The following is a 72,089-nucleotide window of genomic DNA, read 5'->3' on the forward strand; positions in this document are numbered from 1 at the left end:
GGCATATATCCTTTTGTTACAAAAGAGTCAGCTAAAAGGAGCAGTGTCAATCGAGTGGCAGGAACTCTTGAAACAAAAGTAATAACTTCAATCAGAAGGGACGTAATAAGATCATACTTGATCGAGAAAGTTTTACCGGATATTCGAGCAAAATGGCTAGATGGAAATAATATCACTGTGTACTTTCAACAAGATAATGCAAGAACACTCTTGATCCTACTGATAGAGAATTTTGTGAAGTTGTCTCAAGATTTGGATTTGATATTCGTTTAATGTGCCAGCCATCAAACTCTCCTGATCTAAATATATTAGACCTTGGCTTTTTCAATGCCATTCAATCACTACGCTATAAGGAGTGTCCAAAAACCATTGATGAGCTTATCACGGCTGTTGAAAGATCATTTCAGGCTTACCCTCCTAGAACATTAAACAAAATTTTTTGTACCCTGCAAAGGTGTATGATGGAAATTCTAAGAGTACAAGGCTCCAACAAGTATAAGATACCCCGTATGAAAAAGAGTATTTTGGAGAGACAAGGCAGACTCTCTTGCCAGATGAAGTGTGATGTCCAACTTGTGAAAAATGCAATTAGCTGGTTGAATTTAGGTAGTTAGATGTGGTTATGAGAAGCTTATTTATGTAACTTTCAAATTTTAAATTTTAAGTTTTCATTTGTTTCTACTTTACATTTGTTAAAACTGTTCATATAAATTATTATTTTTTTGTCAATTAGGCATGTTTTAGGATGATTTTTTCATTCTCATGTACAAAACAACAAAGATAACAATATGAAAGACATAATGATTCAAAAGAATATTTATCATAAATTTTGAAATAATTTGATATGTTTTTTATAATTAAGGTGGGTAAAATTATATTTATGTTTTTATGAGAAACTAATTGTAATTGAATTTGTTACCCATTTCTTAAAAATTGTAAAGTTTATGAATTTTTATTTCTAAGGTGTAGTTTATAAATGTGAAGGTTATTTTTTTTTGTCCTAGGCATGTTTTTATGAATGAGTTTTTCATTGTCATGTAAAAATAATAAAGATAACAATATGTAAGACATAATGATTCAAAAAATAGTTTGTATGTTTATAACAAAAATCACCTAAATTAGTGTGTATGTTTATATAACAATAATCTAACAAAAAAAGCAGTGAACAAAAAATTTCATAAATTGAAACTCCATCATTCATGCTAGTTGAAGAATCGAAGCTCCATTACATGATGTACTTGAACATTTTGATTAGAAATAGAAGTACATTACATGTAAATTGCAAATATAGTAAAATTACTTCTCAAATAATTTTAAAACACTTGGAAAGTAGATACTCCACATCATATACACAACTTGAAAGATTGATTCATCTGGTAAAGGTCTTCCTTGATCTTCGGGGAATTCATTCAAATTGAAATGAGCCTCCTCTCGTTGATTATGGTTAACCTCATTTTGATTCATCTCATTTTTCACATCTTCTTTGTTGTCTTTCTCACCCTCCATATTATCACCTACCTAGTTTTGTTTATAAATTGTGTTTGAGTTGTTTATAAGTTGTGTTTGAGATTTAGAATTATATAGTGGTAAAAGAGAAGATGAAAAGGAGTAGTAAACGAGGTAAGACGGAGTAATTAATACAAAACTTGGAAATATAAATAACGTTACCCTAGTAGCTGAGATAAATAAATGTCTTGAAAGTAGAAAATGACACTTAAAATGGGACTTCAAAATATTTCAAAAGCGACTATTAAACTGGGACGGAGGGAGTAGGATACATGAAAAAGGGTGAATATCGCAATGGTGGGGAAATTGTTAGATAGATTTGATTGATGAGGTGGATATTACATGTACTTAATGCAGTCCTTCATTTATGTGGTCCCTACTCGGGCACTATAATCTCCTCATGAGGGCAGATGAAAAGGCTGGAACAACAAAATCCCTACCAAACACAACAACCGTGTGATGGCGGGACCAAATATTTTCTTTCCTTCTTCTCTTCCTCGTCTTCCATTGACGCTTGTCTTCTGCCTGACCACTCATACTAATTGCTACACACTTTGATAATATTCCTTCTTAAGATTAATTTTGAATTTATAATATTGTGAAATAAACAGAAGTTGTTCGACTCATTTGTCTAGGTCGACAAGTGCATTTAAATTACATTAATCCCGAAATTATTGAGATATAAAATAAATTGTATGGGGTAAACTTGCTCATTTTGCATAAGTGCATGTGCATCTGTGGAGATTGCACTGTGTATTTTATGTAATGGGGTATGGTCCCTGGCAATAGTTGGCTGGCAGGTGTTATACAACAAATGAACAAATGACTTATAAGTTCGTTGGATAAAAGATTAAACGGTTTTAATTTAAAATTTTTCTTATTCCTTAAAACCTTGAGCTTGCGATATGAGCGTTTGTTAGGGTTAATGTAAGTGGGATCACGTAACCCACATTTTTTAGTAGATAACCCGTAGCCGCTACCCTTCAGATGCACATTCCAAGGTAAATCTGTATTTAAGCGACAGGCTCTGACCCAGGAAACATAATCATAAATTCTCATCCCGTGGGATTCGAACCTGTAATCAAGACAATAGTTATTTCCTCTTTAACCAACTGAGCCAACCCTTGCAGGTCGTAACCCACATTCTTGCATTCTTTTATAAATATTTTTTTTATTTCTTATACTAAAATATTATTTTATGCTATTTATTTATTTATTTCTGAAAAATAAAGCTAATTTTTCAAAACTATCAAAATAAATTTTTTGTGTATAAATTTTCAAATTATACCAAGAAATTTAAAATTTAATCATTTTTATTTATTGTACCTTCAAATTTTATTTTATTTTACCTAATTGTATATAAAATTGAAAGTAAATCAATCAATTTTAAAACTTTGATCATATTTCTTGATTTTGAGTTTATTTGATTCAGGAAAGGATAGCTTAATATAATTTTAAGCAACCCATTTCTATTTAAATTTCATTAATTATAAAAAAATTAATATATAAAAATATTAATATACACCATTGTTACAAATGATAATACAAATTAATTTGTAAGATTTTATTTGTAATTGATATGGATAGAAAATACACCCTAAAGACACATTAAATGTCACATTAATTACACTTGGGCTTCTTGTCTAAAAGTCCAGTACAGGCATGTCTAGTCCAGACTCATAGTAGACTCAAGACGACCCATGCAGACAAGGCCCACTAGCTGAGGTCGTCAAGGTCCACGAACACTAGCTGTTCACGGACTAGGCCCAATACGGCTGGAAGAACAGAGACATGTGTTCTACTCAAAGTCCTACACAGAAGTTTCTGGAACTTCTTCCTCAATAGGACTCCTAATCACCATCTAAATTGGATACTTGTCCATCAAGTCTCCCAATAGAAGTCTAACCCTAAACTCACCTCTATATAAAGGGTGCTCTACCCCTCAACCTAGAACTACATTTTTGGCTTGATTCTCTACAACACAGAGATACGTAGGCATCTTGCAAGGAGCGATAGTCCCGAACGCAAGAGCAGGCATTAAAGCTTGAAACTCACCAACCCTAGCATTAAATACTAAAGCACTCAGGTTTTTATTTCACAACATTTGGCGCCGTCTATGGGAAACTTACAACAACCATGGTGAACACACGGAGCAGGAACACTAGTGGGACATACACTCATGTCCCATCGCAAACAATCACATCAGTGGTGAACATACCACTGCACTTAACTTATACCTCCACCCAAGGAGGAACCCTTGTAGGGGCAACTGAGGCTCAGCCACAAGGGGCGAATCCCCCGGCTCCTCAAGAGATAAATCCCCAATTTCAGCAGTTGCATGCACCTGTGAACTCTCAACCCCTTGGGTATGAGTACTCGACAATTGTGACTACTAACCCCCCTACGGAATGCCTCTATACCCCGATGTTGGAGGGAGTGGACACTCTGGTAGGAGTGAAGCACAAGGGAGGACGCCCCAATACATACGTGGCTTGACTCCTATTCCAGAGGATCAAGAATTCTCTGGACCTTATATTGAAAGAGACTCCGAGTCATCGGATGATGATGTTGCTCCAAGAAGGAGGTGTGCTGGCAAAGAGCCGATGGATGACACTGAACAACACCCCAGGAGCACTCAAGGGATGAATCCCCAAGATGTTCAAGAAAGGATCAGGGCTCATGAAGCAGAGATTCAAAGGCTGAAGCGAGACCTGGAGACACATCTGGCCCCAAGACCCCCACTCGCTCCAAGGCGGAGAAATCCTCCTCCAATCATAGATCTGGATGGTCCAATACCAAGAAGGGCAGTTTCCCCAAGGGCTGATCCAAGTGATCTTATGTCCCTAGGAGATCCTGATGATCCAAACCCACCATTCACTGATGAGATAATGAATGCTCACATCTCAAGGAAGTTCAAGATGCCCACCATCAAAGCATACGATGGTACTGGCGACCCTGCTAATCATGTTAGGACATTCTCCAACGCCTCGTTGTTACAGCCCGTGAACAACGCTATTAAGTTGAACATCAACGATCACACCTAATTAATAACAAAATATTATCCAACTAACAAAACCCATACATATATTTTATTTATTTAATTATTTAATAATTACACATTTAAATAATAAAAATATACGAGTCGTTATACATGCCCTCAGTAGTGCAGGATGAAGTTAAGGCAGATCTTACAAAGAACTTTCATGGTGAGCCAATAGTTCCAAAGGATGAGCCTATAGACTGGGATAACTTGTCTCATCCTGAACTTAACTTACCATTTCTCAACAAGTCAAAAAACATAAAGACAAGATCAATCAAGAAGGTCAAGCCTGTAAAACTCAGAACCAAAACCCTAACTAAAGCTCAACCAATTGTCAACAAGGGAGATCTTCTATACATCTGTGACATCAAAGAATTTTCAGATATAAATCTCTACTTGGATGAACTAGAAGAAGTAAGAGGAATTGATGCTCACAGACATCTCTCTGAAAGACTGGTATTCAAATACAAGGGTGGTAAAGAAATCATATGGCCCCTTCACAGAATTCTCCAAGAAAGATATTTTGTTTTGATAAAGATCTTTTCATCCTTCAAAAAGAATTTTGGATTCAATGTGACAGCCAAAAAATTGGTTCTAAATAAGATAGAAGAACCACTACGCCATAGATTGCTTTAAGCAACACCCTAACTGTGTTGCTATAGACCCGAAAAAATGTTGCTAAAGGCCAAAAAAGGGCTAAGACAACATCAAAGTAATGTCGACCCGTTGCTAGTTAATATAGGTATCTATAGCAACATAGAAGCTACTTTATTGCAACACAACAAATCCTGTTACAATAGATATCTATAGCAACATACTTTGGTCTCTATAGTAACATACGTAATGTGTTGCAATAGATCTTAGAATTTTTTTCAAAAATATGGGCCCCACATGTGGGGCCCACATGAATAATTCTTAGAAATTTATATTCAATTATTTGTTTTGTTCCATTTTCCTTTTATTTTCATAAATATAATCATAAATAGTCAAATGTTTAAATACAAAATATAATTATAAATATAAACTCATGAAATCAATACAAATAGATCAATTTTCAACCGGCATATCTTGGTGCCTTACAAATTAGATGAACCTCCATAACATGATGGTTAACCTAAAAATAACATATTTGAGTACATAGCTCAAACAAACTCCTAAATAAATATTCTAAAGGAAAACTATATTGTTCATACAGAGTACATGTCTGGCATTCATCGCAAGCTCGTGAACTCTTAAAAGAGCTTCATTTGATTTGTTTGTGACATTTCTAGGATTCATTATATTACTTCAACTTAGCTCCAATAGAAATTGTCAAAAAATAAGAAAGATAAACTGAGTTATTTGTAAAAGGCAAGCAAAAATCATAGAAGAACTTAAAAATCAAAAACAAAAAAAGCTCAATTGTTAGCATATTAAAAAAACTTATATAACTAATATACAAATCAAAGTCGACTATTGTAGATATTAATATATATTCCATAATTCTTGTGCAGTATTTCATTTTACCGGTCTTGAATTTGAAGGAGACCACTCTTAATAGTCCATAAATAGTAGATCAGACCAAAGGAATGTGACCAGAACAAGGGTACCCACCTTTTTCCAAGATTGCTATGACCTAACTAAAAGTGATGATTCAAAATGGCTACACTTCTGGAAATCCAAACTTAAAAACTCGAGCTCACTAAATCTCACTACATTACAAGTGGATAAAAGCTAACAACAAGAATATTTAGAATGAAAGAATATTCTAAAAACTCGAGCTCACTAAACTCGCATAGAAACTAATAAAAAAACAGCCGATATGTACCATAGTAACTATTCATGTCTTTCCCCTTCCTGTAGAGCCTTCACACTGATTACGGAAGTGACTTAGAAGCTGTTGAGCCTGCATGAATATTGATAATTATAAACTCCTATCATCTTCTCGTTTGTTAAAAATGAGAGGTAAATATGGAAATAGTAAATAACAATGATCTTCCAGCTTTTGTTGATTGTGGTACTTTTTTGCATCTGAGTTTTGTAAACAAGTAAAGAGTACCCCAGAGCAGTAACTTAAGCTTATTATTCTTCATTTAAGATAACTACATAGACGAGAGTACAGGCTAGAGATTGTGGTATTGTATAGTTCCTTGTATATGTACATAGTACACCTAGGTTTCTGTGCTACGTGGACGCTAAGATATATTGAACCTACTTGCATGGACCGATAAGTAAAAAACATAATAAAACATGAAGCTGAGTAAAGCTGCTACCTTCTCCTTGGCACTCGTCGTGTTAGACTGGGATAGCAAAACCATAGGCGGCACTGATCCTTGTAGAACCAGACGACAATATTTGGTACTACTAATGCACAACTGCAACAGTATGGTAGCAGCATTTTCTTTACCCCTCTGGGATCCTGAGTGAAGAATCTCAACTAATGTTGGTATGCCAAACCCCCTTCTGTAACTATTGATAAATTAGCAAGTACTGCAACAGCTTTGTCAACCATTTCTAATTCCGGGTCAATCAACGAAACAAGATACTTTACAGCCCCGGCCTGAACTATACGAGCCTTGTTTTCATGAAATATTGATAAATTAAACAATACCGTTGTAGCATCCTTCCTGTTATGCCCACTTTATTCTTTTCCAGCCCAGATAAGCTCATCACCTTGATGAGAGGGGCTCAATAACACACCTTTTTTTGACATTCTAAGTGATAAAAAGATAACCAGAGAGAAAAAGTTTTTTATTTAATTTATATACTTCTGCATAATTTTCAGAGATCACAAACCTTTTCTTTATAGGCTATACCCAGAATTATGAAAAGGAAAGACAACTATTCTAATAGCTGGACTTGAAAGATTATATGCTAAAAGTGAGGCTGTCCCTTGATAAATAAGGAGATGACGCTAATTGAACCACAATTAGCTCTAAAATATTTGTTTCCTTTTCTAACACTCCCCCTCAAGTTGGATGGTGGGATCACCAATATTCAACTTGTTCAAACTGTTTGCAAAGATTCTTCCGCTTGTGGCTTTTGTTAAAATATCAGCTAACTGATCTTCAGATTGGACAAAAGGCAGTTCTATGATCTTTGCCTCCAGCTTTTCCTTAATGAAATGTCTGTCAACTTCCACATGTTTAGTCCTGTCATGTTGCACTGGGTTTTCAGAGATTTGTATAGCCGCTTTATTGTCACACATAATTTTAGTGGCTTTATTTTGTGAAAAACCAATCTCAGTTAAGAGCTTTCGTATCCAAAGTACCTCAGCTAGACCTCGTGCGACCCCTCTGAACTCCGCCTCAGCACTGGATAGAGCAACAACCTTTTGTTTTTTACTCCTCCATGTGACAAGATTCCCTCCAACCAGTGTAAAGTAACCAGAGGTTGACCTTCGATCTCCTTTGTCTCCTGCCCAATCTGCATCCGTGTATGCCTGAACCTTCAGATGCCCATGTGATTTAAACAAAACACCATGACCAACTGTTCCCTTAAGATATTTAATAATCCTCCAGACTGCCTCCATGTGGGAAGCTTGTGGTTTATGCATGAATTTACTGACCACCCCTACAGCGTATGCAATGTCAGGCCGGGTGTGAGAAAGGTATATTAGCTTTCCCACTAACCGTTGGTATCTCTCTTTATCTGCTAGCACTGCTCCTTCTTCCATATAAAGTTTTAGATTTGCTGCCATCGGGGTATCCACAGGTTTACAGTCGATCATTCCTATTTATGCCAGCAAGTCAAGAATGTACCTTTTTTGGCAAATGAAAATTCCTTGTTTCGACCTAAGAACTTCGATACCTAAGAAGTACTTAAGTCTGCCCAAGTCTTTCATCTCAAATTCGGCGAATAAATTTTCTTTTAATTTCTTCATCTCCTCTTCGTCATTTCCCGTAATAATCATGTCATCAACATAAATACTAAGACATGTTACTAGCTTACCTCGTCGTTTAAGGAACAAGGTATGATCAGAATTACTTGGTTTGAAGCCATATTTCTTCATTGCCATAGTAAACCTCCCAAACCACGCTCTAGGGGATTGTTTCAACCCATAGATAGACTTCTTAAGACGACAAACTTCACCATCTTTAAAGTCATCTTCAAATCCAGGAGGAGCTTCCATATACACCTCTTCTAGAAGCTCTCCATGCAAGAAGGCATTTTTTACGTCAAGTTGATGGAGAGGCCAACTTTCATTTGCTGCTATTGAGAAAAGAACTCTAATTGTGTCTATTTTGGCAACAGGAGAGAAGGTTTCGGAATAATCAATCCCGTAAGTCTGAGTATACCCCTTAGCCACCAATCGGGCTTTATACCGTTCAATCGTTCCATCCGGCTTATACTTAGTATTGAACACCCAGCGACATCCCACAGTTTTTTTTCCTGGAGGTAGGACACATTTTTCCCATGTTTCATTTTTCTTTAGAGCATCCATCTCCGATTTCATTGCTTCTTTCCAAATCTTTGATTCCAATGCTTCCTTAATAGATGTTGGGGTTTCTTCAGAAAGAATAGCAGACCTAAAACTTTTTCCTTCTTCCGACAAGTTTCCACTTGCAATGTTTGCCATGGGGTATCTGGAGTGGCGACTTTCTTTCTCAGGGGAATATCTCTTTGGTGGTACACCCCTGTTGATTCTTGGTGGTAGGACATACCTTCCTGTTGCTTCCTCAGTTTCCAATGGAATTTGTTCCTCTGGTAACCACATGGTTGGTTCAATTGTTTCTTCGTGGTTATCAAAAAACTCAGGATTACCAACATCATTAGTATTATCAGTATCATTGATAACAGAAACATCGGTATGAATATTTGTTTGCGAAGTACTACTTACCTCAGACATCTTAGACATCCGGTTGAGAAGATCATGTCCAGTGACACTGATTGTAGGTTCCGTAGATGGATGTGACTCAGCTTGTGTACTATGAGTGACTTCCTCTGATGATGGTATCCAACTCAGCCAACTCACTGTGTCACTACTTTCTTTCTCCCCCTGACCAGTGTGTTGGGTGAGGTAAAAGTATTCAGTTTCAAGAAAATTACAATCCATCGTAGTGTATATGTGACGTTTCTTTGGATTGTAACATCGATACCCCTTTTTGTCCACACCATATCCCACGAATACACATTTTTCAGCACAAGGATCGATTTTGGTTCGTTCAGTCTTAGGTATGAGAACAAAAACAGAGCATCCAAATACACGAGGTTCTAGAGTAAGGGTGGGAGGTATTTTGGTGTACTCAGATAGTGTTTGCAATGGTGTTTTGAATTTAAGGATCTTTGTAGGAAGTCGATTGATGAGATATATTGCTGTGGCGAGAGCTTCTGGCCAGAATGTATTTGGGACACGTGATTCGATTATGAGGGCTCGGGTTATTTCTAAAAGAATACGATTTTTCCGTTCGGCAACTCCATTTTGTTCTGGGGTATGTCGACACGAGGTTTGGTGAGTCATTCCTTTTTTTTGAAAAAATTGTTTCATGGAGGTGTTCACAAATTCTCCTCCATTATCTGACCGAAGAACTTTAATATCTCGTTGAAACTGGGTTTTGATCATAGCATGAAACATAACGAATTTATCGAATACTTCAGATTTATGTTTCAAGAAATAAATCCAAGACATACGAGTGCAATCATCAACAAACAAAAGAAAGTATCGAAAATTTTGTCCCCCATTAATTGGTGCAGGACCCCACACATCAGAATGAATTAAATCAAATGGATAATCGACTCTAGTATTGTTTGATTTAAACGTGTGCCTATGACTCTTGGCCAAAACACAAGTTTCACAGTCTAATGATTTATTTGAATGGAAGAGTTTAGGAAATAGATAATGTAAATAACCAGAAGATGGGTGTCCAAGTCTTCTATGCCATAGCCATGCCTCTCTATCTGTAGTTCCATGAGCCAACTTTACAGTACCTTGCTGAGTCACATCATCTACATAATACAGCCCCTGCCGTTCAGTGCCACGTCCAATAATCATTCCCGTCCTGATGTCCTGCAGTATACAAAAAGTAGGATGCATTAGAAGTGTGCAATTCAATTCTTTTGTCACATGACTTACAGATAAAAGCTTGTGAGAAAGAGATGGAATATAAAGACAATCCGGTAATCTCAATGTTGGTGATAGTTCTACTGTGCCTCCGCCTTTTACTGGCATAACTTCCCCGTTTGCGGTTTGTATGTGTGTTCTCCGGGGTTTTGAGTCAATACAAATATCGGAAGAGTCGTATGTCATGGTGTCTGTGGCACCACAGTCAAAAATCCAAGACCCATTGTTTATTGCCATATTGATCTTTCCAATATTACCTGTATCTTGTTCGATAAAATCAGCCGCCACTGTCATGACAGCACCTGTCCGGTTGTATGCGTCGCTGCTGGTGGCCTTCAGGTTGCCCACGGTGACAGAAGCCTCCCCTTCATCCTTCTTCCCTTTCTTATGACCATCACCCCACCACTCTGGATAACCCACCAACTTGAAACACTGTTCCTTTGTATGTTTGACCATACCACAATGAGTACATTTGAGCTTGGATTTGTCAACCCGTGTTGGGATTCCGGATGATTTCACGATCGGCCTGCGTTGTGTGGCATACCCGGCGCCTTCTGCCTCGGTGGTAATGAGACCGGAAGCAATGCCCTGTGATGGAGAGGAGCCGGTTCTAAGAATATTCTGATGAGCTGTTTCTTTTCTAACAGCGGCATAAGCCGCCTCCGCTGTTGGGAGAGGATCCCATCTCAGGATTTCCCTTTTATGGGATCAAACTTTTGGTCTAGGGCATTTAAAAACTGGAAGAGTTTTTGTTCTGCCCTAATGGTGTTATAGGCCGTGATGTCATCCGCGCACTTCATCGGGTTTGGATCTCGTCTTTCAATCTCACCCCAGATTCCTTGCAACACTATCCAGAAATCTTCAAGTGGTAGGCCATTCTGCTTAAATTCGTTGGCTTTGACATGTAAATCGAATGTCTGCAACTTGTCTTTTCCACTGCTATACGTGACCACAAGAGCATCCCACAGTGTTTTTGATGTAGGAAACTCGGTTAGGTTGCTAGCCAGCGATGGTTCGATATTTTGGATAAGCCACGAGAACACTACAAGGTCATCTTGTTCCCATTGTTCGTATTTCTCGTCTGTTTTGTTTGGTGGGTTTCCAGAAAGATGAGTCAGTAGTGCTTTTGATTTTCCGCCAATTGCTACACGAATCATTCTTGCCCAGAGGGCATAGTTCTGGCTGTTTAGTTTGATACTGATTTGTAGGCTATCGGATAGTTTGTGATTTGTGGTTTGGGTGTTAAGATTGTTTTTGAGAATATTGGCTATTTGGATTGAGAGGTCATCGTTTTTGACTATGCTACTGTCATCAGACATGGTAACCACGAAGGGTAGATGATGAGCACCGTTATGAGGATCTCTCACTGCTCTGATACCATGATAAAAAGATAACCAGAGAGAAAAAGTTTTTTATTTAATTTATATACTTCTGCATAATTTTCAGAGATCACAAACCTTTTCTTTATAGGCTATACCCAGAATTATGAAAAGGAAAGACAACTATTCTAATAGCTGGACTTGAGAGATTATATGCTAAAAGTGAGGCTGTCCCTTGATAAATAAGGAGATGACACTAATTGAACCACAATTAGCTCTAAAATATTTGTTTCCTTTTCTAACACTAAGAACCAAGAACTTGCTGGGATCTACAAACCAGTAGACTCTGCCCCCACGGAGTAAAATATTGAATTCGAAAACTCACTTTTGCTGAGTTCACAGATTTTTATCAGTCAACAACCCAAATCCACCATCTTTCTTATAAGTAATTAAACCCCGCAATAAAATTCCTATATTCCAACAACAACCAGTTCAATGTACAAGATTATGCAAAAAAAAAATTACTAGTAAATACATAAAGATTCTAACTTTAACCAGGGGAAAGTCAAGAATATTCAAATGAATCAGAATCACATAAAAATTTGAATTTAAATTATTGAAATGAAGTAAATTCAGTATGCCCAGATTGAGTCTGGTCTTCAAGAAACTTGACTCTCACTTGGGTCACCTGACCCCTGGATCCAGTGCGGCCCGTAACTTTGACAACAACATCATGCTTTAGTTGAGTATCCATTCTAACTCCAAAATAAATAAACACCCTAAGAATTAGTATATCATCGTAGATGTATGTCTAACACATCAACACTCTTTGTACTTCAATAGCTTACTCTGGTACCAATTGTTATTCCCAAACAATGCAACAAGAATTACAGAAGGGAGGTTGAATGTAATTCTGGCTCCTTTTTGAATTTTAAGACTATTCTTACTTAATATATAACAGTGTTTGATTTTGCAAGAAGTGCGGAATGAAACTTGAATTGAAATCAAAACAAAAAGTAATAAAACACAAAGTTTTAAAACTTTCTGGTGGATTTGAACTTATCCACCAGAGATATACATTAGTATGAGAACTCTGTGATGCTTGAATAACACACAGCTGCTTACAAGAGAACTTACTAACTTACAGAGAAATTCTTAACATATATAACTTTTTCTATCTCTCTGAAAATTATGCTTACTTAGTTATTAGTCCTACTTACTACAATTGGTTTATATATTACCAAGTTAAATGACAGTAAGACAAGATAATAAGAAAAACTATATCTAGTCTAACTCATGCTGTTTCACTACTCTATAATTTGAATATCTTAATAATTGCATGGAAATGATAATGCTTCTTTGTTCTCTAAAACCTATAATTAGGCTTCCACATTCCATTTGCAAACATCCAACGCATGTGACTGTGTTGTCACTGTCAACTGCTATTTTGAATATGATCATCCGTCGGGACTATGTTGGTCATCCGTCGGGAGCCTTGTTGATTATCCGTCGGTAGTCTTTGTAGATCATCCGTTGGTAGCCTTTCTGTCACTTGACTCCATTTCACTTATACAGAATTACAAGACATCTTATATTTACAATTAGCCAACCTATTTTGTATATTAATCTAGTAGTCAACATGACTTAAAGAATCCTTCAGCATCTACTCAACTAAGACATTGTTGTTTGCAAAAATTTGCTACACAACTTATTGTTACATAAGCTACACTCTCGATGAATGTTCAGTTGTCATCCGTCGGGACTATAAAGTTCATCCGTCGGGACTATATTAGAACATCCGTCAAGAGCTAAAAAACACTAAGTTAAATCTACTAAGGTGTTTTGTTCAACTTATCATCAAGTCCACAACATATTCCTACCAAAAACTAAACCCGCTACTATAACTTCGAAAGGAAGTATATTAGGCCCAAATATAATAACTCAACTAATATACAAACAAAAAACTTTACACAATAGAACTTACACTAGTCCGTAAACCCTGGACCAACCATCTTCCAAAAGCTTCTTCTTTTGCATTTCTCGAATTACGCAGTTAAACAGCGCAAGCTAATCTCACTGGAAGGTTAAATTAAAAAACAAGCAAGTATGAGCGAAAGAAATACTCATCAAGTTCAGTATAACATATATATGGTCTTTTTGATATAAAAACCAACATCTGCAATGAAGAAAAATAGTTAAAATCATAACCGTTGACACAAAAATTTAGTTATGGAATCCCAAAATTGATCCCTTAAATGTATTCAAAACTCTTTTGATGTTTTTGAGCGAAAATGTTTCAGCAATACTTTGAATCTCGACGAAAATAAAACTCATAAAATAGTGTTTACACGAATATCATAAACAACAATATGGAACAACGATTATGCTTATAAAGAAAGAACAACAGATAATCAATGATATCTGAATAATAACTGAAGCTAATGTTAGGACGAAAACACGCGCTAATATTCACGCAAGTATACGCGATCGCAAGTAATTTAGAATTATTTCTAGTTCATTTCCATAAAGACTGGTTTAGGTTAATTTTAATCGATGTACTCATGCAACAATGTTATGGTTATTATTCAATGCTAAGATGGTCACAAATTGAGATTGTTATAACTATGATTAACTAATAGATTAAACTAAAAACATTAACTAAGAGATTTAAAGAGGATTGTTTTACTATTTGACACCAACATGGGATTCTAACTTCATTACTACTTCGTTCAATAGTCTTTTTGTTCTTAACCTTAGAAAGTAATGGTGATGACACTAATCAGATAACACGAAACTAGTAAACGCCAACTTTCGTTGTATGAATACCATACTACCAGACATCCACAAAAGAGATAGAAGCTAAATAGACACCAATTATATTGAGACCCTATATGTCTATAGAATTTTAAAACATAACGGTTTAATGCACAAGTTATCTATCATGATTTCATAGGGCAAGTAAGGTGGTTAAAATTATCTACAAATCATGCATAACAAATACATGAACCTATGCTAGCATGGCAAGTTCTAAACCCCTAATTTCACTTTCGCTTCATTATAGATTAACACACTATCTTATAAGTTCGTGACATTCATAAGAAGAATAAACACAACCAATACTAGGTTATCATACAATCACCACAGACTAAGGTATCGAAACAAATTAACAAAAGAAATCCATAAGTAAATCCGTTAGAACCCCACGATAACGATTAGCCCATAATCGGACTCATCATCAACGTGGGTTCCGACGAAATCATGGTATAATAAACGTAGTCTTTATACTGAATAAATAATAAAACCAAGTATATTACACAAGAGTATAGGTTCACAAATAAGAAAACTAGCATCCAAGATTACAACTTAAAACAAATAATCTCAAGAATAAACTAGATCCTCTTCGCCTTGGTTGAATTGTGCTATACGGTCTTCTTACGCCTTCTCCTTAAGCTCTGATACGTCTTGTTCTGAAAACGATCATAAGTTATGTTTATATAGCAGCCCATGTAGATTAGAAGTCCGGTATATCAAAATTGGAGTAGAATCAGGATTCTTGAAACCCGACCTGGCGCGGGCACGCTGCAAATCTGCATCCCGGCGCGGTACGCGATCCACGAGATTTTATTCAAGACACCATTCTAATACCAAATTAGCATCAAAACAATGCCAAATCACCTGCATCCATGATATAGGCCTGAAATGCAAAAAACACTACAAAACACATCAAAAACAAAAATAACTTGAGTACAAAACATCAAATCAAGCCTTTATAGAGCATTCTAAGTGAACATAAATGCCACTTAACACACCCCCAAACTTCAACCAATGCTTGTCCTTAAGAATAAACAAACTCAAAGAACAAGAAATAAAAATGCATGAATGCAACTAATATGAATGCAACGATCCCCATATAATAACTTGACCAACCAACAAGCGACATCTTAACGAATGCAGTTATTTGCACAAAGATCAATCAAATCCCACAAATCAACTTACAAGCCAGAAACGTGCGTGTGTGCAATTACTTACATATATACTATCACAACTAGATCAATAATCATGACTCACTACTCATCAAGGCAATCACAAGGTTATAAATAGAATAAAAGCTAAACTTAAAATTACTGTCAACACTTCAATTCTTATGTCAGAGTTATTATATAGATTCATGCTTTTATTTACAACACATAAACAACACAAATATGCTTATTTGACCGTACAATGTGTGAGGTCCACAAAAGACTTATACAATAATACCCATATAACGAGCGTTAGGTTAGTGGATCCCAGACTATGAAAGCCTTAGGTCACTAGGCACAAAGTCCCCTAAAAACTAAATAACTCGAGTACTAAAGAGCCCACTCGTGATCAATTATGCATAAACACATTTTTTCTCTTTTTTCACATGATTTCTGAACAAGTTTGTTTCACTCCATCTTGTTCAACCCTAGACTACTCATATAAAATGAGCCGGCTACTAGCCATTTGACACCTAGCCATAACAACTAGCAATGAAATCCAACTTTTCTCCAATCTTTAAATATCCATGTTATTTTATCATTAAGAGAATATCCTAAATTATAAATATAAACATGTGATTAAACCTTGACAATCAAACAAACCATGACCATGATCTAGCACTCAAGCAACCTATAAGACTTAGTGAAATTTTATTGCTCCTAGCATGCAAATTAACTCGATAGGACTTAACATCACTCAATATGACATCACTACACTAGCATCAATATCACAAATCAATCGAAAAAATCATACTCCCTCAGTCCCTTCCAATTGTTTACATTTCTGGGGAAGTGTCCGACACGCATTTTAAGGTGCATAAAAAGTATAGTTATGTAACTTATTTTTACAATTTTCTTTTTCTGAATAAAAGTTGAATGTTTTAATTTTTATTCAAAAAAATAAATTTGTAAAAAAATATTACAAAAATATACTTTATATGCACCTTAAAATGCGTGTCGAACACTCTCTAAAAAATGTAAACAATTGAAAGGGACGGAGGGAGTATAAGGGATCATGTTATAAACTACATGCAACAAACTACGAAAATAAAATAAAAAACTACTGCATGGCAAATATGCAACTACATGAACTAAACTAGCATGACTATGCAAACTATATGCAACTCACACACAACATATATTCCTTAACTACTACCCCCAAACTTAAAATATTCACTTTCCTTAGTGAAAGTAATAGTAAGGAATCAGGCATACCTAATCAGAATCAGGGTCATCACCCTCAATGGGTGGTGTTTCAGGAGTGTCTGGAGGTGGATACACAGAGTCCTTACCGAATACTGGCTACTGGATATCAACTCCCGTAGCTCTGAATGCAGTCCTCAACGCCTGGGTAATGTCCTGTGCAAAGCGGCTGTGGATGTCATGCATCGCATCCATCCTCTTCATCAAGCACCTATACTGTGCTGAACTCATACCAGCACTATCCTGTGATTCTTCCTGCTGCTGCTGCGAACCTGAAGGACCGTCATTCTCACCTAACTGAGCTCTTCAAGCCACTCTACGGGCCTGCGAAGAACCACCAGCCTATGTCTGAACAGCTGGTCGGCTGCCCGGCAGATGGTCATAAGAATAACGAAGCCCTTTAGGATCAGGCTTCCCACCATACCACTCATGCATACTCAACAGTGTAGAACTGTCAATCAGAGCACTGGGAAGCTGCAGCTGCTCATGCGCGGAAAATGAACTCCAACCGTCGTGTACAACTTTGTCACAATGGATGCATAGGGTATAGAACCCGTAGTACTCCCTCGCAAGAACCTCAGAATACCCTGATGAATAACCATCCCGAGATCCACATAGTCTTTCTGAAGAATTCCCCACAACAAACGTGCACGCTCTGCCGTAACATCATGCACATGAGAAGATGGCATGATGTTGGCACAAATAAAGGAATTACATGCACATGCAAACCTGTTCATGCACGAGGCAGGGAAAGTGGCATACTCGTTCATGCCCTTCTTGAACTTTGAGTGAGTCTCAGGCACACACAGGGTAACAATGATCAAATCTAAGTCAAAATCATCACCCGTCTTCTCATTCCAATTCTCCTACTCTGGCCTCCTCTCAGGCTGCTCAATTACTCTCTGAATCGCCTCAGCACTATAGTCAACAGTCAACCCCCTCACCACAGTGAAACCGTTCTTCTCCGCCTTAGCATTCGCGTAGAACTCGCGAACCACACTCATAGGCACCACAGTTGGCACCTCACAAAAAGCTATCCCCCTATCTCCACAATCATCTTCAACAACTTAACATCCCTTCCTGATGGCAGAAAACCTCGCTCCTTGGCCATAGGCTTCGAAAGCAGCCTTGAATACTCCGCATCAGGCTCCAGAGTTGAAAACCTAGGCCTCACACCACCCACACTCAAAGAATCGGTAGTGCTGCTGCTAACTTGGGTTCGTTGTCTTTTGGGTGCCATTGAGATTGAATAAGAGAGAATAAGAGATGTGTGTATAAGAGAGATTTGAATTTGAGAATTTGAGAAGTGGTGGAAGAGTTTGTGTGTAAGTGTATTTATATATAGGAATTTGGAGAGAATTAGTTATGGAAAAATAGTTTGAATTGAATATGGGAATAATGGGGAAATGGAAATTGATTTGGAGAGGGAAATTTGGGATGTCGGAGAGTAAAATTCGGGGTTGAATTGATATTGTAATGAAGTCCCCGATTTTCTGTTTAATTTGCTGACTTTTTTTTCGACTTTAGGGACCAGCGCGGCCGCCCCGCCTGGCAGCGCGGGCGCGCCGTGCTACTGGAAAACCAGCGCAGCCGCCCCGCTCCACAGTGCGGGCGCGCGCAGTTACTGACTTTTCAGCGCGGCCGCCTTGCTCTTCAGCACGGCTGCGCCGTGCTTCTGTAGTTGAACTCCAATTTTTTTTTTCTGATTTTTTTTATGTTTTTTTCATTGTTTTCATCTTCCTTTATCTACTATTGTACAATAAACTTGGGTTGCCTCCCAAGAAGCTCTTGGTTTACGTCGTTAGCTTGACGTAGAATCTTGAGATCAAGTTGACAATAGAACGGTACTAACCACCTCGCCATTTGCCGTATCCTCATAGTAATGCTTCAACCTCTGTCCATTCACCTTGAACGATTGGCCTGGATCATTCTCAAAAATCTCCACCGCTCCATGTGGAAACATAGTTTTAATAACAAACGGCCCTGACCACCTCGACTTCAACTTTCCAGGAAAAAGACGGAGACGAAAGTTGGACGAGAGTTGAACAAGAGAACTTGCTGCCCCAGCACAAATGATTTGAGCACTAGACCACTATCGTGCCACATCTTGACTTTCTCCTTGTATATTTTGTTATTCTCATACGCTTGAAGTCAAAATTCGTCGAGTTCATTCAATTGAAGCATTCTTTTCTTTCTAGTTGCATCCAAATCAAGATTCAACTTTTTTAAAGCCCAATACGCTTTATGCTCTAGCTCCACAGGAAAATGACATCCCTTACCATAAACCAACTGAAACGGCGATATGCGAAGCGAAGTCTTGTATGCTGTTCAATATGCCCAAACAACTTCATCTAGCTTCAAAGACCAATCCTTCCTTGATGGACACATAACTTTCTCTAGAATTTGCTTGATCTCTCTATTAGACACCTCAACTTGACCACTAGTTTGAGCATGGTAGGCTGTAGCAATGCGATGATTCACATTATACCTTTGCATCATGGAAGTGAACTTGCGATTATAGAAATGCGATCCCTCGTCAATGATTATGACTCTTGGAGTCCCAAACCTTGTGAATATCTTCTTATGAAGAAAATTAAGCACTACCTTCGCATCATTTATCGGTAAAGCCTTCACTTCAACCCATTTTGAGATATAATCAACTGCCAACAAGATATACTGATTATTACAGGATGAGACAAATGGCCCCATAAAGTCAATTCCCCAAACATCGAGGACTTCAACCTCAAGAAGCACATTAGGAGGCATCTCATCCCTCTTAAACATATTACTCATCCGCTGGCATCGATCACACTTTAGAAAAAATTGATGCGCATCCTTAAACAATGTAGGCCAGAAGAATCCCGCTTGAAGGATACGAGATGCTGTCTTCTCTCCACCATAGTGGCCTCCATACGCAGTCGAATGGAAATCTCACAAAATTCCCCCCGTTGCACTATACGGAATACATCTCCTGATGATTTGGTCAGCTCCTTGCCTAAACAAAAATGGCTCATCCCACATGTACCACTTCACCTTATTAAGAACTTCTTCCTTTGAGCCGAAGACAAGTCTAGAGGCATAATATTACTCACAAGGTAGTTCACAATGTCTGCGAACCACGGTTTTTCTTCTTGCATCCCAAACAACTGCTCATTGGGAAAAGACTCATTTATCAATGTCTTATCCTGTGAAGTTACATTTGGATCTTCCAAACGAGAGAGATGATCAGCGACTTGATTCTCATTACCTTTTCTCTCCTTGATCTCTAACTCAAATTCCTAAAGTAAAAGAACCCATCGAATTAATCTAGGCTTGAGTCCTTTTTCAAGATGAGGTAGCGAATAACAGCATGATCAGTGAAAACTGTCACCCTTATCCCAAGCAAATAAGATCGAAACTTCTCAAAACCATAGATAATGGCTAAGAGTTCTTTCTCAGTAGTAGTATAGTTCAATTGAGCACCATTTAGGGTCTTACTAGCATAGTAGACCACATGCAATATGTTTTTCTTTCTCTGCCCAAGAACTGCTCCAACTGCATGGTCACTTGCATCGCACATCATCTCCAAAGGCTCATTCCAATCAGGTGTAGTTATGACATGTGCCGTTATCAAACTCTTCTTTAAGAACTCAAAAGTAGCTAGGCACTCGACATCAAACTTGAATGGGACATCTTTCTCTAGGAGACTACACAAGGGTTTAGAAATTTTGGAGAAGTCCTTGATGAACCGCCTATATAAACCCGCTTGACCAAGAAAGCTGCGGATTCCCTTAACAGAAATTGGTGGAGGAAGGTTTTCAATTACCCCCATCTTCGCCTTATCCACTTCGAGACCCTTATTGGAGACCTTGTGTCCAAGAATAATGCCATGTCGCACCAAAAAGTGACATTTCTCCCCGTTGAGAACCAGATTGGTCTCAACATACCTTTAAAGAACGGCGCCCAAATTTTGAAAGCATTCGTCAAAAGAATCACCAAACACAGAGAAATTCTCCATGAACACCTCCACATTCTGACCAATCATGTCAGAGAAGATAGCCATCATACATCTTTGAAATGTGGCAGGTGCACCACACAACCCAAAAGAAACTCTTTTGAAGGCAAAAGTACCAAACCGACAAGTGAAGGTAGTCTTTTTCTGATCCTCTGGAGCGATACAAATCTGATTATAACCCGAGTAGCCATCCAGAAGACAATAGTACTCATGCCCAACCAATCTGTCAAGCATCTGATCATTAAAAGGAAAAGGAAAGTGATCCTTCCTTGTGGCCTTGTTCAGCTTCCTGTAGTACATGCAAACTCTCCACCCTGTGACTGTTCTAGTAGGAATGAGCTTATTCTTCTCATTAGCAACAACTATGATGCCTCATTTCTTTGACACACACTGAACTGGACTCACCCAAGAACTGTCAAAAATAGGATTCATGATTTATGTATCTAGCCACTTGAGAATTTCCTTTTTCATAACTTCTTTCATTATCGGATTGAGCCTTCTCTGTTGCTCAATAGTAGGCTTGCTACCTTCCTTAAGCAAACTTTTATGCATACAATAAGAAGGGTTGATTCCCTTAATATCTGCTATCATCCATCTAATTGCCAATTTGAACTCTCTCAGAATTCTTAAGAGATTTTCCTCATCACTACCTGAAAGGTCATATGCAATAATAACAGGAAAAGTAGATGCATAACCTAAAAAAACGTACCTTAAGTGTTCAGGCAATGGTTTAAGCTCAAGTGTATGAGCTTCCTCAATAGATGGCTTGAGGCGCTTTGGAGATTTGTTCAGCTCCTTCATTCCAAGAGATTCAAAAGGCATATCCAGCTTCGCTTCCAGGGAGAAGAATTCATATATTGCAACTGTTCATCACCTTCATCATCTTCACTCTCTGAATTCCCCAATAAGGCCTTTTCTAAGGCATCAGACCTTAGCATTTGATCAAGTTCTGCAGTAACCATAGAATCGACCAACTCCACTTTTAAGCACTCCTCGTTTTCAGTCGGGAATTTCATGGAATTAAAAACATTGAACATCACATCCTGATCCAGCACTCACATAGTAAGCTCACCCTTCTGCACATCAATCAAGGTACGGCCAGTAGCCAAAAATGGTCTTCCCAAGATTATGGGAATCTTCTTATCCTCCTCGAAATCAAGCATTACAAAATCAGCAGGAAAGATGAGTTTATCAACCTTGACCAATACATCCTCCACAATGCCTCATGGTTATGTAATAGAACGATCGACCAACTACAAGGTCATATAAGTAGGCTTTGGATCAGGTATGTCCAATTTCTTGAAGATTGACAATGGCATCAAATTGATGCTAGCTCCCAAGTCACATAAGAATTTATTAAATGAAACTTTTCTTATGGTGCAAGGAATAGTGAAGCTTCTAGGATTTTTAAGCTTCGGAGGAAACTTTTGTTGCAGCACAACACTGCATTCCTCCGTGAGAGAAACAGTCTCTAAGTCATAAAGCTTCACCTTTCGAGAGAGAATACCTTTCATAAACTTCGCATAACTAGGTATCTGTTCAAGATCTTCAGCGGAAGGTATGTTGATATGAAGTTTCTTGAACACCTCCAGAAACTTCTCAAACTGCTTATCCATCTTTTTCTTCTGCATCCTCTTAGGAAAATGAGGTAGAGGATAGATCTGTTTCTCCCCTGTATTACCCTCAGGAGGAGTGTGTCCCACAGTAGTCTTCCTTGGTTCCACTTCTGCTTCCTTCTGCACTTCTTCTTCAGCCACTGCTTCATCTTCTGAAACTTCAGATTTTTCGGGATTTGCAACCTTCCCAGACCTCAATGTGATTGCCTTAACTTTCTCTTTAGCTTCCTTCCGTCCTGGCACTTCAGTGTCACTAGGGAGTGTACCATGTTGATGATTTATCAAGCCATTGGCAATCTGCCCAATTTAATTTTCCAAGGTCTTGATAGAAACCGCTTGGCTCTTGCACATGAGCCTCAACTCCTCCAATTTAGATTTTTCATTATATTGTTGTAACTGGAGTTATTGTCTTGGTGCATATTGCTGTTACTGACAACTAGGATGGTTGTATTGCTTTGCTGCATACTGCTGATAAGGCTGCTGAACCGTATTCTGAGAATTGCTCCAACTGAAGTTAGGATGATTGCGGTTGTTGGGATGATAGGTGGCTTGAACTGGCTACTGCGATCTCTGAAAGTTGCTCACGGACTGAGCTAATTCACTAGAAATAGCACACTACTCTGTTTCATGCGCACCAGCACAAAGCTCACAGACACTAGTGATCTGATTAACTCCATAATTAGCCAAAAAATCCACCTTCATCGTCAAAGCCTTAAACTGAGCTGCTATAGCAGTAGCTGCATCTACCTCCAGAATTCCTGCTACCTTTCCCTGAGGTAGTCTCTGAGAAGGATTCTGGTATTCATTAGCAGCCATCAGTTCAATTAATTCGTAAGCTTCATCATAGCTTTTAGCCCACAAGGCTCCTCCTGATGTTGCATCAAACATGGGTCTAGAAGTAGCACCCAAACCATTATAGAAGCAGTTAATGATCATCCAGTCAGGCATCCCATGATGAGGACACTTTCTAAGCATCTCCTTATACCACTCCCAAGCGTCACATAAAGACTCTCCAGACTGTTGTGCAAACTGAGTAAGAGCATTCCTAATTGCAGCTGTCTTCGCCATAGGAAAGAACTTAGTAAGGAACTTCTGAGCGAGTTCTTCCCATTTTGTGATAGAGCCTAGTGGTATAGAATGTAACCAGCTCTTAGCCTTATCCCTCAAAGAAAATGGGAAAAGCCTTAGATTAATAGAATCTTTGGAAACTCCATTGAACTTGAAGGTGTCACATATCTCGATGAAATCTCTGATGTGCATGTTGGGATCTTCTATATGAGAACCCCCAAACTGAACTGAATTCTGTATCATCTGAATCGTCTACAAGAACTTCATTGAAAACTTCCTTAGCTACTACAGCTTCTTCCTCAGCTTTATCCAGTGTTCTCTTACGAGACCGAAAACGTGTATGCATACACGCTCGCTAGAGTACTTGAAACAGGACAAGGAAATAAGTAAGTAACAATATCCGAGTCACTGAACTTTAACGAACACTGATGATAAACACACAAACTAAAAATTAACACCGAGTCCCCGGCAGCGGTGCCAAAAACATGTTAGGACGAAAATACGCGCTAATATTTATGCAAGTATATGCGATCGCAAGTAATATAGAATTATTTATAGTCCGTTCCCACAGAGACATATTTAGGTTAATTTTAATCGATGTACTTATGCAACAATGTTATGGTTATTATTTAATGCTAAGATTGTCACAAATTAAGATTGTTATAACTACAATTAACTAATAGATTAAACTAAAAACATTAACTAAGAGATTTAAAGAGGATTGTTTTACTATATGACACCATGTTATGGATAAAAACTTAGGGTATATTAATTGCTGTATTTATTACCAAGGTTCGTGTTCGTAGCTTAACTCTGCCCTTACGAGATACCTACGTATCCCTGTAAATTAGAGAATCAAGCGAAAAAATGCAGTTCTGATCTGGCGGGGGTGAGACCCCTTATATAAGTGTTGGGAGTCCTTGAATTGGACTAGAGTTAGGAGACTTGGTGGACAAGTCTCTGAATTAGAATGGACTTTGGAGTCCTAAAAAGTAGGAGATTGATTCCTTATCCTATAAGATCTGGGAGGCCAATCTCCAAGAAATTGTGTCCTCATTTGGACTTTATCATCAGCTAATTTATCCCTTATTAATTAATTACGAAATTAATTAATATTCAGGGTTTTGGGCCCTTTCTAATGGGCTTAGCTATCATCCCAATTCTGATATAATTAATGCGATATTAATTACGCAATCAAGGTTTATTTTATTCCCTATAATTTGCCCCCCAACTTCTGGGAAACCCTAAAAGATTTCGCAGAAGTTAAGTTCATTCGTTCCCTTACAGGGTATCATTTTTGTGTAATGTGTGGAGCGACCTACACATTTACAACGATTTGCCTTGTACACGGCTTCAGGGATATTTTGGAATCTCCCTATCACTTTTTTTTTTACCTTTATTCCTATTATTTAGGAATTATCTGGTGTTTTTCCCTAAATTTTTGGGCTTTACAGGAATTTTCCTTTAATTTTCAGAATACATCCATTATTTTTAGAGAATTTTCCAAGGAATTTTCTTAATTTATAGGAATTTTCCATTAACTATAAAATTTTTCCTTAATTTATAGGAAAAATCCCCTTAATTCTGGGATTTTTTTCCTTTAATTTCAGGAATTTTCCCTTAATTCTGGGATTTTCAGGAATTTCCAGTAATTTTCAGAAAATATTCATAACTTCCAGAAATTTTTTAAGGAATTTCCCTAGTTTTATACAATTTTTTTTTATAAATTTTTCAAGAATTTCCTCCATTTTTCTTTCTTCTTCTTTCTTTTTTTCCCTTTTTTTTAATATAAATTCGACCAGGAAACCTTTCGAATAGGATCCTGGTCAAATAACATGCCAATTTGCCCTGGTCGACAGCCATTTCGAGCAGAAACATTCGATCAGAACCCTGACCGAAATTCGGTCAGGATTTTCCTGTTTTGACCGAATAAAGCTCTCATTTACTCCTGATCGTTTGCAACTTCGACCAGAATGTTTTGACCAGAATCCTGACCGAAATTCGGTCAGGATTTATTTACTGGGTTAACATTTGATTGAATAATTGCTCAGTATTTTTTGATCGTGAGTTTTCGATCAGAAAATTTCGATCAGAAATCCTGATCGAATTTTTGGTCAAAAATCTTATAATTTTCCTTTTTCTGACCGAATAATGGGCCAATTAATCTCTGGTCGTGGTTATTTTCGACTACACTGCTTCGATCAAGAATCCTGACGGAATTTAGGAAATGATTAATTTCTAAATTTTGTAAATTCGGCTCCTTTTTTCTTTTTACCATAGTTGGGCCTCAACCCTGGGCTTTAATAACCCCAATTTTTGGAATTTTTGAAACATGGATGAATAGTAACATTTGCTAATGATGCTGATTAAGGAAAATTATCAGACCACGCTATATAGGAGTACTGTTATGGAAATTCTAAGATCGTATTAGTATTCCATAAAGTAAATAAGTGTATGTAAAGATCGTCAGAATCCAAATTCGAACACTTTGATTCTTCCCGAAAATCCACCAGATACCGAAAGAATTGAGTATAAGGTAACATGATTAAAAGGATTTAAATTCAAGAATTATAAGAGAGGATCATAAAATATTGAGAAAGGTTTAAGGGAACCTAAGTAATAAGATCCCGGGTATGATCCCTCAAACGATAAACGAGAACGAAAGTTAAGCGAACCGTATAACAGATCAGCGATCATTAGCCAAGTAATTAGGAGTTAATCAAAGGGGTTAGTGGAGGATGATGTCATCACACCAACAAGAGGATGACAAGTGTAACAAGATGACATAAGTAGATGACATAAGCATGACCAAATGGGAAGGGTTGGTTGGTTGATTGTGAGCCACACAATTTTTACCATGGTAAAAGGTTAATTAACAAACAAAAAGGAAGCAACCAAGCAAACACATTCATTTCTCTTCCCCCCCCCATCTCCTTGCTCACGGTTTTTTGAAGAAAAACAAGAAGAAAATTTTCCAAACCCAAGTTCCACTCAATCATAATTCAAGAGGTTTGTTTCTTTGGATCCTATATTTCATAAATAAGAAGAGCAAGTAGTTTGAGTGCTTGAATCAAAGGTTTTCTATCTCAAATAAATCATTTTAGTTTAGGGTGAATAGTAACTTTCAAGAACAAATTTTTGATTTTTGATTTTATTTGTAAGGTCAAGCTAGCTTAAGCATAGATTAAGGCTTCCATGGGCATTCCAAGGATCTTTCATTGATTAAAAGCTTCAAGGAAGGTATAAAACTTCAAAACCTAGTTTTACTTTGAATATTTAGGAGTGGTTTTGATTAATATAGTTCATGAGAAGCATGATGCTTGTGTTTTTAAAGTTTGGTTGGATTTATAGTGATTTGGATGATTGAATGTTGTTTATAGTTAATGAAACTTAAGTATAGTTAGTAGTTCATGTTTGTGGTTGAATAAATTGGAAAATCTTGAGGATATGGACTGATGTATTAAGGTTTGGATGAAGTTTGGTTGTATTGGTGGTTATGGGTTGATTTGTGGATGATTGGAGTAGTTAAACTTTGGTAATCGCGTAAACATAGCCGTCGTAATGCCCGATTTACCTTAGACTGCTTTTGTTCTTAACATCAGGACCCGTGAACTCACTGTTAGGTTTTGACCATTTCCATGATTAGATAGTTCATGTTATGAGCTTCGTTTTGATATGTGGTTCGCTTGAATCCGATGTGCGGTTTAGGAGAAACGACCGTTTTAAGTAACGGCGTTTCGCGAAGGAACCATTACCCCTCGCCTTACTTTGAAACCTTGGTTAAGGCCCTTAAATGACTAATTGGAGTATGAAACAATTATGTAAAGTAGATTAGGCAGTTGGTAGAGTACTCGCGAAAGAATCTCCTTCAAATTCGTAATGGTTAATTTATTAAAAATGGTGGAGCCGAGGGTACTCGAACGACTTATGTGATTCGTTAAGCGTAGGAGTGACTATAAGCGAACGTTAGGGTTCAATTGGTTAAAGTCTAGTTTCTTAAGCGACCGTGGTTTAATTCCGACTTATGTTGTTGTTCATAGGTTATCGGACCCACTCTAAGCTTAAGTCTATCCGGGAACACTCAGGCAAGTTTTCTACCCGTTATACTGTTGTTGTGATGTATATATGTATATGCATTATCTTGTGATAGATGCATGATGGTTATTAGCAAATCTTGTGATATATTGGAGCATGCTGATATGGTTTATATGCATGCCTGTTTCGTAATATTGATATCTAATTGTTGATTCAAATGCTTATAAGTTGCATAATACATATGCTATAGATAAGCAGTAGTTGCGTATACCCTTAGTATAGGGGACTCAAAGGTGCACATTTTCTAAACCGGGAGTCGATGTTCCCGAGTATAATATATATATATATATATATATTTATATATATATATATATGAATATAAATATATATATGAATAGTTTTCAAAACTATTATTCAAATAAGGTTTATTCGATAACTTTATTTTACTTAATGAATATTATTTTGAATATTCATTCGAGGGCTTATGACTCCGCTTACTTTATTTAATGAATATTATTTTGAATATTCATTCGAGAACTTATGACTCCGTTTATTTTATTTAATGAATATTATTTATGAATATTCATTCGAGGACTTATGACTCCACTTATTTTATTTAATGAATATTATTTTGAATATTCATTCGAGGACTTATGACTCCGCTTATTTTATTAAATAATATTCTTTATTTTATTAAAGAATAATATTCGACAGTCAAACTTATTTTCGATTATTCAAATAAAATCGTACTTTCGTAAAAGTATATCTTTGGTTATTTATTATTCATTTCAAGTATGAGTTTTAAAACTTTTACTTCAATTATTTTTATAAAGATTATCCTTTATGGAAATATTATTTAAATAATAATATTCAGATATTTTCTAATATATCGGGACTGATTTATTTCATTAAATCAGCATTACTTCAAACATTCTTAAAATTGTTTTCGAGTCTTCAAAATGATTTTTAAAAGTTAGAGCAGATCCCAAAACTCGTTTTTATATTTAAGATCCTCCTTTCGAAGGGGATTTAAATACTCGCTCAAAACCTGAGGGATCCGGCTCTGTGGTGTATTTTATATTCGCAACAAGGTTGCTGTTTGGATAAAAGAGTTTTTGATTACTTACCCAACACTCAGGAAGTAAAATTCTTGGAACAAGTTAATCCATTAACAGGCACCGCCTGGGAAATATCGGTGAGTTTTCCTTTCCAACTAGATACGACTTCTTGGTGGAGCCGTATCAACAAGTTTCTACTTGGGGAAAGGGGGGACGAACTTTACATTTCAGACTCATGGATTTCATCTGAACTAGGAGTGGCGTAAGTGGTCGAGTGGCGCCGGCCCAGCCTTATTATATTGGCCCAAATGGCCTGGAAGTTCCGCTAAGACGGTCCATTCCTTAGGAGTCCAGGGTTCGGTTGACAAGTAAATCCGACTGTTCTCCTCTACATGTAGAAAATGGTGGGGTTGCACTACTGCGACTGATCATCGTAAGTGATCTTTCTGGCGCGGCAAACTCCCGTAATGAGTTCATCATCCAGTTTGGATATTTCTGCAACACTAGCCGGAGCATTCGATCGAAAGGCTACGGATGGGTGATTGCTGAAATATTGACAGGGTCAAACAGTTATAATGATGTTTCCCCCAAATGAAGTATCTCGTAACTTCAATTCTTTTAAACAACATTTCAAAGATTGAATCTATTCAAGTCTTATCTTGTAGTCTCATCTATGTGATGAACTTTCAAACTGTTTACACCTTGAACGGTGGTGGTGTAAGTAGAATTCGGAAAATATATAAGTATATTGGAGTATCTTGTAACTTCATCTTTTCAACTTATATCTAGTTAATGATTATCTTATGCATGACAAAGATTTTCAGAAAAAAATGTTGAGACAAGGTTAGATATATAAGATCACCTTGCAAAGATATTTTTATACAGTTATAAACTAAAACTCTGTGTATATTATACATGGCAGAGGATTTCAAAGAGTTTGAAAAGTATATAAGTATATATACTGAATATTTTGCGACTTCGTCGCATTAAGATATCAAACTTGGTTCATTTCTTCTTGACCAAGACTTTCATGAGTACTATGAGAATGCTCATATACTGTTAATTATTATACATATTATTTCGGTGGGCTTGTTGCTCACCCTTGCTTTCTTCTTTCATCACACAACAACAGATAGACAAGATGAACAGGACCAAGCTCCCAATTTGCGAGCGGATAGGAAACGTTCCACAGTTTCCTGTAGGCGTTGATGCCGATGTAGCTGAGGTAGGAATTACCAATAGGCTAGGCTTTCAACTTCTGATGTACCACACTTATTTATCTATATAAATTGTAATAATGGCAAAGAAATGTAAATTTATTCAGAACCCTTTTGAGGTGTAATGGCTTATAATTATGGAATAAAACGACTTGTGTTATTTTTGGTATTCATCTCTGAGACTATAACTTGTGGTGTGTGTGTGTATATTGTGGGGTCACAGTACGCAGTAGTTGGTTGTTTATTAAGATTAAGTGTTGTTAAGTGAAATGGAACTCGTGACAACCCGGATCCCCGACCCCGGATTCGGGGGTGTTACAGAAATGGTATCAGAGCTAAGTGTTATAAACCTCAGAGATGAAGTGACGTTAAAATAATAAGTACACTAAGATAAATAAGAACTCTTGCCAAGTTGATAGTCGGGCAACCTAACATAGTACTGACAGTTAAAACCCTTATGGGAACCCTCATAAATATCGTGATAGAAGCGTAGTTCGCTATAGTATATGGTAGCGGGACTCCGAACCCTGAGGTTGAGGAGCAACCGCGCGATGATGTTTTATTACTAATTGGAGATCGGATTGTGGATCCAATAGAGCGTCCTAACGCAGGACCGGATGATGCTCATATTGAGGATGTAGCGGTTGAGGATGTTGTCCAAGAAGGGATTGTTGCTGAGGAGGATCCCGTGGAGGATCCTGACAAGAATGAATAAAGGACCACTGAGGAATTGATAACCATGGTTAGGGTGACTACCAAAGGTAGGATTGACCGGTCACTATCGGAGGTTCGTTCAAGTTTGTAAAGATAGTATCCCCTTTAACGCGGCTTACTCGTAAGACTGAGAAGTTTGAATGGACAGAGAAATGTGAGAACAGCTTTTAAGAACTGAAGCAAAGATTGGTGACAACCCCTATGTTGGCATTGCCGGATGGAAAGGAGATGTTGTGATGTGTAGTGACGCTTCGCATAAGGAATTAGGGTGCTTCTTATACAGCATATCAAGGTAATCGCGTACACGTCAAGATAATTAAGGGAATATAAAATTCAATATCCCCACCCATGAGCTTGGGCTCGTGGCAATAGTTTTGCCCTAAAGATTGAAGGCACTACTTGTATGGAGAGAAGTGCGAGATTTACACAAACCATAAGAGCTCAAGTATATTTCCATGCCGAAAGAGCTTAACATGCGCCAGAGGAGGTGGTTAGAGCTAAATTAAGGATTACGATTATGAGATTCTTTATCATCCAGGGAAAGCCAATATGGTGGCTAACGCCCTTAGTAGAAAGGAGAGACTCAAGACGATAATGTCTTTGGGAGAATTGATAAGAGACTTTGAGAAAATGGAAATAGAAGTGAAGTTAACCAAAGCTGATACTGAAAAGTTGATTGAGATTGTAATGCAGCCCAAATTATTGAAAAAGATCATATTGTGCCAAAAAGAAGTGATAAATGAAGGCAGAGAGCCAATGAATAGAGAAGAGATTAATACTGAGAAAGATGATAAGGGAATAATGAGGTATTCCTACAGAATTTGGGCTCCAAATGTTCAAGAGCTTAAGGACGAGATCTTAGATGAAAGCCATAGTTCGAGGAATAAGATTTAGGGCAAACCCTGAATGTGATAGTCAGGGAGGTCGCCATCAAGAAAGAAAGAACCCATAACATAATGAAATGGAAAACAAGGATTTTAACGTATAAGATAACCCTGATTATGGGATAAAGATGAAACATTTTATACTGAGAAAACATAAGTCGAGCAAGATAGGGAGAACCGGGATGGTACTCCTATGGGGCAATTCATGGACCTGCCTAAACAAAAATTATACTTTTATTCCCAAACACCACCCTGAGGAAACAATGCGGTGGGAAATTCTTTCAGGACCTTTAAGTCACTAAGCTCTCAGAGTTCCAAGGAACAAGCTAACCTAGCCGAGGCAAGAGCCTGGCTAAAGGAAATATAGGAATTATTTGAGATTCTAAATGATTGACGAAGCGTAAAAGACTATTTTTGTCACTTACCTTCCTAAGAGAGAGGCCACCCGTTAGTGAAAGGCCAAGAAAGGCACAGAGCCAGAGGTTATAATAAATTGATTAAAGTTCAGACAATTGTTTTCGGTAAGGTAATTCCCAAGGTTATGGAGATAGTGTAAAAGCTTTAGAGCCGAAACAAAGTCAGACGAGTATGATAAATTATGAATCTAAATTATAAAAGTTGTCAAGATTCGTTCTGATGACAAGAATCCCAGAACAACGTGATGTTTGAAGTCAATGATTAGTGGGTTCGTGAAATGATTGTAAGAGAGAGGTAAATAAAAAGAAACTGAAGTGGAAAGGAATATAAAGGCAATAAAGTTTGAGGAATGATAAGGGAGTTGGGTATGAGGAAACCCTAAAGACTTGTAGCAATAGAAATAGAAAAGTATGTAATCGTCAGGATGAGGGTGATTCACCATGAGTTAAAGTTGATGATTGAAGGAATAAGAGATACATATATTTTATTCCCTTTAAGTTGGGAGGATTCGAGGAAAGCTTGAGATAGTTCGAAGGATAAATAATGAGACGCGGATAGACGGAAGAGACAAGAAAGTAAGAAATTAGGAAATTGGATGAAGGAAGTAACCTTCAAAAATGGAAAGTGTATGTAACACCTGTGACTTGATACCCAAAAGGGAGACACCAAGTACAAAAGATATCCCAACATTGAGATGACTGTTGAGATAAACAAAAAAAGTAAATAAGGATTTATTAAGAAGAAGTTCACGTTGAACACGACCAATATCTTCCAGAACATCCATGTGATCATTACCAAATTTGGAAAGAAAAGTGGATAACCATTTTTTATCTTTTGGAGGCCATATGGATTGACCTCAACTTGAATAAGGATGCTATTGTGAAATTTGGTATAGACTATCGAGGTGGAAATGATTGAATAAGATACCCTTATCAGGGATATATGACTTTATTTATCCATAGAAGGATGCATGTACCTTTTTAAAGGTGGAACTAAGGATAAAACCTCGATAACTTGAGATGAATCCTAGGGGAATGCATAAATGTTGGCATTTCGCCCTTAATAGGGACATCATGAGTTTTGACAATATGAATTGGAAAGGATCAAGGTAACAACAACCTTTAAAAATCAGTGGAGAAAGTTTTCAGAACTATATAGACAATGGCTCTAATATTAGTAAATGGTATCTTGATATGCCATGTACCTAGGGAGTAAATGATGAAGGATTTAAGGATAACCTTAGAGGTTTTACAAGGAGAAAGGTAATATTCAAAATTCTCAAGAATAGAAATTTTGATAAAGGAAATATGACGTAATTATAATAATGCCAGGTGGGCATGTATTAAACCATAAGAAACTATAGATCGGCCCAATGAAGGTCGAGATTGGTGAAAACAAGTAGGGCCCAAGATAAGAGACGTCCTATGTATGATCGAGAGTCAGTCGTGACAATGTTAACCTCAAAAAGACCGAGGCAATAACTTATGGAAAAAAATGGTGATATTTTTTTTCTCTCACCAAAGCGTACGGAAGAGCATTTTCACACAAGCAATGATTGGAAATTAGGTAGAAAATTTAGTTGAAGGTCATTTAAAATGACATTTATTGTAAGGAAATTTTACTATTGGGAAAGGCCAAAGAGGTGACCGACACTCTAAGTGTAAGAGAGGAATTATAGGCGCTCGTGCCAGAGGAATACAGTGATGATGGTTGAAGCTGTGAAGGTTGTATTATGTTTTGGAAGATTGACATTCCTTCTGATGACTGTGCAATACCCAACCGTAATAGTAGTTTGGTAAAGGTTTAATTCATGTAATCGCCATGAGCGGGCTATCTATCTTAGAAGGTACTATCTTGAGAATAAGCCAGGACCATGTTTCAAAAGGACTAAACAAACCTTTGAGTTAAGTCTTCTATTGAAGACATATGATTAAGAATGGTATTAACCTGCTATCGTTGCTTTAATTGAAACTCTTCTGCAATTTTATCTGCTTCATGTCATATGTACGTCAAGTTCAGGAGTGTTCTTCATGAATCATGAACGGTGATCATGTTACCTCCTTAGAAGGATTCAATACGATATGTATGGACTCCGTATGGTTAGCTATTAAGACTTCATGGAAAACGAATGACTACAGTAGGTCAAAGGTGGGCCATAGTAATGCAGGAATGATTCTGCGAGTAATGAGCCGATTACTTACAACCGTGAGAGTTGTATTGGAATGGATGTTAAGAGCGAGTACCACTAATCGGGTCGTGGTGGTGTATAAGTTATCATTGATAGGCTAATTAAGTCGATTATCTACCTATTGAATACTTATTCCTTCTTATCAATAGAGAGTCGTATTACTATACGAGGAAGGTTGCGGTGCAAGCATAGAATTCTAGTAACAATGATGTCTAGAATGAGATCCCAGATTCGATTTTCGATGTCGAGGGAGTTTCAAAGGTGATTGTGTATAAGCTCGAGCAAGAGCATGGGTCCATAGAAAGATGGACGGAATAGTAAAAATGTTTAAGCAGGTGAAATGTGATGCTATAATACTTGATATTGATATATATACGTATACGCTTTGTTCTCCTATGACAAACCTCTATAGTTCAGAGGTATATTCCAAGCCAGATATTTTATTGCAGTATTTTTTCATATATACAATTCTCTTCAGTTCGTTCTTTTCTCTTCTTTTCATTTCATGTAAGCTGAGAAGAACAACCCTTCCAGAAGGGGAGGTATTGCCGAATGACTATCTATCTATGTGATAGAAGCCTAGTACGATACCACATGTTGTTTAATTGCTTGTCAAGTACTAAAGGCTGGCCACCTTCTGTACTAACTATGCAATAGAACAACTGTTCATGATCATAGTGATCTCTGAATAAATTCTTTTACTTCTACACGAAGGACCAAGCTTTCGAAGATGGAGGCAGCTAGAGATGAAGTGGTACCAAGTATGGTGGTATTCGGAATGGAAACGCATTCGTGATACTAAGGTTGATGCGATTATCAAAAGGTTATAAAACTCTAGCGAGTAAAGGTATATCTAGAATAATATTATGTACGGAAGATAGTAATGATTACAAACTGGGAAAGAATGGGTATTGAGAAACAAAAGCTATAATGTTAGAAGCTATGAGGAGAGTCTGTGTAATAGACTTGAAAGAATTTGGGATTATCACTTAACGCGGATTGAGTTTTCTTACGATAATAGATCGTATGTCAGTATCGAGGTATCACCTTATGAGATCCTTGAGGGAAGACAATGTCGATCTCCCTTATGTTAGGATGAAGTTGCAGAGCGCAAGATGCTCGGACCAGCAGTGGTCTAAAGGACCAAGGATATAATAGATCTAATCAGAGGATGGCTGGTAGTAGACCAAGATGGACATAAGAAGTATATTGATTTGACACGAAAAGACACAGAGTAGGAAGTAGGAGACCTAGTGCTGTTATAGGTATTCCCTTGGAAAAGATGGATGAGGTTCGGAAAGAAAGGAAAGCTAAGCCCACGAATTGTTGGACTCTTTGAGGTATTAAGACGTTTTGGGAAGTTAGCATATGAGCTAGCCCTACCCCCGAATATGTAGAAAGTTCATAACGTGTTCCGCGTATCAATATTAAGGAAGTGTAATTCGGATGCCAGACAAATAGGGGCATATGAGCGCATAGACATGCAACCAGACGTAACCTGTATGGAGCAACCAAGAAGGGTTATACATTGAAAAGGAACAAGTGCTTAGGAGAAGGGTTATCAAACAAGTCAGAATTTGATGGTAGAACCAAAATGTGGAAAATTGACTTGAGAGTTAGAAAGTGTACTGCTAAGAAAGCATCCCTATTCATTTTCTATCTGATTCCGGGACGGAATCCTTTTAAGGAGGGGAGACGGTAATAACCCCAATTTTTGGAATTTTTGAAACACGGATGAATAGTAACTTTTGCTGATGATGCTGATTAAGGAAAATTATCAGACCATGCTATATAGGAGTACTGTTATGGAAATTCTAAGATCGTATTAGTATTCCATAAAGTAAATAAGTGTATGTAAAGATCGTCAGAATCCAAATTCGAACACTTTGATTTTTTCCGAAAATCCACCAGATACCGAAAGAATTGAGTATAAGGTAACATGATTAAAAGGATTTACATTCAAGGATTATAAGAGAGGATCATAAGAGGAATATAAAATATTGAGAAAGGTTTAGGGGAACCCAAGTAATAAGATCCCGGGTATGATCCCTCAAATGATAAACGAGAACGAAAGTTAAGCGAACTGTATAACAGATCAGCGATCATTAGCCAAGTAATTAGGAGTTAATGAAAGGGGTTAGTGGAGGATGATGTCATCACACCAACAAGAGGAGGACAAGTGTAATAAGATGACATAAGTAGATGACGTAAGCATGACCAAATGGGAAGGGTTGGTTGGTTGATTGCGAGCCACACAATTTTTACCATGGTAAAAGGTTAATTAACAAACAAAAAGGAAGCAACCAAGCAAACACATTCATTTCTCTTCCCCCCCATCTCCCTGCTCACGTTTTTTTGAAGAAAAACAAGAAGAAAATTTTCCAAACCCAAGCTCCACTCAATCATAATTCAAGAGGTTTGTTTCTTTGGATCCTATATTTCATAACTAAGAAGAGCAAGTAGTTTGAGTGCTTGAATCAAAGGTTTTCTATCTCAAACAAATTATTTTAGTTTAGGGTGAATAGTAACTTTCAAGAACAAATTTTTGATTCTTGATTTTATTTGTAAGGTCAAGGTAGCTTAAGCATAGATTAAGGCTTCCATGGGCATTCCAAGGATCTTTCATTGATTAAAAGCTTCAAGGAAGGTATAAAACTTCAAACCCTAGTTTTACTTTGAATATTTAGGAGTGGTTTTGACTAATATAGTTCATGAGAAGCATGATTCTTGTGTTTTTAAAGTTTGGTTGGGTTTGTAGTGATTTGGATGATTGAATCTAGTTTATTGTTAATGAAACTTAAGTATAGTTAGTAGTTCATGTTTGTGGTTGAATAAATTGGAAACTCTTGAGGATATGGACTGATGTATTAAGGTTTGGATGAAGTTTGGTTGTATTGGTGGTTATGGGTTAATTTGTAGTTGATTTGTGGATGATTGAAGTAGTTAAACTTTGGTAATCGCGTAAACATAGCCGTCGTAATGCCCGATTTACCTTAGACTGCTTTTGCTCTTAACATCAGGACCCGTGAACTCACTGTTAGATTTTGACCATTGCCATGATTAGATAGTTCATGTTACGAGCTTCGTTTTGATATGTGGTTCGCTTGAATCTGATGTGCGGTTTAGGAGAAACGACCGTTTTAATAAACGATATTTCGCGAACGAACCATTACCCCTCGCCTTACTTTGAAACCTTGGTTAAGGCCCTTAAATGACTAATTGGAGTATGAAACAATTATGTAAAGTGGATTAGGCAGTTGTTAGAGTACTCGTGAAAGAATCTCCTTAAAATTCATAATGGTTAATTTATTAAAAATGGTGGAGCCGAGGGTACTCGAACGACTTATATGATTCGTTGAGCGTAGGAGTGACCATAAGCGAACGTTAGGGTTCAATTGGTTAAATTCTAGTTTCTTAAGCGACCGTGGTTTAATTCCGACTTATATTGTTGTTCATAGGTTATCGGACCCACTCTAAGCTTAAGTCTATCCGGGAACACTCAGGCAAGTTTTCTACCCGTTATACTGTTGTTGTGATGTATATATGTATATGCATTATCTTGTGATAGATGCATGATGGTTATTAGCAAATCTTGCGATATATTGGAGCATGCTGATATGATTTATATGCATGCCTGTTTCGTAATCTTGATATCTAATTATTGATTCAAATGCTTATAAGTTGCATAATACATATGTTATAGATAAGCAGTAGTTGCGTATACCCTTGGTATAGGGGACTCAAAGGTGCACATTTTCTAAACCGGGAGTCGATGTTCCCGAGTATAATATATATATATTTATATATATATATATGAATAGTTTTCAAAACTATTATTCGAATAAGGTTTATTCGATAACTTTATTTTACTTAATGAATATTATTTTGAATATTCATTCGAGGGCTTATGACTCCGCTTATTTTATTTAATGAATATTATTTTGAATATTCATTCGAGAACTTATGACTCCGTTTATTTTATTTAATGAATATTATTTATGAATATTCATTCGAGGACTTATGACTCCGCTTATTTTATTTAATGAATATTATTTTGAATATTCATTCGAGGACTTATGACTCCGCTTATTTTATTAAATAATATTCTTTATTTTATTAAAGAATAATGTTCGATAGTCAAACTTATTTTCGATTATTCAAATAAAGATCGTACTTTCGTATAAGTATATCTTTGGTTATTTACTATTCATTTCAAGTATGATTTTTAAAACTTCTACTTCAATTATTTTTATAAAGATTATCCTTTATGGAAATATTATTTAAATAATAATATTTAGATATTTTCTAATATATCGGGACTGATTTATTTCATTAAATCAGCATTACTCCAAACATTCTTAAAATTGTTTTCGAGTCTTCAAAATGATTTTTAAAAGTTAGAGCAGATCCCAAAACTCGTTTTTATATTTAAGATCCTCCTTTCGAAGGGGATTTAAATACTCGCTGAAAACCTGAGGGATCCGGCTCTGTGGTGTATTTTATATTCGCAACAAGGTTGCTGTTTGGATAAAAGAGTTTTTGATTACTTACCCAACACTCGGGAAGTAAAATTCTTGGAACAAGTTAATCCATTAACATGCACCGCCTGGGAAATATCGGCGAGTTTTCCTTTCCAACTAGATACGACTTCTTTGTGGAGCCGTATCAACAAGTTTCTAATTGGGGAAAGGGGGGACGAGCTTTACGTTTCAGAGTCATGGATTTCATCTGAACTAGGAGTGGCGTAAGTGGTCGAGTGGTGCCGGCCCAACCTTATTATATTGGCCCAAATGGCCTGGAAGTTCCGCTAAGACTGTCCATTCCTTAGGAGTCCAGGGTTTGGTTGACAAGTAAATCTGACTGTTCTCCTCTACATGTAGAAAATGGTGGGGTTGCACTACTGCGAGTGATCATCGTAAGTGGTCTTCCTGGCGCGGCAAACTCCCGTAATGAGTTCATCATCCAGTTTGGATATTTCTGTAACACTACCCGGAGCATTCGATCGAAAGGCTACGGATGGGTGATTGTTAAAGCATTGACAGGGTCAAACAGTTATAATGATGTTTCCCCCAAATGAAGTATCTCGTAACTTCAATTCTTTTAAACAACATTTCAAAGATTGAATCTATTCAAGTCTTATCTTGTAGTCTCATCTATGTGATGAACTTTCGAACTGTTTACACCTTGAACGGTGGTGGTTCAAGTAGAATTCGGAAAAGATATAAGTATATTGGAGTATCTTGTAACTTTATCTTTTCAACTTATATCTAGTTAATGATTATCATATGCATGACAAAGATTTTCAGAAAAAAATGTTGAGACAAGGTTAGATATATAAGATCACCTTGCAAAGATATTTTTATACAGTTATAAACTAAAACTCTGTGTATATTATACATGGCAGAGGATTTCAAAGATTTTGAAAAGTATATAAGTATATATACTGAATATTTTGCGACTTCGTCGCATTAAGATATCAAACTTGGTTCATTTCTTCTTGACCAAGACTTTCATGAGTACTATGAGAATGCTCATATACTGTTAATTATTATACATATTATTTCGGTGGGCTTGTTGCTCACCCTTGCTTTCTTCTTTCATCACACAACAACAGATAGACAAGATGAACAGGACCAAGCTCCCAATTTGCGAGCGGATAGGAAACGTTCCACAGTTTCCTGTAGGCGTTGATGCCGCTGTAGCTGAGGTAGGAATTACCAATAGGCTAGGCTTTCAACTTCTGATGTACCAGACTTATGTATCTATATGAATTTTAATAATGGCAAAGAAATGTAAATTTATTCAGAACCCTTTTGAGGTGTAATGGCTTATAATTATGGAATAAAACGACTTGTGTTATTTTTGGTATTCATCTCTGAGACTATAACTTGTGGTGTGTGTATGTATATTGTGGGGTCACAGTACGCAGTAGTTGGTTGTTTATTAAGATTAAGTGTTGTTAAGTGAAATGGAACTCGTGACAACCCGGATCCCCGACCCCGGATTTGGGGGTGTTACATGGGCCTTCCTTTGGGCCTTTCTTTTTGGGCTTTCATCCCTTGGGCCTTTTTCTTATTTTCTTTTGGAAACTCTAGATCTGGGCCCTGATAATGGGCTTGCAATATTCTTCAGGCCCAAAAATATTTGGGCTTTTTATGTTGGGTCATCCTTCATAGGTTTTAAAGCCCGTATTCCAGAATATTCTAGAATTATCTCAATACTCCTAAATTTATTTATATAACTCAATATATATATATTCCCTCCAGAATTCTCTGGAACCTTCTAGAATGTTCCAAATTTGGGCCAAATGGGCTTTTTATAGACCCATTTACCCGATGGTGAGTCTATATAAGAGTGGGAGGGGAGTGTAATTTCATTCACACTTCTCATTTCACAATTCACTTTTCCTCCAAATCTCTCCCCTCTTTCCATTCTCTTCATGCCTTCAGAATTTCCCGATGATCTCCTAGCCTTTTCCGGCCTTCTCCTCCTCCTTCCAAGGTTTCAAGTTATCTTCTATCTCCATCAATGGCAGATAAAAGTTCCGAGAGAGCGGCTAAGATCGCTTCTGCTTCAAAACGAGGTAACGATATCGAAATCCACTCTTCTTATATGTCCTTATTAGACATGATACACATGAGAGGGGGTGAATACCCGTATAATGCCCATCTAGATTCATTCGATTACCGTAATAAGTGGTATAATATAGATTTTAATAAGCTTAACACACTTTATAATGTTCGTCCCCCTCTTAGGCTAGTTCCCGCTGAAGGTGGTTATCGCACATGCCACTGGAAGCCCGACACTCTTTTCATTTATGTAGACGCCCTTACCGCTGGGCTTAGGTTTCCTTTTCATGATTTTATTCCTGTCTTACTAGCAGACTTATAAATTAGCCCTTGTCAGCTTCCCCCTAATGCTTGGAGAAATATTTTATGTTTCATGGTCTTGTGTCTTAGGAGCGGTTTCCCTTTGTCAGTAGCAGTCTTAAGGAAAATCTTTCCGTGTCACAATAGTTCTCAAAATACTTGTGGTTGGGTCTATATTAAACAAAGGCCCAAATGAAAACACATCTTTAGCAGTGCTTCCATCCCTGACAATAACCAACATTGGAGGAGCAATTTTGTCGGGCTCAGGTGGGGGAATGGAGACTGGGGCACCCTCTTCAGATCTTCCTTCAGGAAGGTCAGTGATGGTAGCCTCAAATCCATTTACCTACCCCCGAGGAGACTATTATTTATAATGAGCTCACCCAGGATGAAGGTGCTACCCCCAGCTGGACTTTATTAGAGGAGTTTTCCCTAATCCATGTAGGGATTTCTTTAGTTACTGCATAGGGTATTTTTCTTCCCTTCTTGTTTTTACTTTCTTTCATGTACTATTGACACCACTTATTTTTGTTTCTCTTTTATCTTTGCAGCTTCTAAGGAAATCAACGAGGATAACATGCCTGTCGTTGAAGAAACTGCAAGGATGAAGAAGGCTAGGCTTGTAGGGTTGGACACCCGGGGAAAGGCTTTGGAGCCTAGCTTCTTGAGGAAGCACAAAGAGCCTATGGTGGAGGCTTCCTCTGGGGGAACTAAAGTCCCAACTGCTCCTACTTCTGCTGTTGTTCCCACTTCTGTCACCACTAGTGCTTTCCAGCCTCTTTGGGGATTTCTCCGTGGGGACAACGTGATTGGATCCACGAAGCATGCGTGGGATTTGTCCTACCACAGTGTGACCCTTAAGGACTTCAATGATATCATGGCCGGTCCAGATTTGGAGAGGATAAAGCTCATAGGTGCTCAGTCTCTGGCCTCAGTATGATTTTTTTCTTAAACTCCTTGTTCTCATATACTTGTAGCATTCTCTTGCCTTATATTTTGTTTGTTGTTTTATTCCAGTCTAATGCTTATTTCCAAGTGACTGTGAGGCAAGCCGAGTCATGGAAGAAGGCTTCGGATAACGCTGATAATGCCCTCAGGAGGTAGCAGAGAAAGTACGCTTCTTTAGAGAGAAAGATGAAGCGCAAGGAGGAGGAGCTAGGAGAGGCAAATGCTAAGTTGGTCGTTCTGAGGGACGAGAAGGAGAGAGCGATTGATTATCTGGACTTGGATGAGTTTACTCAGTCTATGAGGGTGAGGGATGATACGGTGTTCCCTGGTTTTTTCAGGACTGGCTGGGACACGGCCCTTGGGACCGTGAACAAGGCTTGTCCCGATATTAACCCGGCGGACTATGTGTGCCCTGACGACGAGGCTCTACTATAGAAGTTCCGCACCCGTGTAGTTGTCTCGGATCGTATCCCTCAGGACCCTCTTCTTCCTCCTCCTGAGTCATCTTCTAGGCCTTCAGCAGATGATCACAGCTCTTCTTCCTCCGAGACCGAGACTACTGAGATATCCAGCGAGAATGGAGGGGATGATGACATGGATGCCGAGGGAACCTCCGCTCCTTAGAGTTTTATTAGCCATGCGCGGCTAATTTAACTTTATTTTAGCCTTGAGACTATCTAGTTTATCTAACTTTGTATCTCTTATTGTACTTGATTTATTTATCAAACTTTATGCTTTTATTGGAATTCATGCATTTAGTTTATTTGTCATGACATAGGGATTTTAACCATATTTCGGAAACTTTATAAATTTCATAAACTTTTGGGACTCATCCCTTACACAAGTCTTAATAAACCTCAAACTTGAAAGAGTAGTCTTATAAAACTAAAACATGAAATCCTAAGCAAGCAAACCTTCAAGGTGCTTTTCAACCTACTTGTCATTTTGACAAGTGAGAATCGTGCTCAACCATTTTACACATAGTAAATTTTCAGGTTCTGTGCGTGCCAGGTTTTCGGGACTTCAAAACCATCCATAGTCTCCAGCTTGTAGGATCCTCTTCCTTGAATACTTTTGACCTTGTATGGCCCTTCCCAATTTGGGGCAAGTTTTCCCTTCTGCCCAACGCCGGAAGCTCCCACCTGTCTTGAAACCAAGTCTCCTTGCTTGAAAAACCTTTCTTTTACCCTTAAGATGTAGTAAAAAGAAGCTTTTTTATGATATTCCACTATTTTGGCATGTGCCTTATCTCGTACTTCATCAATTAAATCCAGGGCTAGTCTTTGCCCTTCCTCATTTTCTTCAGGATTGTATGCTTGGATTCTGGGAGACGAGTGTGATATTTTCACAGGAACAACCGCTTTTTCCCCATATGCTAACATGAAGGGAGTTGCTCCAATAGTGACTCTACAAGTAGTCCTATAAGCCAATAGTATTGGGAGTATTTCATCCACCCATTTATTCCTTGATTTCTCGATCCTCTTCCTCAGTCCATCCAAGATTATACAATTCGCCACTTCCACTTGCCCATTGGCTTGTGGGTGAGCTACGGAGGTGAACCGCAACTCAATCTCATTCTCCTTGCAATACTTCTTGAATTCCTCATTGTTGAACAATGTTCCATTATCGGTAACCAGGAGACGGGTAATTCCATACCGGCACATGATATTTTCCCACAGGAATTGTGTAACCTGCTTAGTTATGATCTTAGCCAAAGGTTTGGCTTCAGTCCACTTGGTGAAATAATCAATGGCTACAATCAAGACCTTCCTTTGAGCTATGGCCATGGGAAAAGGCCCAAGTATATCCATTCCCTGCATAGCAAAAGGGATAGGAAAATTAATGGAAGTTAGCATCTCAGGAGGTGTCCAACAACTGGTGGATGTTTCTGACAATGTTCACACTTCCTCACATAGTCTTTGGCATCGGCCATCATCTCTGGCCAATAAAAGCCTAAAAGGGTTATCTTATGAGCCAGTGCTCTGCCCCCAAGGTGTTGCCCACAGATACCTTCGTATACTTCTTCAAGAGCCAAACGTACCTCATCAGGTCTGAGACATCTTAAGTAAGGAACCACATAAGATCTCTTGTACAAAATCCCATCGATCAAGGAGTATCTCAGTGCTCGAACAGTCAATTTTTATGCTTCAGTCACATCATTTTGTAGCCAACTAGTTTGAACATGGGCCTTAATGGGATCTATCCGTGATATCCCTAGCCCTATAAGGGCTACAAGCTTAACATCAATGCTCCGTGTTTTTAAAACGCGGAAGTATACGCTAACTTTTCTCTATCTCCGATGAAACGAACTTAGACAATGCATCTGCCTTAGCATTTTCCTCCCTTGGAATGTGCTCAACATGGCATTCATCGAACTGAGTCATCACAGCCCTTACTAGGCAAACATACATAACCATTGTATCATCTATTGCCTTAAACTCTCCCTTGACCTGGGATATGACAAGCTTCGAATCCCCACAGACTTTTAGATTCGTAACCCTCAATGTTCCTTCTAGGCCAAGGCCAGCTATCAGAGCTTCATACTCAGCTTCATTATTTGTAGTCAAGAAGTCTAGTTTTATAGCATACTCAATCAGGAACCCATCTGGGCTTTGTAAAACTAGCCCTGCTCCGCTTGAATTTGTTTTTGATGCTCCATCAAAATAGAGAACCCAATATTCCTTCTCCTTAACGCCCTTTTCTTTGTCTCCTTTATCATCTTCTGTGTCTTGAGATATAGTATCTGTTAGTGTATACTGAAAATATTTATTTGAAGTATGTACATTTATTTCTGGCCAGTTTATTTGAGAATCATTTGAATGTTTACATGTTGTCTAATATTATATATTGTGAACAATCTAGTATCAAATGGGATACAGAATATTAGATTATTAAATATGGTTATATAATATAATAAGGTTCACAACACATGTGGTGTTGGACAATCCACTGGTATGGCTCTAGTATTATTTAGATTAGTTTATATTGACTAATAAATAATACTAGTATACTTTGTGTATATTGAACATGATCAAATTTAGAATTGTTCCCTTAATACTGATTAAGAAGGAGAACTAAAATTCTATGTTATTATTAATGCTTAGGTTCTTAATCCGAAAATAGTAATTGACACGTGTATATTATTTACATGCTTTGATTTATATATGAAATAATTATTTTGAATTATATCATTATATTTTGGGCGATGGAATTATATACATGGTGGATATTATTTATTGAAGGAATCCATGTCCTGATAATATTCGGGTTGATGATGTCCCCTTGAAAGCTCAAAAAGATTTAATTATGTGAAACCCTACAGGTGGAATTTATTCTGGCATAATTAAATAAAGGTTGAGTGGATGATCAAGGATAAAAGATATTAATTAAATAAATTATCAGTAATTTATTTAATTAATAGACATATGATATTTTAAACATGGGGAATTTAATAAGCAAATAATATTGGAACCGAATTAATTAAATTACGGTATTAGGAAAGGTAGTGCAAATATTAATTCTTTAGTGGATTGAATTAATATTTAATTACATTGGGCTAGGCTCAAGATATAATTAGAAGGCCCAACCTAATTATCCATGGTCCCTATTGTAGCCTATATATATTCTTATTCTCTTCTTGCTTGGATTTGTATGAAAACATATTGTAGCCACCAAGGAGCAAGAAGAGAGGATAACTTGAGAAGACGGAGGCCACACTTCGCTCAAGGGAATTTGGGAATACAATAGAAGAGCGTGGAATCAACCATTAACAAGGTAATCCTCTTTTTGTAATCTTTATCGTAAAATGTAGTAACACCCTAAGTCCGTGGTTCCCAATAGTATCTTCCTCCCCCCAGCTTCTTGGTTGGGTATGGTACATTCCACCACGAAGTTAGCCAATTCCTGGGCTTTTATTTCCATTCTTGGTTTGTACTTGATGTCGAATTCTCCCAATTCTATTTCCCATTTAATCAGCCTCCCACTAGCTTTGGGACTATGAATGATGTTTCTCAATGGCTGATTTGTTATCACTTCAATTTTATGAGCCTTAAAGTAAGGACACAACTTCCTTGAAGCCATCACCAAGGCTAAATCAAACTTCTCAATAGTTGAATAATCCAACTCAGCTTCATGCAGAATTTTACTCACATAGTATACGAGTTTCTAGAGTTTAAGTTCCTCCTTTACCAATACAGCACTCAAGGTATTTTCTGAAATGGCCAAGTATAAGTACAAAGTTTCATTCAGAGCTGGCTTGGCCAACAACGGGGCTTGAACCATATATTTCTTTAATCCTTCAAATTCCTCCTGGATTTCCTCAGTCCTTACAAAATCTTTAACCTTCTTCAGGGATTTAAAGAATGGCAAGCACTTGTCTCCAAATTTGAAGATGAAACGTCCTAGAGCTGCAACTCTTCCAGTGAGTTTCTGAACATTCTTTATGGAACACGGAGGTTCCATATCCAGGATAGCCTTTATTTTATCAGGATTGGCCTCGATTCCCCTCATAGAGACCATCAGACCTAAAAACTTTCCAGATCCCACTCTGAAAGCACACTTTGCAGGATTTAGCATCGTTTTGTGATATCTCAGCACCTCAAAGGCTCCCCTCAAATGGGTTATATGATCAGCCTTTAGCAAACTCTTGACTAACATGTCATCAACATAAACTTCCATAGTATTGCCAATAAGATCCTTGAAAATCTTATTTACCAACCTTTGATAGGTGGCTCCTGCATTATTGAGACCAAATGCCATAATAAGATAATATAAAACACCAAAGTTAGTAATGAATGATACCTTTGGGATGTCATCCTCATGCATCTTTATTTGATTGTATCCATTGAATCCATCCATAAAGCTCATCATCTCATGACCATCAGTAGCATCTATATCCTTGGCAACAGGAAACAGTCCTTTGGGCATTCGTCATTCAGATCGGTGAAATCCACGCACATTTTCCATTTTCCATTAGCCTTCTTTACCATCACAGAGTTTGCTAACCATTTCGGAAACTGTATCTCCTCAATGAAACCAGCCTCTAATAGCTTCTATACTTCTTGCTTAATAGCTTCCTGCCTCTTTGGAGCAAAACTTCTTTTCTTTTGCTTCAAAGTCTTTCGATTTGGATCCACTTTCAGCTTGTGAGTGATCAGTTCCGGGTCTATGCCCGGCATATCAGCTGCCGACCATGCAAATACATCACTATTCTCTTATAAAAACTTTACCAACTTACCTCTAAGGGGCTCCTCTAGTGACGCTCCAATGAAAGTTACTTTCTCAGGATCTTCGGGAGCCAAAGGAAGCAGAACCAAGTCTTCTGCTGGCTTCCCTATTTTCACATCATTCTCATGGATATCCAGATCTTCTATAGGTAGAACTTGCCCCCCAACTCCATCAGCCCTAAGAGAGGCCACATAACAACTCCTTACCATCTTTTGATCCCCTCTCTCTTCTCCAATCCCATTCTGGGTGGGAAACTTCATCACTAAATGGTAGGAAGAAGAGACTTCCTTGAAAGCATGTATTCCCGTTCTTCCCATAATTGCATTGTAAGTCGATCCAGCCTTTACCACTACAAAGTCCAAAACTTATGTTGCTTGTCTTGGTTCCTGACCTATGGTCACTGGCAACTTAGTTATCCCTTCCACGGGGCACTCCACTTCCGCGAATCCATATATCGGCATATCGGTTGGAGTTAATTGAGAATCATTGTAGCCCATCCTTAAAAAGGTATCATGGAGAAAAATGTACACCGAGACACCATTATCTACAATGAACCCCTTCACCGGCTGTTCCCTATTATCGGTGTTATGACCAGCGGATCATCATGAGGAAATTTCACACCCTCCAAGTCAGAATCATCAAATGCCATTGTTACTCCTATCCTAACCCTCTTCGGGGCTTCCCCAATGATATGCATAACTTCTCCAGTATATGCTTTCCTCGAGTTTTGGGATGAACTAGTAGTAGTTGGTCCTCCGAAGATTGTATTTATCACAAGCCCTTGAGGTCATGGTCCTCCAAAGATTGCATTTATCACCGGTCCCCTAGGCTGGGGATTTCTCCCCTGATCATCTTGGTCCCTCCTACGATCATCAAAATTATTTCTTACGTTGTTATTCCTATCTTCTCCATCTCCAGTGTACTTGCTCAACCTTCTTTTTCGAATGAGGAACTCTATTTCATCCTTCAATTGTCTACACTCATCGGCGTCATGGCCAGCATCCTTGTGAAATCTACAATATTTGCTCTTATTCATCTTGGTAGGATCAACCTTCAGGGGTTTAGGCCAACGAACATCTCTATCTTTCTCGATTTTGATCAAGATCTGGCTTCTAGGAGCGTTCAACTTAGCATATTCAATAAACTTTTGTCCAGGTCCTTCCTTCTTCGGGATTGAATTGGTGTGTAGCTCAGTTCTAGGATACTTGTCCTTAGCAATATATTCCAGATCAGTTTTTCACTTCTTGCTAACAACAGGCTCGTTATTCACTACCATCTTCCTCATGCTTTCCTCTAATTTAATGTACTTCCCGGCCCTGCCTTGGAGCCGTAACATGCTTTCACGGGGCGCTTGGCTAATGACATCTTGAAGAACTCGTCCCTAGTTCCTTGTTGCAGTGCTATCGTAGCTACCTTGTCATCAAGATCTGGGACCTTCAAAGCTTCCTTGGTGAAACAATTCAGATAGTCTCTCAACGACTCTTTTGCTCCTTGCACAATGCTCATGAGGGATGCTGAACTTTTCTCATGCACTCTCCCACTGATGAATTGCTTAATAAAAGCTTGACTTAGCTCTATGAAGGATCCAATAGAATTTGGAGGCAAACGACTATACCATCTTTGAGCCATTCCCAACAGGGTTTGAGGAAAGGCCCAACACTTAATAGCGTCGTTCACGGGCTGGAGCAACAGTGCATTAGAGAATGTCCTGACGTGGTTAGCGGGATCTCCGGTGCCATCATAAGCTTTGATGGTGGGCATCTTAAACTTCCTTGAGATATGGATATTCATTATCTCTTCTGTGAATGGTGGTGTGGGATCATCAGAATCTCCTAGGGGCAGAAGATCACTTGGATCAACCCTTGGAACAATAATCCTTCTTTGCGCGGACCATCCAGGTCTATGATTAGAGGAGGATTTCTTCTCCTCAGAGGTAGTGGGGGTCTTGGGGTCAGGTGCGCCTCCAGGTCACGCTTCAGCCTTTGAATCTCAGTCTCGTGAGCCATGATTCTCTCTTGCACTTCTTGGGGATTCGTTCCGCGGGTTCTCCTAGGACAATGGTTACCATCAGGCATCAGCTCTTTACCAGCACGCCTCCTTCTTGGGGCCACATCATCATCTGAAGATTCAGAATCTCTCTTAGTGTATGGTCCAGAGAATTCTTGATCCTCTGGGATAGGAGCCAAACCACGTATATATTGGGGCGTCTTCCCTTGTGCTTCACTCCGATTAGCATGTCCACTTCCTCCAACCTCAGGGTATAGGAGCATCCCATATGGGGGATTAATGGTCACAATAGTAGAATACTCATACCCAACGGGTCGAGAATTCACATGTGTATGTAGCTTCTGAAGTTGGGAATTTGTCCCTTGAGGAGCCGGGGGAATCGTCCCTTGTGGCTGAGGTTTAGTTGCCCCTACTTGGGCTCCTCCTTAGGTGGTGGCATAGGTCGAATGCGGAGGTATCTCTAACATTGATGAAATATTTTGGGTCATCCCAGCTGGTGTTCCTTCATGGGCGTTGTTTCCACTCCGTGTTCTCGCCATGGTTGTTGTTATGCTTTCCCCTAAACAGTGCCAAATATTATAGATAAAAACTTAAGGTATATTAACTGCTGTATTTATTACCAAGGTTCAGGAGCTCAAGGCCTTTAATGGCTGCTCTCGTGTTTCGTAGCTTAACTCTGCTCTTACGAGATGCCTACGTATCTCTGTAAATTAGAGAATCAATCCAAAAAATTTAGTTCTGATCTGGTGGGGGTGAGACCCCTTATATAGGTGTTGGGAGTCCTTCAATTGGACTAGAGTTGGGAGACTTGGTGGACAAGTCTCTGAATTAGAATGGAATTCGGAGTCCTAGAAAGTAGGAGACTGATTCCTTATCCTATAAGATCTCTAGGAGGCCAATCTTCAAGGAATTGTGTCCTTATTTGGACTTTATCATCAGCTGATTTATCCCTTATTAATTAATTATGAAATTAATTAATATTCAGGATTTTGGGCCCTTTCTAATGGGCTTAGCTGTCAGCTCACATCTGATATAACTAATGCGATATTAATTATGCAATCAGGGTTTATTTTATTCCCTATCACACCAATATGGGATTCTAACTTCATTACTACTTCATTCAATAGTCTTTTTGTTCTTAACCTTAGCATGCAATGGTGATGACACTAATCAGATAACACGAAACTAGTAAATCCCAACTTTCATTGTATGAATACCCTACTACTAGACATCCATAAAAGAGATAGAAGCTGAATAGACACCAATTATATTGAGACCCTATTTTCTATAGAATTTGACAACATAACGGTTTAATGCACAAGTTATCTATCATGATTACATAGGGCAAGTAAGATGGTTAAAATTACCTACGAATCATGCATAACAAATACATGAACCTATGCTAGCATGGCAAGTTCTAGACCCCTAAATTCACTTTCGCTTCCTTAAAGATTAACACGCTATCTTATAAGTTCGCGACGCTCATAAAACAAATAAGCACAACCAATACTAGGTTATCATACAATCACCACATACTAAAGTATCGAAACAAATTAACAAATCCATAAGTAAATCTGTTAGAACCCCACGATAACGATTAGCCCATAATCGGACTCATCATCAACGTGGGTTCCGATGAAAACATGGTATAATAAACGTAGTATTTATACTGAATATATAATAAAACCAAGTACATTACACAAGAGTATAGGTTCACAAATAAGAAAACTAGCATCCAAGATTATAACTTAAAACAAAGAATCACAAGAATAAACTAGATCCTCTTCGCCTTGGTTGAATTGTGTTATATGGTATTCTATCACCTTCTTCTTAAGCTCTAGTACGTCTTGTTCTAAACAATGATCATAAGTTATGTTTATATAGGAGCCCATGCAGATTTGAAGTCCAGCAGATCAAAATTGGAGTAGAATTAGGATTCTTGAAACCCGACTTGGCGCGGGCGCGCTGCAAATCTGCATCCCGGCGCGGCCGCGTGCTACTACAGCGTGGCCGCGCTGACCTTCTGGAAAATCTTCTTTTTCTTGTTTACTTGGCTGGTTTGAGTTGGCGATCCACGAGCTTTTATTCAAGACACCATCCTAACACCAAATTAGCATCAAAACAATGCCAAATCGCCTGAATCCATGATATAAGCCTGAAATGCAAAAAATAGTACAAAACACATCAAAAACAAAAATAATTTGAGTATAAAACATTAACTCAAGCCTTTATAGAGAATTCTAAGTGGGGATAAATTCCACTTAACAGCTAACAGTAAGCTTATAAAACAGTAAGCAATAAGTTTTAGATTAGGAATCACAACATTCCGGCGGATGCACTATCACATGTTGATCAGCCACTGTGATAGATTTGGATCATGATTCATAGAATTCATGTCCCAAACACGAGTACTCAAATAAAAGCTACACATTGGCCACAACCGGTATGTACTTAAATAAAAAGGCACACCGTGACCAAGGATAAAAGTGTATTACCATATTTCAGTTAATACAAAGCCCTAATGCTGGACCGTCCGCCCGAATCACTTACACATCATCCAATCAAAATATTTTTCTTTCATAAAGGAATTGAATCAATCGATATCCTTTCATAATCAACTCACCATTTCTCATGGTCCGGATTAATCTCAATAATTGATGGCGAGATAACTAGTAAGATTACTTATTCGCTAAATATCAATATCAAGTTCCACTGTATAGAGTGAAATGAAATAACATAGTTATTCACTATCTATCAGAAATTGAATTATGTTCTAGCAGAACAATTGCTGGAATAACATGATTTCAATCATCCAATGATTATATGCATATGATGTCTTTCAAAATCTTTATAAAATAGTTTAATCCAAATATATAAAATTATAACTATTCTGTAAGTAGAATAACATATGAAAACTTTCATAATCATAATTAAGCAGTTTGATAAGTAAAACATTAAACTATTCTTGAAGTAGAATAGTATTGTAATACTTGCCTTTGGTTTTAGCAGTTAAGCACACTTGCAATAACACAATTGACTCGTTCTGACATCTCATGACATTGTTGTCTTCTATTTCAACAACTGATAGGCTGCTCCAGCGATTGCTAGAAGCCTGATATGCATTATTGTTCAACTTTACTCTGGATCCCAAACTCTCATCTTGATTGTCTTGAACAGCTCATATCTATAATTAAAAGATATAACCTTAATCGTCTACACTATAGTTACTCGACGAACTGCGCGTCAAAACTCTATCGTCTACCTAAACGATAACCCACACATAGAGAAAACAATCAGACACAGGAATCTTGACCCACGTACGCATGTAGACATGTTTCAATGATATGTAAACTGACAATTTATTTATATACCAAACTCATTCATATACAATAAATGGATAGGAAATCTACCGAAAATTCGGTAGCATTTCCTCTATTTATCGAACTATCCACCTATTTTCAATCTCAATCAACAATCAAATATATAGTAAAAATCATCCTTGAATTGCTGCAAACACATAAGAAAATCTGCCTTGACTTGCACTAAATACATAATTCACATATCACATAATTCATATATGTTAGTCCCTTAACAATATAGCAAGAATTACAGAAGGGGGTTGAATGAAATTCTTGAACCTTTTTCTCGAAATAAAAATGTTCAACTCGATTATAGATATATTTGTTTTGATTAGCACAATGCGGAATGTAAACTTAATTGAATCAAAACATAAGTAATTAAACACAAGAGTCTTTAAAAACTTTCTGGTGGATTTAAACAATTCCACCAGATATATATATATATATATAATATATCGAGAGGACTCTGTGTGCAGAAATGCTCACAGCTGCTTACAAATGGAACTACTGAGAGTACAGGAAATGCTAAAGATTCTGCTTACAAAGATTTCTATGTTTTTGTGTTTCTCAGCTATCTCAGTTATTTTTCTATTTGCTACTCTCTTGGTTTATATAATACCAAGATTACAAAGTCAAAAAAACTGAACAAATATAAAATCTAACAGTCTTAAGCTTTGTTGCTTTTCGTCCTCTATTACCCAGTTAATGGGCTTCCACTGTGTGTTTGTATACATCTCGACGGCTGTGTGTCAGCTTTCACTGTTCAACTGCTGTTTGAATTCTTCATATGATCATCCGTCGACTTTCAGAACATCCGTAAATGATTTAATTGATCATCCGTCGACTGCTATATTAAACATCCGTTGATAGTCATTTGATCATCCGTCGATGGCTTTGTTAATCATCCGTCAGTAGCTATTTTGGCACTTGACTCTATTTCACTTATGCAAAATTACAAGACATCGTTTATGTACAATTAATCAACCTATTCTGCATATCTAGTTAAAGTCAACATGACTTATATGCTACTACAGATTCTATACAAAGGTGCATACATAACTGTGCTACAAACTTATTATTACATAAGCTACTCACTCGATGGATAATAAGTTAATTATCCGTCGGGACTATAATGAGTTATCCGTCGGGACTATAATTCTTATCCGTCGAGTGCTACATAATTTCACTAAGTAAAATCTACTTAGATGTTTTGTTTATGAAATCATCAAGTACACAACATATGCACAACAATCTCCCCCAATTTATGTCTACTGGAATTGTAGCCATAAATTAAGAGATACTTGATGATAACAAAATATCCTGAACATATATTTTTAAAGATAAGTAGATAAAACTGAAAGTGCTTCAATTAATTAAAATGTGCAAGGTTTGGCTCACAGTCAATTCAAGATGCTCCTCTAGCCTGAGCAGATTTTTCTAGTTCCTTGAAGGTCTGAATCTTCTTCCAAGCTTTCTGTTATTTTCTTCAATTTGATTCTGGTGCTGCCTGTGGAATTCTAGTTCATCAGATTCTGAGAGATCTAGCTTTTCTTGCATTTCCATGAGAGTCTCATTGCTAGAGATACTCAATTGGTCTTCTAATCTGAAGAATCTTCTTACACCCTTGTCATCCTTGAATTCCATCAGCCAGTAGGGCCTTAGATGCACTCTTCTCCCTGTGTATGGGATGATTAGAGTCTTTGGGAGTGCATCTTTAGCTCTAACACTCCTCAGCTCTTCACTCTTCTTCAATACTAGTCTTCTTGCAGTTACATTGAACCCAAAGTTTTTCTTGAAGGATGAAATAGACTTTAATCAGCACATCTTGGCTTTCTTGAAGAATCCTGTGAAGTGGCCACTGAATCTCCCTTCCTCCTTTGTACTTGAACACCAACCTTTCAGGTTGGTTTCTGTATGCATCAATTGCCCTTACTTCATCCAGTTCATCCAGATAAAGATTTAGATCTGAAAATTCTTTGATGTCACACAAGTACAAGTAGTCTCCCCTGTTGACCTTGGGTTTTGCTTTAACTACTGACTTAGATTTGAGAGGTGACAACTTCACTTTCTTGACTGCCCTTGACTTTGTCCTTTTTGGCTTACTAAGGATTGGTAAGTTGAAGTCAGGAATTGGTATTTTATCCCACTCTATTGGCTCATCCTTTGGCACAATAGGTTCACCATGTATGTTCCTGTAGGGATCCACCACCCTTATGTCTTCAAATACCACAGAGGGCTTTGATGCTTGAGTTGTAGCTTGAGTGGATTCCTTAGGAAATCGATCTTCTAATTCCTTGTCAACAACATCCAGTTTCCTTTTTGTTCTTCTAGCCAATTCTTTCTTTCTTGGGGATTTCTTCTGTTCTTCAATCTTCTTCTTTGATTCAGCAGCTTCAGATGGTTGAGAGGGAATTTGTTGAGAAGAATTCACAGCCTGTAGCTTGGCCAAGATAGCAATCTGTTCTTTCTTTTGTTTAGACTTCTTTGCATCTAGAGCAGCTTGCCTCTTTCCCTGCTTTAATCTGGCTTTTTCTTCTTTTTTTGCTTGAGCAAATTATGGATGTCCAGCTACCACACAAATTTCCTTTCCATTTCTGAATATCTTAGCAATTCTCCTTTTTGAAGCTAAATCAGCTGGATCTTTATAGAAGACAATAGATCTTGACAGAAGCTTCTTTTCATCAGGCTTGGGTGTCTCATACACAGTGTCCATAGGGTTCTTCCAAGATGATTTTGGATAATTTGCCCTTGGTTTAAGAATTGATTCAGCCTTTGTAGACTTGATGCAGGAAGATTGTCCTTTTTCCAGATAGTTCATGCTCATCTCATTCACACTGTTTGGCTTGACATGAGAGTGATGGGTGGGTGACTGAACTGGCTCCTTGACTAGTTCAAACTTTTTCTGTATCTCCTCATCAATCTTATTCCAGTTGATCAAACTCAACTTTCCTTTTTCAGCAACTTTCAAATTTGCTGCTGCTGCATTAATTAGATCTATACCATCTGCAACTGTTGGCTTGGAGACAGTAATTGAAGGTACAATTACTTTGTTGATTTGTACTTGAAGTTTCTCCCCCTCAGTTGGTCCTTTCTCCCCCTTACTTGATTCACTCTCCCCCTTTTTGTTATCATTAAGTTGAGGAGTTAGGCCTTGTGCTTTAGCTAATTGCATAAGAAGATTTGTCCGAGTCTGTTGATTTTGAAGAAGGATAGCCACTGAATTCTCAATAACTTGAACTCTGGTTTCCAGCTTGGCTAGCTTCTTTTCAGAATCTGATTCTCTCCTTAATCTCAGTAATAGATCTTGCATGATACCATATGGCATTACTGAATCCAGCTTCTCAGAATTGTATGTCTTCAAGTCAGCTATATCTCTTTTTAGTTCATCCACACTCATATTCTGTCTTAAGTGCTGGATCTTCATGAAATGTAAAGAGTCTAGGTGAGCTTAAAGAATAGCCTTGGTACCAGCATCTGAAGTTTCCTGAAGGGCCTTTTGAATAGCCATCACTTGCTTGACCAAAGACACATCAAATTGTCCTGGTGTAAATTCCTTTGTCCATGCCCATCCAGGTAAATTTAAAACAGAACTTGGGACTTCATCTCCTCCTAAGTTCATGCTTCCATCCAAAGAAACAGAGTCATCATCATTAGAATTTACTCCAAATTCTTCAGATGGCTCACCAGCTTGAGAAGGCATCCTATTGACAGCAGCTTTATCTCTTTGAAGAGATTCTGAGGTGTGTACTAGATTCAAGGTCTGTTCTGCCTCCACATTGCCCTGAGCAGCCAACAATTGATAGGCTGACACAGGATGAGTAAAAGTGTCAGCATCCAAGGAAATGTTATCAGTTTCAGCTTTATAATGTTGCTGAAATTGTCTTCCCTTTTCAGCATCATCCACAATCATTGACTCACTAGCAATGGCTGGATCCATCCTTATTTCTCCTGTACCTTCCTTTCTCTCATAATCTCTCTTTTGTTACATCAGGGTCTCAACCTGGCTCCCCACCCTCACACCCTCACCTTCACCTACTAAGGTGAGACTCCTCTCACTCACTTTTGCCAATCCTGAATAAATGGATTGCTGAGATTCACTCTTTTCCTCTCCTTTTGCCTGGGAGCAACCCAGCCTCTCACTCAATGCACTCTCCTCTCTCAGTCCTAAGAGTGACTGTATTACCACTAAGTCTTCTGCACTAGAAATAATTGAAGTTTGAAGTTGTGCAGAGACACTCGACAGATAAGTGATATCCATCGGGTGAGTGGTAAAGCTATCCGACGGATAACTGCTGTTAAGCTTATCCGTCGGGATACAATCACTACTCGACGGATGAGCAATATCCATCGAGAGAGTAGAAATGAATGAGGTGTGAAGAGAAACTATTGTTGACTCTGTGTTGATTGAAGTTATTTAAGACACAGATGTCACAATAGTATCTGAAAGAATTGGCAAGTGAGCCAACAAATCATCTAAAAGATGATGCTCACTTGCACTAGATTTTGGCTTCCCCAACAGAGTTAAAGAAGGGGAATCAGGAATTGAAGTGTTTATCATATCCACTTCCAGAGAGTTTGTTGGTGAGTATGGTGTTTCAGAGGCTTCTATTATAAGAGATTTTGGCTGTGACTCCACATTTATTGGAGCCACATCAATCTGAATTTGAGAAAGTACAGGGACTGTGTCTTTAGCACCAGTTTGCACTGTGTGTGTGCCCTGTGCATCCCCAGTTGTTTTGGATTTCTTCTTTCTTATGTAAGTTTGGGGTGAGCTTGTGTCCCTAACCCTTTTGGCCTGAGCTCTTGGTTGAGAGCTTTGTTCAATAGCCACATCCTTTTGGGAGGATGCAGCTAGAAGTGAGCTTTTGTCCTTTTTAAGTACTGCAGTTTGTTGGGAAACTGCAGTGTGGCTAGGCTGGGATTCACTCAACTCTCCAACCTTATCCTTGGGGTTTCTTTGATGTTCACCCCTTCCCTCACCTAACTGACCCTCCTTCACACTCCCCTCCTTGGCTTTGGTAGATTTTTCAACTGGTACCTTTTGAGAGATACCAGAGGGGGTTTTCTTTGACTTGGATTTAGAAATTATAGTTGATTTGGCAGCTTTGGTAGGCAATTGTTTGGTCATTGTCACAGTTGCCATAGCTACTCCTGAACTCAAAGAAATTGAGGAGATTGGAATAGTTGAGGGTATGGATGAACTTACCTCACTTACCTGAGGTGTCTACATTACAGGAAAGTAGAACATTGGCACATCCTTATGATGGTTGGCTCTGTTCAAATCTGCAATGATTCTTCTCTCTTGAACCCAACAAGCTAATTTGTTGTTTGGGTTCTCAAGTACAATCTCTTGACAAAGATGGTTAGCCAATATCATGAAAAATCTAGCATAATATACATTCTTTCCCCTTTTGGCTAACTCACCTAGTTTAAAACCTAATTCATACAAGACAAGGTCACTAAAATTGTAAAATTTATCTGTAACTAGCATGTATAGCATGTTAAGCATGGAAATGTTCACAGAATCAAAATTACTGACTTTTCCAGAGAAAACTTTAGTCACAACATCACACATGAAACTCCATTCCTTCCTAAGACCTAATCTTCTAATCTCACTTAGCTTAGTAGTAGGAAGTGCATAATGCATGGAATTAAGCATATTGATAATATCAGTGTCAGTATGTGGTGAAGTTATATTATCATCAGGAATTTTGAAACATGCTTTTATCACATCACTATTGATACAGAACTCATTACCTTTGATAGTTAGAGTGATGGTTTTGTCAGTAGAGTTCTAGATTGCAGTGGTCTACATCTCTTCAACAACTTCACAGTAAATTGTGGGTGATTCAAGCATGGCATAACTTAACTTGCAGTTCTTCACGAAGTCCATCATCTTGTGATAGTCTTCTGATTGCTGAATACCCTTATTGACCAAAGCAGTGAAGTTGTTCTTCTCATAAATGAACCCAGTCTGAGACATGATCTTTACTACAGGTGCCATTGTTAGAGAATGAAAGCTTGAAGAGAAAGAGGATATTTACTTGAGAGAGAATAAAATAAAAGCAGTTGAATTTGAGAATGATAAAAGAAAATAATTGGAATGAAATAAGATTTTATACTATCTCAAAAACAACGGATGAAGATAATAAAGAAAAGTAAATTACCTAATAGAAATTGCCTAAAATAGCCGTTTAAAAATAAACTGTAAAAATTCCACCCATTATCCGTCGTGTAATACTTACAAACTGTAAGTATACTCGATGGATAATGTTCAGGGAATTAACGGTTAAGATTTAGACAATTCGACGGATGAGGATAAACTGTTATCCGTCGAGTTTTAAAAGATTCCAGAAAAGTAATTGATTTTTATTTGCACATAGTATATCGACGGATGACTCAACTCGATGGATAATGGTCATCCGTCGAGATGCAAATTTTGATTTAGCCAAAATTTCACCCATGACTAAAAATCAGTTAAATTTCAGGCTACATTTCAACTTGCAAAATAACTCAGATAAATTCAAGAGTAATTAAGCATACCTAACTCACTTACCAACCTTGAAAAGGTGGATTCATCTAGTGGCTTGGTAAAGATATCTGCAAGTTGCTTCTCACTTAGAACAAAATGTAACTCTACAGTACCATTCATTACATGTTCCCTTATGAAATGGTACTTGATGTCTATGTGCTTTGTCCTTGAATGTTGTACTGGATTTTCAGTGATGGCAATTGCACTTGTGTTATCACAGAAAATAGGAATCCTTTCAACTTGCAAACCATAGTCTAGCAATTGATTTTTCATCCATAAAATTTGTGCACAGCAACTGCCAGCAGCAATATATTCAGCTTCAGCTGTAGAAGTAAACACTGAATTTTACTTTTTACTGAACCAGGACACATGCTTGTCTCCTAAAAATTGACAGGTTCCTGTTGTGCTCTTTCTATCAATTCTGCAACCTGCATAATCTGTATCTGAATAACCAGTTAGATCAAAACCAGAATCTCTAGGGTACCAAATGCCAAGTTTTGATGTTCCCTTGAGATATCTGAAAATTCTCTTAATAGCTATCAAGTGAGATTCTCTAGGATCAGCCTGAAATCTAGCACATAAACATGTAGCAAACATTTTATCTGGCCTACTAGCTGTTAAGTACAGAAGTGAGCCAACCATGCCTCTATAGCTTGAAATAACCACAGACTTTTCAGTAGTGTTTAATTCAAGCTTAGTTGCAGTGGCCATGGGAGTTTTTGCAGATGTGCAATCCATTAGATCAAACTTCTTTAAAAGATCAAAAATATATTTAGTTTGACTAATGAATATTCCATCACTAACTTGTTTAACTTGTAAACCAAGAAAGTAAGTTAGTTCTCCCATCATACTCATTTCATAATTACTCTGCATCAGTTTGGCAAACTTTTTACAAAGTTTCTCATCTGTAGAGCCAAAAACAATATCATCTACATAAATTTGAACAAGTATGCTAGAGCCATTAACATTTCTGAAAAATAAAGTTTTATCTACAGTACCTCTTGTAAAGTGATTTTCCAAAAGGAACTTTGATAAAGTGTCATACCAGGCTCTAGGTGCTTGCTTAAGTCCATAAAGTGCTTTCAGTAGATAATAGACATACTTTGGAAAATTTGGATCTTCAAAGCCAGGAGGTTGACTAACATACACTTCTTCCTCCAAATCTCCATTCAGAAAGGCACTTTTGACATCCATTTGATAGACCTTGAAATTGGCATGGGCTGCATAGGCTAAGAAGATCCCGATGGCTTCAAGTCTTGCAACAGGAGCAAAAGTTTCATCAAAATCTATTCCTTCTTGCTGGAAATAGCCTTTAGCAACCAATCTGGCTTTGTTCCTTACTATTATGCCATTTTCATCCATCTTGTTTCTGAATACCCATTTGGTGTCTATTGGATTCTTTCCTTTAGGCTTGGGTACCAGCTTCCAAACTTTATTCCTTTCAAATTAGTTTAGCTCCTCATGCATAGCTAAAATCCTATCAAGATCTAACAATGCTTCTTCTACCTTCTTTGGTTCTTCCTTTGACAAAAAGCTGTTGTATAGACATTCTTCCTGAGTTGCTCTTCTTGTTCGAACTCTAGAAGAAACATCACCAATAATCAGTTCAAAGGGGTGATCTTTTGTCCATTTCCTTGGTTGAGGTAGATTAGCTCTAGATGAAGAGACCTCAATGTTGTCTTGATGTGTGATTGAGTTTTGATTGCTAGAAACTCCCCCTGAGTTTGTGGATCTTTGATTTGAGAAAGGGATACTTTCTATGGGTGATCTGCCTTGACTTCCTGCTCCTTTTGATAACCCGACGGATGGTGAATTTTGAGTACCGACGGATGAGACAGGTTGTCTACCGACGGATAACACAGATTGCCTTTCGACGGATGAAGCATTATGTAACTCGACGGATGTTGAGTTTTGTGCTTCATTAGTGGTAGATTTGTCTGCATTATCCTTAGACACTGTTTCTTGATCACTCTCATCATCACTTTCATCACTGACCATCTCAACATTGTCGAATTTGAGGCTCTCATGATAATCTCCATCTTTTAGTCCTTCAATCTTTCTATCATCAAACAAAACATGTATAGATTCCACAACAATGTTGGTTCTTAGATTGTAGACTCTATATGCTTTACCAACAACATATCCAACAAAAATTCCTTCATCTGCTTTAGCATCAAACTTCCCATTTTGATCAGTTTGATTTCTCAGAATATAGCATTTACAACCAAAGACATGAAGAAAATTTAGAGTTGGCTTCTTGTTCTTGAACAATTGATAAGGAGTCATGCATCTTGCTTAATTAATCAGAGAGATGTTCTGAGTGTAGCATGCAGAGTTTACAGCTTCAGCCCAGAAATATGTTGGTAATTTTGATTCTTCAAGCATTGTCCTTGCAGCTTCAATAAGTGATCTGTTCTTCCTTTCCACTATTCCATTCTGTTGTGGAATCCTTGCTGCTGAAAACTCATGCAAGATCCCATTTTCCTCACAAAATGCTCTCATAACATAGTTCTTGAACTCAGTTCCATTGTCACTCCCGATTCTTCTAACTTTGAAATTAGGGTGATTGTTAACTTGCCTTATGTGATTGATGATGATTTCACTAGCCTCATCTTTAGACTTTAGGAAATATGTCCAAGAGAACTTTGAGAAATCATCTACAATTACTAGGCAAAATCTTTTCTTTGAAATTGACAATACATTGACTGGTCCAAACAAATCCATGTGAAGCAGTTGGAGAGGCTCTTCAATTGCTGAATCAAGTTTCTTCCTGAATGATGCTTTGATCTGCTTCCCTTTTTGGCAGGCATCACACAATCCATCCTTTGTAAACTCCACTAGAGGAATGCCTCTTACTAGTTCTTTCTTTACCAGCTCATTCATGGTCTTGAAGTTTAAATGGGATAGCTTCTTGTGCCATAGCCAACTTTCATCTTGACTTGCTTTACTGAGAAGACAAGTTATAGATTCTGCTTTAGTTGAGTTAAAGTCAGCTAGGTACACATTTCCTCTTCTCACACCAGTGAGAACCACTTTGTTGTTTTGATTGTTAGTCACAACACAGGCTTCTTTGTTGAAGGTTACTGAGTTACCTTTGTCACAAAGTTGGATGATACTCAATAGATTGTGTTTGAGACCATCCACTAAGGCAACCTCTTCAATGATGACATTGTCCTTTGAAATCAAGCCATATCCCACAGTATAACCTTTGCTGTCATCTCCCAAAGTAATACTTGGGCCAGCTCTTTCCTTAAACTCTGTGAGCAGGGTAGAATCACCAGTCATGTGTCTTGAACAGCCACTATCCAAGTACCAAAGATTCTTTCTGTTTCCCTGCACACATCAAAATCAAATCAAGTTGATTTTGGTCCTGCCTTGTTAGCTTTCTTCTTCTGTTTCTTAGGTCTTAACTTATTTGACTTAGGAATTTCAGATTCTTCCTTAGTCATTTGGGTTGGGCCTTTGAAACCATTTAATGCAACAGAATTATCGTGCATATTATGGCTAACAGGAAATGACATGCTTGGTGCAAACATGTTATTCTAGTAAGGCATGCTAAAGGGCATTTGAGGCATATTGTATGCAGCATAATATGGATTAGGTGCAAATGGCATATTAGCAAACTGTGCATTTATGTTCTGTGTAGGCATAGCATTAACAGGCATGGGAGGCATGACATTCATGTTAGGAAATTGAGGCTGAACAGACATAGGAGTAGGCATGGCAGATTTGCAATTAACAGACAAATGATTTACACTACCACACTTGACACAGATTTTTCTAGGGGCATATTTATCAGGTGTGCAGTTATTGTGTTTGTTAATCCCTACTTTACCATTCCTATTGTTTTTCTTTTTAGTATCTGTTTTTACCTCTATTTTCTCAAGTCTGTCACTTAACTGTTTGACAGTCATGTGACCAACATTTGCCTTTTTCTCTTTCTTAGCTTGACTTGACTCTCCTGAAATAAAGTTCTTGGAAACAGACCCATACTTATCATTTAGCTTGATTAATTTGGCTTTGTTAATGCGTTTGCTTACAGCCGACGGATGAGGAATTTTATCATTTGACGGATAACACTTTTTGTTATCCAACGGATAGTCCTCATCATCCGTCGAGTCTACATCTGTCAGCAACCCATCTACCAAAATAGGTTCTATTTTCTCTTTATTCTTTTTCCAGGCTTTATCACAAAAAGACTCAATTCCTTGAACTTTAGTGATTTGAGCATGAACATCCCTAGATGTTTTCCATGCTTTAATCACCTCTTGTTCATGCCCGAGCTGCTTCTTCAAAATTTCTTCCTTTTTCAAGGACTCAGTTAATTATTCCTTGGCAATCTTACACTCAATTTTTAGTTTCTCAAACTCAACAAACTGAGACTCAAGCACATTATTCCTCTCACTTAAAAACAAGTTGTTTTCTTTGATTTTAGCATTTTATTTAGTGAGAGACTTAAGTGTAACACGCAAATGATACAATTCTATAGACATGTCATTTATTGCATCATTACACTCAGCTTTAAATAAATGTGCAAGGTTTGTAGTGATTACCTGATTGCTTGAGGAACTTGTCTCTGTTTCATCAGACTTGGCCATTAGGGCTAGATTGACATAGCTGACATCTTCATATTCATCCAAACCATCAGCTGCCCAGTCATTCTCTTGTGTAATAAAAGCCCTTTCCTTCTGTTTGAGTAGATCAAAGTATTTTTGCTCATAATCCATATACTCAAACCTTTTCTTACTGGAATCTGACTTTCTACACTCATTTGCAAAATGCCTGCCAAGCCACATTTGAAACATTTGAATTTTGACTTATCCACCATGTTTCTATTTGGCTTGGCTGCTCCAAAGTTCTTCTTGAACTTGAGCTTGGCAAATCTTTTTGAAAGAAATGCTAGGTGCTCATCAATGTCCTCCATGTCATCTTGGCTCAATGAATTTTCACTTTTTGGAGCTAGCCCCTTACCCTTATTCTCACAGACCTTTGAAGTTGATTCTACAGCTTCCATCTTCACTTCCTTCTCCTTTTCCAGATCAACAACTAGTGCAATGGATCCTCTTTTCTTCTTTCCTCTCTCCATTCTTTCATCCTACTCTATCTCAAGCTCATAGGTCTTCAGAATGCCATACAGTCTCTCCAAAGTAAACTCCTTATAATCTTGTGAGTTTCTCAATGAGACTGTCATTGGTTTCCATTCCTTTGGAAGAGATCTGAGAAATTTCAGATTGGAGTCTTTAGTCTGATAGACTCTTCCATGCAACTTTAGAGCATTTAGTAGTTTTTGGAATCTACTAAAAATGTTAGTGAGTGACTCACTTTCTTCATTGTGAAAGTGCTCATATTGCTGAATCAGGAGCTGCATTTTATTTTCTCTTACTTGCTCAGTGCCATCACAAATTATCTGTATTGTGTCCCAAACTTCCTTGGCAGTTTTGCAGTTGATGATGTTATCAAACATGTCTGCATCAACACCATTGAACAAAATGTTCATGGCCTTTTTATCTTTCCTGACTTGTTCAATGTCAGGATCAGACCATTCATGCCTTGGCTTTGGAACAGATGGCTCGTTTCCTGTTGCAGCTCTCATTGGAACATGAGGGCCTCTTTCTATGCAGTCCACATAGGCCTCATCTTGAGAAAGCATATGAAGATGCAACTTTACCTTCCCATGATGGTATTTATCTTTATCAAGAAAAGGAATCTTGACTCCAACATCTTTCTTGTTCATCTTGCTGAATTATTTTGATCTTTAAACTCTTTGTAGATTAAGAGTTTGCCCTGATACCAATTGTTAGTCCCTTAACAATATAGCAAGAATTACAGAAAGGGGGTTGAATGGAATTCTTGAACCTTTTTCTCGAAATAAAAATGTTCAACTCGATTATAGATATATTTGTTTTGATTAGCACAATGCGGAATGTAAACTTAATTGAATCAAAACATAAGTAATTAAAAACAAGAGTCTTTAAAAACTTTCTGGTGGATTTAAACAATTCCAGCAGAGATATATATATAATATATCGAGAGGACTCTGTGTGCAGAAATGCTCACAGCTGCTTACAAATGGAACTACTGAGAATACAGGAAATGCTAAAGATTCTGCTTACAAAGATTTCTCTGTTTTTGTGTTTCTCAGCTATCTCAGTTATTTTTTTATTTGCTACTCTCTTGGTTTATATAATACCAAGATTACAAAGTCAAAAAAACTGAGCAAATATAAAATCTAACAATCTTAAGCTTTGCTGCTTTTCGTCCTCTATTACCCAGTTAATGGGCTTCCACAGTGTGTTTGTATACATCTCGACGGCTGTGTGTCAGCTTTCAGTGTTCAACTGCTGTTTGAATTCTTCATATGATTATCCGTCGACTTTCAGAACATCCGTTGATGATTTAATTGATCATCCGTCGACTGCTATATTAAACATCCGTTGATAGTCATTTGATCATCCGTCGATGGCTTTGTTAATCATCCGTCAGTAGCTATTTTGGCACTTGACTCAATTTCACTTATGCAGAATTACACGACATCGTTTATGTACAATTAATCAACCTATTTTGCATATCTAGTTAAAGTCAACATGACTTATATGCTACTACAGATTCTATACAAAGGTGCATACATAACTATGCTACAAACTTATTATTACATAAGCTACTCACTCGATGGATAATAAGTTAATTATCCGTCGGGACTATAATGAGTTATCCGTCAGGACTATAATTCTTATCCGTCGAGTGCTACATAATTTCACTAAGTAAAATCTACTTAGATGTTTTGTTTATGAAATCATCAAGTACACAACATATGCACAACAATATATTACATTACTCAATTCGTCAAAACATTCGACTCGGTACGGTTAAAACTGAAATCGAGTCGAAATACGACTTTTCGATAAATACGTGACTTAGAACTAAGTTGTAAAACAAGCGACCTTTCGAAACAAGAGGATTTATGTCTCGAAAGTATTTTTAATAGAAGCATAATATTTTTCTGAGTCTAGACACGTTCGTTTTGTATTAAACGAATGAAGGGTCTATTTTCTACGAATAAAATAAGAATAATTCCATTAATAATAATATTAATTGAATATTCAATACCAATATATATTTTAAAAAAACTCAAAACAATCCTAAAATATTATTTGGCTTAATAATAAATAATTACACTTCATTCAACTATTTATAAATAAAATTAATTGATTAAATGAATTAATCAATTAAAATGAATAAATTAATAATTAATTAAAACAAATTATAAATAATTAAATCAAATTATGATTTTCAAAAATAATAAAAGGTATTGATTTGAAATTAAAAAAGATATTGTACAAAAAAATTCGAAATAACATCTTTGTAAAACGGACTTTTCCCAGGGGTCAGAACCCCTCAAAATCAATTCCAAGCAATACAATCCAACCATACTCTGATATAATCAATAAATTTAAAACACACAATAATTTATATTTGCACGTATAAACACGCCAGAAACAAAAAACACGGCCTAAAGCGACTTCTACAATAACTTCTAAAAATAATGAAATAAATATATAAACACTAACATGCTATAATATACCCAAGTACAAAAGCGGAATTTCGAAATCGTTACCCAAAAGAAATTCTGATCACCCCAAGAGATTATCAAATGTCCGAAAAATATCTCTAGAAAAATTTGAAATTAATATTCATAGACATACACACGCTGAAACTTCATGTGAAGTAACTAACACAGTCAAACTCCTTTTCTACGCCCCGAAAATAAATTAAAATGAAAAATATGCTCCGCAAATTTTCTTCTCAAAACCTTGCAATATATATACCTATGCGTATATATCGAAGCGCCGATCATTTCTATATATAAATTGAAATTTGGACGGACGGTTTGTGAGATATGAATGTTTGAACATTGAAAACATATAAACATGGGATAGACAGAGAGACAGAAGAGAGGAAAGAGGGAAGTCCGACGAATAATATATCCACTCAATCCCAAAGATTGGAAAACACAGTCAATATTACCGATATCAAAAAACAATAGGCTTTCAGATAAATTTTTTAAATTGCAAAAGTAATTAAATACTTTCACAATAACTAACAGAATTTGACACTAACTATCAATTAGCACATTTATCCATTTAATGAAACATACCCGTCAAATAGGAATAAAATATCCATAATTTTATTCCTTCTAAATCAAAAAATCACATTAACATATACAAGGAATAATAATAATAATAATAATAATAATAATAGCTGAAAATCTGGGATATCACAATATACCATCATTAATATTTGGATTTTGTCATCATCGTGTACAAACCTCATGGCCCTTAATTTCATTAAAGTCTCATTTTTTCCCAAGATAAAATGTTTGAACCTCCATCTTCAAAATATCTGAACCACAATAAATAAGTTTTATGCAAACCTGCAAGGGATGCAGAAATTCAATATAAAAGATTACAGAGGTCGCGGTGGATATTGGACAATAAGCCATGAGAGTTATATCGATAAAATAACTTTACATCATGGACGTGATTGAGAATCAATGTTGAAGTTACCGGCGAGGTACCCATTTTATTTTACTGGTGATTTATGCAGAAGCAACCATTTTCAATTTAAATGATCATATTTTTGTTTATTTTAACGCGTTATTGCTGCAAGAGAAGCTCCTCTCGAAGTTCACTATGAATCTTTGGGTACCTATTAAATTGTTATTGATTCTTTGTTATATGTTATATTGTTCTTTTCATATTTTACGTATTTTTACACGCACACACAAGCCGAGGGCTTTTCGGAAATAACCTCTTCATTATTCAGAATTAGGGGAATGTTGCGTATATCTTACCCTCCCCAGACCCTGCGCTAAGCGAGATATACCGGGTATGTTTGGTTTGGTTTAGTTTAGGCCAAAATCCATTAGTTGATTTCTAATCCAAGTCATTTGAGCACAAAAACTTCCTACAACTAAGTATTCAGCCTTAGCTGTGGAAGTTATCATAAATTGCTGTTTTTTACTGTACCATGAGTCTTTGACCAAGGAATTGGCAGCTTCCACTAGTACTCTTTATGTCTACCATACAGAAAAATCTGCATCTGGGTAACCAACAACTTCGAAACCAGTTCCTTTGGGATACCACAATCCCAAGTTTGGCGTTCCCTTCAAATATTTAAAAATTCTCTTGACAGCCCATCAGATGTGATTCTTTAGGATTTTCTTGAAATCTTGCACCTAGACATGTAGCAAACATGATGTCTAGTCTACTAACAGGTTAGAAAAGTAAGGATCCAATCATTCCCCTGTAGCTTAAAATGTCTACACTTTCTCTTTTCTTGTCTTCATCCAATTTAGTAGTTGTAGACATAGGAGTAGATGCAGGTGAGCAATCCACCACTCTTCAGAAGATCATTGACATGCTTAGTTTGACTAATGAAAATTTCATCATTTCTTTGGCTAGATTGAAGGCCAAGAATGTAAGTTAGTTCTCCCATCATGCTCATCTCATATTCACTTTGCATGAGTTTGGAGAATCTTTTACGCAGCTTCTTATTAGTAGAACCAAAGATGATGTTATCCATATAGTTTTGAACTAGGATAATGTCATCACCATGTTGCTTGTAGAACATAGTCTTATCAATTATTTCTCTAGTAAATCCATTCTTTATTTGAATTCTAATAGAGTGTCATACTATGCTCTAGGTCCTTGTTTCAATCCATAGGGAGCCTTTAAAAGTCTGTAAACAAAATCTGAAAATTCTGGATCTTTAAAACTAGGTGGCTGTTGCAAATAGAATTCTTCTTCTAATTCACCATTAAGGAATGCACTTTTTACATCCATTTGATACACTTTAAAATTTGAGTATGCAAAAATGCAAGAAATTTTTTTATTGCTTCAAGTCTTACAACTGGAGAAAAAGTTTCATCATAGTCAATCCCTTCTTTTTATGAGTAGCCTTTGGCAACCAGTCTTTCTTTGTTTCTAGTTACAACACTATTTTCATCAATTTTATTTCCGTACACCCATTTTATTGTAATGATGCTTCTGTTTCTTGGTGGAGAACCAATTCCCAAACTTTATTTCTTTTAAATTGATTTAGCTCTTTTTGCATAGCAGTTATCCAATCAGGATCAAGTAGAGCTTCTTCAGTTTTCTTAGGCTCAATTTAAGACATAAAGCATGCATGTAGGCATTTATTTGTAGTGGAACTTTTAGTCCTCACACCAGTATTAGGATCACCAATTATATTATCCCTTGTATGACTTCTATCCCATTTTCTGGTGTGATGATTTTGATTACTAGAATTTTCTTCATTTTATTCATTGTTGGCATGACTTGCAGAACCATCATCTCTTTCTCTCCTGATTTTGTGCTATTAAATTCAGGTGAGCTTCTTTCTTGAGATGGGTTCTCATTTTCAGAATTCACTTCTTCACTTATTTCTTCTTCTACTCTAGTATTTGCATTATTTTCAACTTCTTCTTTAGAATCATTGTCCAGGTGTAGATTATCAAATTTCAAAGTTTCAACTTCATTTTTATTAAGGCATTCCAAGCCTGGATACTTATCATCATCAAATGTCACATTTGTGCTCTCCATTATCTTCTTGTGCTCTAGTACATAAACTCTGTAAGGAGTCATCTCCAAAGAGTATCCAAGAAAGATGGTTTCAAATACTTTTGAGTCAAATTTGCCAACCTACTCAGAGTTGTCTTTCAACACAAAGCACTTTATTCTAAATACACGAAGATACTTAAATGTAGGGTTTTTTTTTACATTATTGAGTAGGGTGACTTGCCAATATTTTTGTTCACCAAATATGTATTCTGAGTATAGCATGCTGTGTAAACAGCTTCTTCCCAAAAACTGGTTGGCAACTTGGCATCCTGCAATATTGTCCTTGCAACTTTAACTAAAGTTATGTTCTTCCTTTCAACCACACCATTTTTGTGGTGTTCTTGGAGCAGAAAACTCTTGAGTAATGTCATTGTCTTTACAAAATTCACTTAGTATTGTAATTCTAAATTCAGTACCATTGTCACTCCCCAATCTTTTGACAGAATTTTGATCTTCAGCCCGCTTCTCAATCTTCTTTATATGTTCAATGATAATGTGTAGAGTTTCATCTTTTGAATGCATAAATTTTACCCAAGTGTACCTTGAGTAGTAATCCACCATCACCAGTGTATACTTCTTCCTAGATATGGAAATGACATTTACATGACCAAACAAATCCATATGGATGAGTGGTGGTGGAGCATTAATGGAGTTTACAGCTTTGCTTTTGTGACTTGACCTTTTTAATTTTGCCTTTTTGACAAGCTTCACAAGCTTCATTGATTGCTTTGTAGTTTTAGTTAGAGAGGTTCTTGTGCCATAGTTTGCGTTGCTGACTTGATGCCTTGGAGTAGAAGCAACATATCATGTCCTTGTTTGCTGAGTTCATGTTTGTAACAAACAGGCTTTCATTTCTTACTCCTTGTAGAGCAACATCACCAGTTCTCTTGCTTATGATTGGGCAATATTCTTTGTCAAAAATAACCTTGAAACCTTTGTCTGTAAATTGACTGACACTTAGAAGATTCACTTGAAGAATTACAACCAGTGCCACATCCTCAATGACAATATTTTCATAAATTAAACTATCATATCCCATTCTGAATCCTTTGTTGTTGTTTCCAAAGGTCACCAAAGGTTCAGCCATCTACTCAAACTCTGATAGCAGGGCTTTATCACTTGTCATGTGCATGGAGCATCCACTGTCAATGATCCATATGACTTTATTCTTCTCACCCTGCACATAATGAGGTTTAAGTATGTTTATGTGGCGCCCTCCAAACCCGGGTCAGAAGTTTGGGGTTCACAACACACACACACAATATATAAACCTGTATATAAAATATTATATGCATTGACCCTTCTTTACACAACTACGGATCGCAACCAGTTAAAGTATGAAAAGAAGCCACAACCTTAACTTTTATTACATCGTACCAAATCCCAACTAGTTCAACTTACAACTGATAATGATATCATTCTTACAATCTTGCATAACTCATCTACAATATAAAGCTCCTGCTAGCTCGATCCAATTTAACATGGAATCCTAGCTCGCACACTGGACTGGGAATCCTTGTTACCAACAATTTCCTTTTCAACTATAGAATAACATAAACATATTTGCAAGAGTGAGCTAACTAGCTCAGCAAGTCATAGTAGCAATAACTGAGGTTAAACAATTATCTATTGAAATGATTCATAGGGATCAAGTTTCTTGATAAGCAATGATTAGAATTGGATATTCACTTTTATTTTTAAAAACCAAGGTTAGGCTGCTAATCAGTCATGCACTAACCCCGAGTAAGGCTCATAACTCTGCTCTTTACACTGGATCTAAGGCACACATTGGCCTATCATGATCACAAATCTGGTCCGACCACGAATCTGGTCCATATTTGAAAACAATCCAATTTTATAATATCAACATAATAAACAATGTAAATCAATAAGCTGAATCATAAATAACATTTATCTGGAAGCATAGGGTGATTCTTAATACCGGGAAAGTATAACAAGGTAACTATGAAGATTGGCTTCCAACCTGGGAAAGAATTAGAAAGTAGAAGACAAGGGGTTTAGTGGTTACAAGGATTGGTCTTCTATTATACAAGGTATAAAGGTTTGTATGTTAAGAAATTCCATATCAGGGATCAGTATGTGGTATATATGTATTTGTGGGGTAGTATCGTATATGTGTGATTCATTTCTGAGAATTCAACAATCAATGGTTTACAAAGAATAAGGCTTACGGCTCAAGATCAATAACAA

At 37.3% G+C, this 72,089-nt stretch overlaps 1 protein-coding gene and 1 non-coding gene across 2 annotated transcripts; one reads left to right on the forward strand and one right to left on the reverse strand.

The window, feature by feature from the left end:
• Positions 1 to 7,481: 7,481 nt before the first annotated feature.
• LOC141685366 (secreted RxLR effector protein 161-like) lies at positions 7,482 to 8,225 on the reverse strand. The gene has a single exon (XM_074490472.1). It carries the CDS (start codon positions 8,223 to 8,225, stop codon positions 7,482 to 7,484), a length of 744 nt encoding a protein of 247 aa, XP_074346573.1.
• Positions 8,226 to 23,683: 15,458 nt separating this feature from the next.
• LOC141688678 (small nucleolar RNA R71) lies at positions 23,684 to 23,790 on the forward strand. Its single transcript, XR_012562111.1, has one exon. It is a non-coding gene; the product is annotated as a small nucleolar RNA R71 (small nucleolar RNA).
• The last annotated feature ends 48,299 nt before the right edge of the window (positions 23,791 to 72,089 follow it).

Source organism: Apium graveolens, chromosome 9, assembly GCF_009905375.1.
Source record: "Apium graveolens cultivar Ventura chromosome 9, ASM990537v1, whole genome shotgun sequence".
NCBI lineage: Eukaryota > Viridiplantae > Streptophyta > Magnoliopsida > Apiales > Apiaceae > Apium > Apium graveolens.

Bases quoted from the DNA above. Each gene is read 5' to 3' on its own strand.
- LOC141685366 (XM_074490472.1), bottom strand. From the start codon at position 8,225: ATGGCAGCAAATCTAAAACTTTATATGGAAGAAGGAGCAGTGCTAGCA.